Here is a 64,933-nt window from a genome sequence, read left to right on the forward strand (position 1 = left end):
GCAAGCTGCTGAGCAATCGGCGGCTCGTGAGGCTGCTGAGCATGAGCATCAGGCGTAAGGCCGTGCTGCTTTTTGCGCGCGGCAGCCCCACGAGCTGCGGCTCGCAAGGTCATTGCGGGAGCAGCGGCAGCGGCCCATAGCGTTGCTGGCGGGAGGGCCCCGGACAGGCCGCGGGGCGGAGTGGCCTCGCTCTGCGGCTTGCTCGCAGGCCGCCAAGCAGGTTTGCGAGCAGGCTGCGGGGCAAGGCTGCCTCACTCTGTGGCTTGCTCAGGGCCCGCTGGTGGGGCGGGGCAGGGCCGGCCAAAGTGTCACCCCCTCCCCTGGAACCCGGGGCACCCCGCCCCCTATGCCCCGCCCTCACTACACCACTCTCCACAGCTGCAATCTTTTCAGAAATCTTCTGATTGATAAGTGCAACAAACAGAGATAGAAACCAGAAGTGTGAGGACCCTCCAATGTATAATTCATGGTTGTATAAAATGTGAATCTGAGCTGAGTTTAATCCTATAGCTAATTTTAGAAGTTGCTGAAGCCATTAGTCCTAACTAAAGGTGAATGTTTTATAAGTTTTTCAGTTCTTTAAGCGTACAATGTTGGGATTTTCTTATTTTCTCAATGGTATGACATGTGTGTTTTTCCTATTAAAAACAATATACTGTGGTACAAAACGGTGAATGGTGTCAATTTCAGAAGCAGAAATCTGTGGAAACCCCGATTGCTTTTTGCTTCAATTGAGCACTATAGAGAGGTTTTCCCTGGGTGATGGGAAGCAGTGGGAAATGTTACTGCAGTGGAAACCTAGTAGAAAAGGTAGCATAGGCATGTCTGAATGGTACTTCATAGACATGCGGACAAGCAATGCATGGGGGAAGGCTCAGTGAAAAAACATGTGTTTCTCACACAGAAGATCCTGAGTTCAATACCCAGCCCTTCTGAGTAGGACTAGGAACACCTCCATCCAGGGCCGGATTTAGGTTTGATGAGGCCCTAAGCTACTGAAGGTAATGGGGCCCTTTATATGTCCAGCTGTCCTTTGTCAACAACAAATTGTTGCTGTTTTTTTGTGTTGAATATATGCTATATGGTAATTTATGGATCTTATAGGTATCTAAAGCCATTTGCACACAACAAAATATGTATTTTTTCCAGTGATATTTTAGGGAGCAGACTAGCATTACTTACATCATAGGAGCTTACACAACACACAAACACTGTTGCTGTATGTTGTAGGTTTTATTTTGTTTTTTATCTTATATTTTGGAAATGTACATCCAGTTGTTTTTTTCCCTTTAATTTTTTTTGGGGGCCCCCAAGAGAGTGGGGCCCTAAGCTATAGCTTGTTTAGCTTATACTGTGTTTTCCCTATTTTAAGACGTAGTCATAAAATAAGCCATAGCAGGATTTTTTCGCATTTGCGAAATATAAGCCGTACCCCGAAAATAAGCCATAGTGAATTTGCAAGCATGAGCAGAACCAAGACCACAATGAGCAGCCACATGGGGAGTGCAGACAATTCAGGAAAAAAAGAATACCGTGGTCTTAAATTATCACTGTTAAATAGACTGACCTCTTGTGGTCAATTCAGCAAAGAACCCCAAATGATTCTTCTCCCAGTTGTAGGCACCTGTAGTAGTTTTTCTTTCGTCTGGTGTTTTTAGACACTTATTTTTGATTCAGTGTTATGTGTATTGTAATATATAGGAATAATGTTATAATATTTTAATGATTTCATTGCCTTGAGTTTTTCATGAGTTGGCAGTTTATAAATATTCCAATGAGACGATAGAAATATGTTAATGTATACACTGGGATATTTTGCATAGGAGATTTAAAATGATTTCCCACTGGATCTCCTTTATTTAGAGAACATCTAGATGTGTACTTGTTGGGTAAGTAGGGCAGACTTGTGTTCTGTATCACACATAGGAGCCAGTTCCTGGGGGCCAAGTCCCTTCAGCCCCCCCATAAAATATTCGAATAGGCTGGGCCCCCATAGTTGATGGGCAATGCCATTCAAATGGTGTGTGTGTGTGTGTGCCGTGTCATGTGATCAATTATGTGGGGTCCATTATGCAGCCACATTTGATCGATTATGCAGGCCAAAAAATCTACAGTCATGGGCAAGAGGGAGGTATCAGCAGATAATGAGGCTTGCAAAATTAAAAATAAAAATCTTTAGAAAGGGGAAATTCTGCTACACCCACCACCATCCCAGTAGCAGACCTCAGAATCTCAAATTTCAGCAGTGAGAGTCCTCAGTGAGAAATCGGGGGAGAAAGAAAAGCAGAACTCCACAGCACCATCTGGTGCCACTGTGTTAGAATGCATAAAAAACGCATACAAAGCGATTTTTCTTTGCCAATGTAGCCAAGTCCTCAGTGAGAGGCCTGCTGCCTAGGATTTCCGTATCTCACAGGGTTGGTGAGAGGCTACAAGGAGAGTGAAAATCACTTATGTCAGTGGTAGACTTTAGTGGACTTTCAGTAGCTCCCTGTGCAACACCCAAATTTGATGCCGCCCCCCCTCACCAAATCACCTTCCATTGTTCATCACTGTTGCATTGCCCCCTGTGGCACCCTCTCAGTTTTGCACCCGGGGCAGGAGAAACATTCCCTAAATCTGCCTCTGTTTCTGACACCTTGAGTTCCTTGGAGAGCCTTGGTGAGATATGAGCGGAATAGAAATCGTAATCCTGTGGGCAGGAGCTGACATTTGTAAGCTGACGAGTGTTTTGGGAGGTGAAGGACAAAGATGCTTTAAAATAAATAATAATGAAATAATAAAGTAACTGTATGCTTTTCTATACAAATGTTATGTTGCTATGTTCTAGCAAAGTAAAAAAAGCAAAAAAATGTTTGAGTTAGGAAACAAAATCCTCCCTGCTAGGCTTTCTATGGAAAAGTTCAAACACCCCAATGTCAACAAAGTAAACCATCTCTAATAAACTAACACAGGGACCAGGTGACCCTGACAGGTAATCATTATAACTTACTCCAGAACAAATTTTGAGAAACCAAAGGATGAAGTGAGCAAGTTGATTGAGATGGAGAACAATGACACCAGGAGTTATCAGGAAAGTAGTGGCCTAGGCTGGATACGCAGGTCAAAGATTACTACGTCCAAGGTTTTGTTATGAAACTGTTGACTTTTACAAATGTGTAATGTATTTTTCCTTTCACTGTATGGATTATAGACACAGAGAGCACAGTCTGTATAGATAACAATTTTACTGTGTTGTACAGGGAAATTTGTTCCTAAATACCTGTGGTCTTCTGTCAAAGTCATTCCTAGCCGCAAATCACTGTGGGAAAGCTGTAAGGGGCAGAATTGTATTTATGGCAGCAATAAAGTAAAATAAGATCTGGTGAAATTTGGCAGAAAGCCCAACCTTCTGGAAGCCTAAAAACGGAAAACTTTACAGGACTCTAAGAAAATCATGGATCCATTCAAAATTATAGTTTGAATAATTATGTGGGCCTCAGATTTAGTCACTTCTCATTTTTTTGGTATTTGATTCTTCTCTCAACTTGTTTCTACCTGCAGCAGACCAAAATGTGACACACAATCTCAGCTTTGAGCTGAAAATTTAAGCAAATGAGAGATATGATTTGGTAAAAGACATTGTTCTTTTTTGTTCGCAGGTATTTTGTCATATTTAATTACGTCTCACGTCTTTAGTGTGTGGAGCTATTTTGCTTTGTGTTCCATCATTTTTAATTTTTTATTCTGCCTAAAGCTGGAAGCGGCCTAGGTCTCTCTGGACCACTGAAACCAAGTGTCCCTGATCATTGTTCTTGCTGCCAGGGCTGAGAGCAGCACACAGGCACTCAAAGGCCTTGGCCAGTATTCTCTGTAAAACGGACTGCAAACACACACAAGACGGTAAAAAAGAAGGTAGCAATGAAATCATCGTGTTTTCCAGGCTTAAAGATGTTATATAGCGCAAAGGCCAGACAAAAAACGGTCACCGCATTGGCAATTGAGGCCAATGGCATCAAGTCCTGGGCAATGATTATTTCAGAGGGTAGGGACTCCTCATCGTTTAATGGTATGCATATAATGTTGATTTTCTTCATTGTAATTCTACGCATGGAACAGGCGCCCCAGATCCCATTCCCTTCAATGCCAGGTTTGTTGCTGCCAGTGATGTTCTCAACCTGCCACACTCTCCATTCAAGATTGGCTGTGGAGCAGATGCTCCATAATGCAGCTGATAAGAGCCAGGGCAAAGGCACCCAGTTGAAAACAGGACACCCTGCACAACAGCCATACCGGAAAGGAGCCATAATGTGCCTGGGGTGGAACTGGAGCTTTGGTACTGGGAAGGCTGGCGATAGAAGGCATGCTGGAGAAAAACAGACAAAAGATAAGAGTTAGTTGCGTGTCGAGACCCCAAAGCCGCCCTCCCGGGAATGAAATAAAAACACCAGGACACAGAATATAAGGTTAATGTGATTGGGTAAAAATTTGGCCACAACTTTATTGGTTACAGCATGTGAGCGGTATTGGCTTAGGCATTGAGTGGACCTGACTATATCTGACTCCTGCCCGCAGAGCAGGAAGTCCAGTAAGGGTAAACCACTGATAAGGGGAGCCCCGTCGATTCAGACCAACTCGAGTTCCCCTTGGGTTCCAATGGGGTCGTGGCATGGCCCTAGCCCCGCCCCGGGCTTCGGACAAGATCCCACACCCCCGGATTCCTTTAACGGACTACCCTTAAGCTTGGAGGGGCAGGCGATGGCCCGGCCTCCCCTCCCCCAACATTAGGTCACTCAATGCCTAACCGCCACCTTACAAAGTTGTGACGATTGCTAAGTGGTAGGCGAAAACCAAATGGCCCAGCCAATCTGCCAAGTGGAAAAATTCCTACCAGGCCCCCGACAAGGGCAGGCGACCAACCGAAGTCCAAAGCAAGGCCATAGGGTGAAACCTGCCTACAGGGAAGGGAGGGAGGGTGGTAAGAGCCAGGGCAAAGGCACCCAGTTGAAAACAGGACACCCTGCACAACAGCCATACCGGAAAGGAGCCATAATGTGCCTGGGGTGGAACTGGAGCTTTGGTACTGGGAAGGCTGGCGATAGAAGGCATGCTGGAGAAAAACAGACAAAAGATAAGAGTTAGATAGTTAGGTGCAGTATCATATGGACATCTCCTAAAGTTTGAGCAAATAGTGATGTGCAGCTAAAACAATGCCATCATTCTAGGGCAAATTCGGCATTTCCCCCCTTGAGATGTAGGAATGGAAAAGTCTGCTGTACCTGCAATCATAAGTGCTAGGAATCAAGACTTCCCCAGGGGTGAAGAAATTGCACAATCCCTTTTGTTGCATGGATCCCCTTCATGCAGATAATTGGGCTCTTGTCTTGTCCACTCCTCCTCCTCCACATTCCTATGCTCCCCTCCCTTCCCTCTCCATTGTTAAAATGTCAGGCATGCACGAGCCAACCAAAGTTATGCATTCTACTCTTGAAAGAAAGTTTGGTGCAACAGACCAATACAGCTACTGTTCAGGACAGAATTCTACCAAGTGGCTCTCAGACAGGACAAAAGGAAATAAAAGTCAATTTGTTCTTATCTAAGAAAACACTGCTATGTTGGTGGGGAACTGAGGGTTGCTGCATATATGCACCTACAATGACATCAGTTCTTCAACCAGTCTCTGGTACGCAAGGACTTTTCCCAGGGCTTTCTCTTCGTGTGCCTGACCTCAGAGAAGACCTGAGAAGAGCGAAGCTGGTCTGAGCACTGTAGCAACTGCTCCTTGGAGTTCTGAGGCAGTTAGAATGCAACTTGCTTTGAATGCTCAGAACAACACAAATCATAACTCCAGGTTACTGGCCGTTTGGAACATTTGGCAACTGCTTGGAGGCAGTATGCATTTGAATACCGGTATGATTCTGGCACTTTGAAAAGACACTTTTTAGTTAGATGTAAGCTTATGCTAACATGAGTTTGGCCAAACTGCGAGAGGCAGTGAAGGATAGGCGTGCCTGGCGTGCTCTGGTCCATGGGGTCACGAAGAGTCGGACACGACTGAACAACTGAACAACAACAAGCTTATGCAAAGATTGGGTACAAAAATGTGGAAATAAACACTCCAAGCTGCCAGTTCCAAAGGAATGAGCGAGCAAGATTTGAAATAAACGAATAGACAAATATTTAGTTGTTTCCATTGGGTTTGAACACCACTTTGAATTACAGCAACTTGATTCAGTAGTACTGAAGGATCAGACTAAGGATCCATCTAGTCCAGCATCCCTTTTCTAAAAATGAAAAGCTTTCTAGCAACTCTATGGGGGCAGGCATTTATTATCTCCATATTACAGTGTGGCAGAGGTGTGGTGACGTCTGATACTGTGAAATAATTTCTTGCTTAAATTAAGACCACTCTGTAAATTCATGGCGAGGGGGGTCTTTGAGTCAGAGGTTTCCCAGCTCCTTGGTTGCTTTCCTAGTCACCCGAGTATCAATTCTCCCCACTGTCGCTGGTCCCCAGGTAGACTCTTTTGAGATTCGCTGATTTTCATGTGCTATGGACTCGTCCTATTTGTAGATTTATAAAAGTCGCCTACCAAGATTTTTTCTGCACCTGCTCGTAGGGATTCCTTCCCTTATAAAACGTGGGATTGAAAATATCCTGCATTCCAAAGCAGATTCCCAATTTGAACCCCTGAATGGGAGACCGCCCTCTTGTTCCAAACGTGGCTGGTGTTAGGTGGTGCTTATTTTCCAACTAAAGCCGTGCGTGCTTTGCTGTGGTTTCCTTGGAAGGAAAGCCCCCTCATTCTGCAGCAAGAACTGAATAAGGAACTGCTTAAGCCCGGTGCCACCAAGTGACAGAAATAGATAACAATGCCATGCTTAGTTGCTGCGTTTTTAAATGCACCCCCCACCCCTACTTGAGATACTGTTGGTTGGTCTGTGTTTCAAACAGATCTTGCCCCTTATTTGCTCAATAATCTAGAGCATTTCCCCCAGTCTACAAGGCATGAAAAACGTCTTTCCTAAACCACAGTAGCAGCAGCTGCCCACCGAAGGAAGGAAGGAGAAACTGCTCTTTCCCTCCCCTCCGCGCAAACTGGGGCGGAGAGGCTGGAGGACTCCGCCCCTCGCCGCTTCCCCCAAGTGCGCCGCGATAAAGGCGCCGGCTGGCTCCCTCCTCTCCTCCCCGTCGGCTCGTCCTTCCCGCGGCTGTCCGGTCCCTCCGCAGCCATGGTCCTGAACCCCGTCATCGGGAAGCTGGTCCACAAGAGGGTGGTGCTGGCCAGCGCCTCTCCGCGCCGCCAGGAGATCCTCAACAACGCGGTGAGTGTTCCGCCTTCGCTGCGCGCCGGGGCGGCCGGCCTGTGCGCTCTCGGGGCGGCTGCACTGGTGGAGACTTCACGTGCAAGTCGCCTTGAGACAGTGGTTTGGAAGGCGATGGATAAATTTCTTGTAATGATATTAATAAACAGCCCATCACTGCATCTTGGCTGCTTGGAAAAGCTGCACCGCTTGAATTCCTGCCTCCCAGGTTGACAGCTCAAGAGGGAGAGAGGGAGGGGACGCTGATAATCCCATTGGCAGCCACTTTCTTCCCAACTACTTATCAGGAAAAAATTATGCAAATCTGCGGTTCTGTCCCCCCCCCCCAAAAAAAACCCAAGTTCATTTTGTGGCAACCCTACTCTGAGCCAGGGCTTAATGTGCTCTCTCGCTCTCGCTCGCTTTCACTCTCTCACACACAGCCTCTGCTTTTGGTCCTGGGAAGCAAAAATGAAGTGCTCAGGATATATTAGTGTCCTAAAATCCTACTCGGCATGTGTTGGAGCTACTGCCCCAGCCACAAATAGCACACCTGTCGTTTGGACGAGCCTGTTTCAAAGGGGACAAAAAATGTCAGTTATTGGGGTGGGGATTCAAAAGCAAGTTCTAAAGAAAGGAGCAAGTTTTCACGTTCATCTGGCTAAAAGTGCCGCGAGGAAATAAATGGATGTTGAGTGCGATGGAAGGTTCATGTCTGCAGCCTGTAAAATAGTTTATGAGATGAAATGAAGGTGCTGTTGCGCAAGTTCACCATGGCTTGGACTCAGACCCAGGATAGCAGGCTGCACTAAAGACAGCTCCCACCCCACCCCCCACAACGTTCCAGGGGGAAGAGGAGGGGGGAAAGACAGTGGCACAGAGTGCAGTGAGATGGAAGATCCTCAAAGGTGCATTCAGGCATCTTGAAGTCTGAAAGTACTTGATCCACTAGTTCAGCTGTGTAATTTGCTCCCAGTGGAGGCTGCGATGGTCACCAATTTGGCTTTAAAAGAGGATTAGACAATAGATCATGCAAGGATCCTGCTATATCAGACCAATGGCCTGTCTTAAGCCAGCAACCTGTTCTCACAGTGGCTAACCAGATGCCTGTGGAAAACCTGCAAACAGGATTCAAGCACAAGAGTGCTCACCCCTCCCATGATTTCCATCAACTGGTGTCCCACCGTGCCTCCAGAATCATGGAGGTAAAGGCTTTCAGTAGCCTCTAGCCAGTTCAATAGTCCCTCCAACAGGGCCTTAAGCAGAGAGCATCCACATAGCCTTCCAAGTTTTGCAAGATTTATTGCTGAAATAACTTAGTGTCTCTAACAGGGCCTCCGGTTTGAAGTTGTTCCCTCCTGGTTCAAAGAGACGCTTGAGAAGTCATCTTTTGCAGCTCCTTTTGAATATGCCGTAGAGACTGCAAGGCAAAAGGCACTTGAAGTGGCAAACAGAATGCATCTGGTAAGCCATATACGTACCTCCATTGTCTGAGATGATGCTTTAAAAATGCTGTCAAACTCTTTGCTGCTGCTGTCCAGATCCCTGCATCTTGGTTTATTGAACTTGGTTTATTAACAACAAACTATTTAACTACAAAAGTGCATGAGTGTTTGAGATGGGGCACACAAAAAATTAGTTATGTCCATGTGACATTAGGTTGACATTTACATGTAATCTGTAGTGCAGTAGTACAGGAAGGCTTCCTGTTCTAGACAGTTGTGCACTAGTGATGGGACAAAGCAAGTGCCCTGTCCTCACTGAGCCCCCTCATGTGACACCTTTTGCTGGATGAGTTAGCATAACTGTTTTACTTAATGGTTGATGGGGAAGCTGGATGCAGTCTAAATCAATTCAAGATTGCTTCTATTTTGCTAATTCCCCACTTGGTGTTTAATTTCCCAACTGTTAGTTTAAGCTATTGCTAAGGTGGAAAACTGAACAAAATGCATTTTTATTTTTTCAGAAACATCTTAGAACACCCGATGTCGTTATAGGGGCAGACACCATAGTGGTAAGTCATATATACCAGCAGCTGAAAACTAGAATCTCTCTAATTAGCAACTCTTGTTTTATTCATGCACGCAGTTCCTGCTTTCACTCGCAATAAAGAAATTCACTTATCCAAACAGAAAGAATTGTTCCCAAACCTTGCTACACACACCACTGATTCAGATGTCGGAACAGCCAGAGTTTGCCTCTTCCTTACTTGTTTGTGCTTTGCTGGTCGACGGCAATCATTTTTGGGCAGAAACCAAGGAGAGAGGGATGGGGAAGAGATCAGACAAATCAGAGAGCAGAAGGGATCACAAATCAGTTTTTCTTTTGTCTCTCTTTTGCTGATTGGCTGCAGCCAATAATGGAAATCGTCAGGAAATAACGGAAATTGTCAGCTTGTCATGCAAACGCTCACCTAATGAACAATTTCCTAGGAACACATTTTGTTCGGAAAGCGGAAGCTGCATGTTCTTATAATTGCACGATAGAAATTGGGTATGCCAAACCATCCAGCCCAAGCTTCCATCAATGTGCTTTTTTAAACTCTAGGGTTTAAACAGCTCTTTCCTAGACTTCCTGCTTTTACTTGTGCATGGAATTAAACGCTTATCACCTGCAGTGTTTACTTTAAGCGCTTTGTACACAGACAGAAAGCAAAGTAGCTAATCATTAATATGTAAAAATATCCCAGGGTGAAAAGGAGTTTAAGAGGGGAAGGACTGTAGCTTGAGTTGTACTGTAGATACTTCAAATGCAAAAAGTCCAGAGCTGGATGGTAAAAACTCCTGTCTGAAATGCTGGTAAACTGCTAACAGTAAGTGTCAACAGCACTGAACTAGATAGGCCATTGTACTGACTTGGTATAAAGTAGCTTCCTGTGTCCCTATTTCACCTCAAGTAGCAACTCTTCTATGGGAGAGAACTAGGCTTTCCCTTGACAAGTGTGTGTAAATATACGTATTTAAATATATTTATTTCCATTTCAGACAATAGAAGGACAAATTTTGGAGAAACCAGTGGACAAACAAGATGCATATAGGATGCTTTCAAAGTTTGTACTTCAAATCACTGCTTATTTCTAACCATGTATAGTAGTATACTGCCTTTGTTGGCCTCATTTGTGGATATGGAAAGCAAATGAAAAATTACTTGATTGGGATATTCCTTTCAGTTGCCCCTCATAGGAGTGATAAGCATGTAGTTTCATTTGTTGGGGAAATGCATCTATTACTGTTACCTGCATTTCTTGTGTAGTTATTCCCACAGCTCGTAACAGGCTAGCTCTGTTTCAGATTAATCTCTGGATCGCTTTTTAAATCTGCTTGTCAGATACAACCATAAACACACCTGTGTGTGAATCACAGCAGGCAGGCCGTGGTACATTTTTGTGAAAGCATCAAGCTTTTCTTTTAATTCATGCTTAGACCTACTGTTCTGCGTATTCAAATTGGACATAGTTTGACCATGGCTATTTATTGCATAGTTGAGTTTCCTATAAAAGTTTCTCTTGCCTAGTCACACATTAGAAGAGAACGATATGTTGTTATGTGTGCCGCTTGGAGAGTTTCATGATTAAGTAGTTTATAAATCTAATTGTTAAAAACATAAAATGAGACCGTGCGTCCATCAGAGTCAGAGGCAAGCAACCCCAAAGTATAGATACACATCAGTTAGTTTTTCCCACCAATGCTTAAAATTTTCATGTACGTTTTTCATTTAGATAAAGGGGGAAAGGCATCATTTTGTGCCTGTTTCTCCTTGCCTTTTTCAGGTTTTCAGTAGTACTTCAGTTCAAAGGTAGCAGTGTAAACACAATCCAGCCAAAGTCAAGCACTTTGAAGCCCCATTCAATTCGGTGGGAGAATAAAACAATCAAAGTGAAGTACCTAGCTTTGCCTGGTTTGTAAGGTTATAAAATCGAGTATATTGCCAATATTGCTACATCATAAATGAGCAGAATTTGTTTGAAAAACAAATTCAAGTGTTAACTTGAATTTGTTTGAAAAACAAGTTAACACTTGAATTTGTTTGAAAAACAAATTCTGCTCATTTATGATGTAGCAAGAAATTTGTGAAAATTGGCTGCAACCTAAATATATCTTTTTCCCTCGCAGGTTGAGTGGCAAGGAGCACAGTGTTTTCACGGGTGTCGCAATTGTTCATTGCAGCAGTAAAGGTAATTGGTAAGAACGAATACAGATGCTTGTGGCGAATCAAAGACTCACTTGACCCTGTAGCCTACTTACTTGTCAGTGAAATCTTCCCCAACCTGGTAGCCTCCAAATGTTGTTGGACTACAGCTCCCATTAGCCCCAGTCAATATGGCCATTAGGGTAAGGAATGATAGTATTTGTTGTCTAACCTCATTTGAAAGTCACTGTGCTGGCCCCAAGGGTTTGTCCATGAAGCGAGGTCCAAGTCCAGTCCTGGGTCTAGGGGTCCAAAGGAGGTCAATCCGGCGGGGAGCAAGGCAGGGAACAGGTCAAGGTCCAAGGCAGGTTCAGGCACAAGGTTGCAGGTTGAGCACACGCTTGCAACTAAGTTGCTCACGCAACTTGGGCTGGGTCTGGCTGGCTTTTATCTGGCCCTATGCTTAGGGCGGTCCCGATCCTCCGGAGACTCGCCTCTCCTCCGGGCCTGGAGGCGAGCACTCCTCCTGCAGACACTTAACTCCCTTCGCCTCTCTGCCCTGAGCCTCTGTAGCTCAGGAGAGGATGGTGGGTTACTGGACCCAGGGGATGCCTCAGCTTCCTCTGAAGAGGCTGGGAGTGGAGCACCTGCAGGCAATAGGTCCTCCCTCCCATCAGGAGCCAGAGCAGACTCTGCTGATGCCTGCACCTGGGGATCCAGCACAGGTGGGGATCCTTCAGGCTCAAGCCCTGGCCCCGGCTCAGCTGGTTCTGGAGGCGGGGAATCCCGTGCAGGCTGGGAACCCTCAGGTTCAGCATCAGAGTCTGACTCCCAGGCCATCACACCATCCCCCCTCCCAGGCCCCCCCCTCAACCGAGGGGCCGGACCAGGCTTGCTGGGGTAAGCTGCATGGAAATCACGGAGGCAGGCAGGTGCGTGGACGTTTTCCGCTGGTTCCCATGAACGATCCTCAGGCCCATACCCCTTCCAGTCGATGAGGTATTGGAGCTTCCCCCTGCGGTATCGTGAGTCGAGAATGCGCTCCACCTCGTACTCAGGCTCCCCCTCAACCAAAACTGGCTGCGGTCGTGGATTGTCTGGGTGGAACTCGTCGGGCGGGGCGACTGGACTAAGTAGGGACCGGTGGAATACTGGGTGAACCTTGAGCGATGGAGGTAACTGGAGGCGAAACGCCACCGGCGACACCTGAGCAGTGATGGTGAATGGGCCGGCAAACCGTGCATCCAGCTTTCGTGAGGGCCGAGAAGGATGCAGGTGACGGGTAGAGAGCCACACCCGATCGCCAACATGGAGTTCTGGCCCCTCCTGACGATGTCGGTCAGCCTGGGCCTTGTATGCGTCCTTTGCCTGGCGCAGTTGCTCCATCAATAATTGTTGCTGGGACTGAAGCTCCTGAAGCCAGTCTGTCACTGCGGGGACTGCGGAAGCTGGCAGCACGTCCGGGAACAAACGAGGATGGTAGCCGTAGGAGGCCTGGAACGGGGTCTGCTGGGTGGAGGCATTCACTGCATTGTTGTAGGCGAACTCCGCCAATGGCAAGTGATCGACCCAGTCATCCTGCTGGAAACTGCAGTAACACCGGAGGTACTGCTCCAGCACCGCATTTGCCCGTTCCGTCTGGCCATCGGTCTGCGGGTGGTGGGCCGAAGATAGACAGACCTCCGTCCCAAGGGTCTGGTGCAGGGCTCGCCAGAAGTGGGATGTGAACTGGACGCCGCGGTCAGAAACCACACGCTCGGGCAGGCCATGCAGGCGGAAGATGTGCTGCAAGTACAGTTGAGCCGTTTCCTTAGCTGTGGGTATGGACGGGCAGGGGGCACAGTGCACCATCTTAGTGAAATGGTCCGTGAAAACCAGAAGGCAGGTACAGTGACGAGATGGGGGCAAGTCCACCACAAAGTCCAGCGAGACCGTGTGCCAGGGACGCGGTGGGACTGGTAATGGCTGGAGCAGACCGGGGGGTCGCCCGGTAGGACCCTTGGCCCGCCGGCAGACATCGCAACCAGCAACATAGCGTGCCACATCAGCCTTCAGGCGGGGCCACCAGAACTCCCGGCTTACCAGATGGGTGGTCCGGTACCGCCCAAAGTGCCCTGCTGCTGGGGCATCATGGGACATCTGGAGAACCTCAGCCCGCAATGGTCCTGGTGGGACGTATAGACGACCCTGGTGCAGCAGTAGGCCCTGGTGCAGGGCCAGCCCCGGATATCGAGGGCATGACCCGTCAGACAGTTCCCGGAGCCGTTCCTGTGCCCAAGCGTCGACCCGTTGCTGTTCTCGCACCCGAGCCTGCAGCGGTTTGGCCTCCTGAGTGGCCAGGAATGTGGCTGGTGGTAAGATAGTCGTCGGTACTGCCTGCTGTACAGTGTCTGCGACGTCCTCAGGTTTCCGGGACAGGGCATCCGCTTTCCGGTTTTGGGAGCTAGGGATGTAGCGGATCCGGAACTGGAACCGGGAGAAAAACAGCGCCCACCGGATCTGCCTTTGGTTCAACTTGCGGGTGGTCTGGAGGTACTCCAGATTCCGGTGGTCCGTTCTCACTTCCACCGGGTGTCGTGCCCCCTCAAGATGATGGCGCCAGACCTCAAAGGCCACCTTGATGGCCAGTAGTTCCCGCTCCCACACGGTATAGTTACGCTCCGCCGGAAGGAGCTGCCGGGAGTAGTAAGCGCAGGGTAACAGTGGCGCATCGGGTCCGTGTTGCTGAGACAGGATGGCACCGAGAGCCGTACTGGAGGCATCAGTCTCCACCACGAAGGGACGAGAGGGATCAGGGTGCTGTAAAATAGGCGCCCTCTGGAAACAGGCTTTCAACCCCTGAAATGCCACTTCAGCCTCCTCATCCCAGGAGAAGGGCGTCTTGGGGCGCAGCAGTCGGGTTAATGGGGTGGTGCGATGAGCATAATCTGCAATGAAGGTCCGGTAATAGTTGGCGAACCCTAGGAACCGCTGTAAGTCCTTGCGGTTCCGGGGCGCTGCCCACTCTCGAACCGCAGCCACCTTCCCAGGGTCCATCTGCACCCCGTCAGGGGAGAGTCGGTGTCCAAGGAAGTCCACTGACCGCTGGTGGAACTCGCACTTGCTGAGCTTGGCGTACAGGCGGTGCTCCCGCAAGCGCTGCAACACGGACCGAACATGACTCTCGTGACGGGCTGGGTCACGGGAATAAACCAGAATATCATCTAGGTACACCACCACGTATTTGTCCAGCAAGTCCTGGAACACGTGGTTGATGTACCGTTGAAACACGGCGGGCGCGTTGCATAATCCGAACGGCATAACCAGGTATTCAAACTGCCCATACCGGGTCCCGAATGCAGTCTTCCACTCGTCCCCAGCACGGATCCGAATCAAGTTGTAGGCCCCTCGGAGGTCCAGTTTGGTGAACATCTGCGCCCCCTGCACCCGCTCCAGCAATTCTGCAATAAGGGGCAAGGGGTACCGGTCTGGGATGGTGATCTTATTCAGGGCCCGGTAGTCATGGCAGAGGCGAAGCTCCCCACACTTCTTCTTAACGAAGAGTACAGGAGCGGCAGTGGGTGAGGTAGAGGGTCTAATGAACCCACGTTCCAGGTTCTTGCGAAGGAAGTCCTGCAAGGCTTCACGCTCTGGCTCCGAAAGAGAATATAGGCGGCTCACAGGCAGGGGCGCCCCAGGCTGTAGGTCTATGCCGCAGTCGAAGGACCGATGAGGCGGCAGCTTGTCTGCTCCCTGTTCCTCGAACACGTCTAAATAGTCCTGGTACACGGCAGGGAGCGTTGACACAGCCTGCCCCATGGGGGCAGCCGCTACTAACTCGGACTGAGCACGGGAACCCGGGTCTGGGAAGCGTACAGTCCGATTGACCCAGTCGATCTGAACATTGTGTGACTCCAGCCAGTCCATCCCAAGCACCAGGGGAAACCGGGGCATGGTGGCAATGTCCAGGGTTCGCACCTCCCGGTGCTGCTGGTAGCACAGGACCAAGGGCTGGGTCTCCCGAGTAACAGCGCCCGAGCGTAGGAGCCGTCCGTCAATTGCCTCCACCTGTACTGGTTCCGGCTTGTTCTGAAGCGGCACCTGATGCTGAGTGGCGAAGGCAGAGTCCATATAGGAGCGGGTTGCCCCCGAATCCACCAGAGCGTGGGTGAGAATCCAGGGCCCACCGGGGGGGTATAGACGCACCGGTATCATGAGGTGTTGCAATTCCACTGGTGAGGGCCCATCATGCGATGCTTGGGTCCCCAGGTAGCCTGGGCCATCGGCTACTGGGGTTGGCAGTTTTCCCTGCGGCTGGCGTTTCTCAGGGCAGGTTCGGGCGTAGTGTCCACTCCCACCGCAGTAGAGACACAGGTTCCCCTCCCGACGCCGAGTCTTTTCCGAGGGGGAGAGGCGAGGCCGCGCTGCCCCGAGCTGCATCGGCTCCTCCAATGACTCAGCTCTCGCCACGGAACTGCAGGGAAGCACCGGCGCCGGGAGCCCGGAGTGCCGGCGGCCCCGGGCCTGGCGACGGTCCTCCAACCGATCGTCTATCTGCAGACTCCGTTGGATGAGGGCATCCAGTGTGGCAGGGCGATCCAACGTGGCCAGCTGATCCAGTATCTCGTCTGAAAGTCCCTCGAGATACTGGTCCCGCAGGGCAGAGTCGTTCCAGGTCAAGTCCTGCGCCAGCAGCCGAAATTCCGTGGCGTAGGTGGCCACTGTGGACTTGCCCTGTTTCAACCGCCGAATTGCCCGATTGGCTTGACTCCCCTTCTGAGGGTTGGCGAACGTGGTTTCCAGATGATTGCAAAACCCCGTATAGTCTGTCAGCAAGGGGGAGTCTTGCCGGAGCAGCGGCAACGCCCACTTGGCCGCCTGGTCCTTCAGCAAGCTGATCAGGAAGTGCACCTTGGTGCGGTCGTCAGGGAAATCCCGAGCTCGCCCCTGAATATACAGCTTGGCCTGGGCGAGAAACATGGGAAAGCTGGCTGGGGACCCATCAAATTTCTCTGGCAGGGCCACTGGGTACTTGCCAGGAGCTGGGGCGGCGGCCCCAGGAGCCGGTAGGGCATCCAAACGCTGCTGAAGCGCCGTAACCGCATTGCTTAGCTGCTGCACGGTGTGGGTCAAGGCCTGGTTCTCCTGGGCCAATGCCACTAGCGCAGCCGCCTGGTCAGCCATGGCTACTAGTTCCTCCCGAACGCACCCCAGCGAAGGGGGAGTGTGGGTGTGGCGTGAGCAAACTGTGCTGGCCCCAAGGGTTTGTCCATGAAGCGAGGTCCAAGTCCAGTCCTGGGTCTAGGGGTCCAAAGGAGGTCAATCCGGCGGGGAGCAAGGCAGGGAACAGGTCAAGGTCCAAGGCAGGTTCAGGCACAAGGTTGCAGGTTGAGCACACGCTTGCAACTAAGTTGCTCACGCAACTTGGGCTGGGTCTGGCTGGCTTTTATCTGGCCCTATGCTTAGGGCGGTCCCGATCCTCCGGAGACTCGCCTCTCCTCCGGGCCTGGAGGCGAGCACTCCTCCTGCAGACACTTAACTCCCTTCGCCTCTCTGCCCTGAGCCTCTGTAGCTCAGGAGAGGATGGTGGGTTACTGGACCCAGGGGATGCCTCAGCTTCCTCTGAAGAGGCTGGGAGTGGAGCACCTGCAGGCAATAGGTCCTCCCTCCCATCAGGAGCCAGAGCAGACTCTGCTGATGCCTGCACCTGGGGATCCAGCACAGGTGGGGATCCTTCAGGCTCAAGCCCTGGCCCCGGCTCAGCTGGTTCTGGAGGCGGGGAATCCCGTGCAGGCTGGGAACCCTCAGGTTCAGCATCAGAGTCTGACTCCCAGGCCATCACAGTCACCAAGTTGGGGGGGGGGGACTTTAGTGTTTGCATGAATCGGAAGACTGCCGGAATTTGGCTTTTCTCTCTTTGTTCACACTGAGGAGTACATTGGGTGATATCCAACTAAGTTTTACTCAGAGTAGATCCATTCAAATTAATGAACATGACTGAGTTAAGTCCATTAATATTTCAGTGGGTCTGCTCTGAGTTGTTTATCATCCACTGTTTTTAGAGGAGACCACTTTGGGATGAATGGAATTGCTTAGAAGTCTTGAGAATTAATTTTGAAGTGGATGGATATCATACACCCCAGCCCAAAGGGTATGTGATGGCACCTCAGTGGCTTCTGTAGCGGCTTGTGGCATCTGCTGGGAAACATGCTGGAGATTCTGGGTGGGGACCAGAACTGATTATCCGGATAATGATAACATTTCAACCTGAACAAGCTTTTCTCTTTTTAATGCAAAACAAAGGCTAGTCCCCAAAGAGCTGCACAACTCATTTCACATGCCCAAAGGTTGGGGGGGGGGGGTTGGAATTGTTTCTCAAAAGGGAGCCCTCCATACCCAAAGGCTACCCATTAAAAAATAAAATAAAAAACGAAGCATGTTTTTAAAAGCAGTTTGTAATGTGCCTTTAGTTCAAAGGAGAGAGAGTCAAAAGCCTAGTTGAGTATGCCCGATCCTGTGTAAAAGAGTTCGTAGTACAGCTGCCATATATAACTTATCCCACTGTTTTGCATTTTCATCCAATTTAAATGAATAAGTGAGCCTTTGGAAATCATGTTTTGTTTTTATTAAACTACGCATGCTGGTACTGAGGAGCATATTATTTAACGCCAAATTATGATGTTCCTTCAGTCTGTAATAATGTTTACAACATGCTTCTCTTCCACTATCATTTGCACCAATCTATGCTGCAGCTATTCAGCTCACTGTATATTGCTGCTGCCTACAGAATGTTAACAAAGATCTCCACTGCAGATCTCAGTACAGAAGAACATCCTTGACTTGAAGGGCAAGAGAAATATAGAGCCAGTTTTCAATGGATTGGATCAAATGCCTCAAACAATATTTAGAGGGATATTTAAAAACTAGCATCTCATTTCTTTGAAGTAACTGGAAGGACATTTATGTGTGGAAGATCCATGTATTCATTGCAGCATAATTTGGATTTGGATTTGGATATGCAGGGCTACTGACTGCAGTGTAACGTATTCATAATAAAAATGCTTTAAAACTGCTGGTGTTCATCAGATATGTCATTTTTTAAAACCAGTGGTTTTTATTTTTCTAGATAATCAGCTAGAGACTGAAGTCACAGATTTCTATGAAGAAACCAAAGTTAAGTTTTCTGCACTCTCCGAGGAACTCTTATGGGAGTATATTCACAGTGGTGAGCCCATGTAAGCACAATAGTTGGGAGCAGATTTGAATGCAGACCTAATCACTCTAGATGGCTTGTTGTGGGGGGGGGACCGGCTGTTTGTGTAGCACATGAAACAAAAAGAGAGTTTAGTCTGGGATTATGCAGCATTGCCCAAATATGTTTGGTTTGTCATCTAGCAAGATTGAGAGGGAACAGTTTTAGATTTTGAGGGTGAGGGCAGGAAAAAAGTGGTAGCAGAATTCAAAGGCCTACTATATGTTAAAGAATGAATGTGGAAAACGGGATATGTCAAAAGCATTTGTTTATTGCCTTTGTTTATTCTGCATCATAGATATAACGCTGTTATCAAGACAGCCAGTCTCTCTCTCTCTCTCCCTCCCTCCCCCTCCCTCCCTCCCTCCCTCCTTTTTTATCTTGAGGAAAGCTGGATTTGTGCCTTTGATGTTTCAGCTTTGCAAACATACTTTAGTTGTATGTGACAGTCATACAGGGGAGTGGAACAAATTGCCAAAAACATAGGTTCTCCTGAAGAATAACTACATGTGGCCTGAAAATCAAAGTGAGGAGGGGCTTGCCCCTCATCCTTCCTAAATGTTACCCTGTACATTATTAAACATGATTTGAACATTTAGGCCAGGGCTGGGTCTTTTGGAGCCTGTGGGTCATTATTACAGTCATACCTCGGGTTGCACTCGCTGCAGGTGGGCGTTTTCGGGTTATGGACTTGCCGAACCCAGAAGTACCGGAACAGGTTACTTCAGGGTTTTGGCGCATGCGCAGAAGCACTAAATCGCACTTTGCACATGCGCAGAAGCGCCAAATCGCAACCCGCGCGTGCACAGACGCGGCGCTGCGGGTTGCGAATGTGCCTCCTGTACGGATCACAATCACAACCCAAGTGTCCACTGTATATTTATTTATTGCCTGCCTTTGTCCTGATGGGACTCAAGGCGGCTTATCTCTCTTGGGTTATTCTTCCACCAATCACACACATACACATACAGTACTTCATTTTTCTGTGGGGTCTGGGTGAAAGTCTCATTCAGTAGAATTAAAAACGGGCCTGTTGAACTTACATGATTTTTCAAGGTCCCCAAAAAACCAACATCACATTGGGCGATGGTTTAAAAGAAAACTACCTTGAGGCATACCAGATGCCCCATCCTGACTATAGTTTTCCCTTCTGTATCAAAGGCCTCTGAGTTTTTGGAGGCATCACAAGGAACTGCTTTAGGAAGGCAGGGAGCTCAGAATTCCTAGTGCCTGTGAACATCTCACTTATGTTGGTGTCTGCGTATCATATCTAGGTGACTAAAGAAATGAGATGCAAATGGTTGCTAACTAAGTTTTAGGTATTGCTATTTTTGCTGGTGGGAAATTCTGATTTTTTTGTGCTCAAACTAGCATGTTTTTAAATCTTTGTTGAGAGCATGTGACTGATCAGAATTGTGTCATTTGCATAGTAAATGCTAGGGATTTTTAGGATGAACTTCAGTCTTGCAACCGAGAGAGATGTTTCGACTACAGATGTTCAGGCCTTGATCTTTCTGTGCAAATCAATAAGCAAATGCTGCCCTGGCATAGTGTTTGGGAGGGATTGGCGATGGATTTAGCTGATTTCCTTCCTGCCAGGATTTTGTGGCTTGCCCATAATTAAACTGGTGTGCTTTAGACGGGTCAAAAGTTCATGAGATCTCAAAATGAAACAGAAGTCAATCAGCCTTTAAATGGAATGACCCAAACCCTCTGGGTTTAGAAATCAGCCTCAGCATAGCACATTAGGGCCTTACAGTTCTGTCTGCCCGACTAGAACAAAGGGAAAAGGTCTTTTGCAACAATAATTTAGGAGAGCTTACGGTATGTGTTCTCCACAACTGAATTTATTTTTAGGTGACCGTTTTTTAGTGTACCGTTTCTTCTCCTTTTGTGAGCAGTGGAAAAATCCAAAGGGCTTCCTGGATTTATTGCTTTCCATTAAGAGTAATGAAACTGTGTACTGAAAATGATTTATCTACTCCTCTAGCTCATATCACCCCATCCAGCACAGATATAAAAATAGATGTCTGCTTATGTATGTGGATATGAAGCAGAAATTTGGGGGTTCTTAACACTACATTCTTCCTTGAAGGAGAAAGCAAAACAAGCCACACCTACTTCTAGAACACTATTATTTTTCTCTTCTTAAGCAGTTAACATACCAGCTAACAGCAGCGTTACTTTGCTGAAGCAGAGTTCAGTGGCACCTTTAAGACATGTTTATGTGTTAGAAGGATGCTACATTGGCCCTTGGGTTTTGCTGAGCCTACTAGTCACTGAGCAGGGAATTAGAAGCATTATAAACCAAATCCAGCATTTTGAATTGTGCCTAGAAGGCTATAAATAGCTGTGAAAGCCCTATATACTATTACGCCAACAGATGCATTCTTAATTAAGCCATTTGACTGTTTTCTGCATCTGGGCTCTTGAAGGCTCCATATAGTATTATGGGTTAGCAAAGAGTCATAACGAATGTCCTAGGTGCTCTTGTCACAGAGTTGCTGAAGTTAACCAGGTTCAGACAATAACAACAACAACAACAACAACAACAATATACTATACCACCCAAGGGACGCGGGTGGCGCTGTGGTCTAAACCACTGAGCCTCTTCGGCTTGCTGATAAGAAGGTTGGCGGTTCGAATCCCCACGATGGAGTAAGCTCCTGTTGCTCGGTCCCGGCTCCTGCCAACCTAGCAGTTCAAAAGCACGCCAAAAAAGTGCAAGTAGATAAATAGGTACCACTCCAGTGGGAAGGTAAAAGGCGTTTCCATGCACTGCTCTGGTTTTTATGTTCCATTGCACCAGAAGCAACTTAAGTCATGCTGGCCACATGACGCAGAAAAACTGTCTGCGGACAAACACCAGCTCCCTCGGCCTGTAAAGCGAGATGAGCGCCGCAACCCCAGAGTCGTCTGCAGCTGGACTTAACTGTCAGGGGTCCTTTACCTTTTTTTTTTTAACTATACTACCCATTTGACTGGGTTGCCCCCAGCCACTCTAAGCAGCTTCCAGCAAAATATAACAACACAATAAAATGTCAAATATCTAAAACCTCCCTGTACAGGGATGCCTTCTAAAAGTCATATAGTTGTTTATCTCCTTGGCATCTGATAGGAGGGCGTTCCACAGAGAGGGCGCCACTACCAAGAAGGCCCTCTGCCTGGTTCCCTGTAACTTTACTTCTTGCAATGAGGGAACCACCAGAAGGCCCTCAGAGCTGGACCTCAGTGGGAGTGGAGATGCTCCTTCAGGTATACAGGGCTGAAGCCATTTAGGGTTTTAAAGATCAGCACCAACACTTTGAATTGAGCTCAGAAACATACTGGGAGCCAAGGTAGATCCTTTAGGACTGCGGTTATATGGTCCTGGTGGCCGCTCCCAGTCACCAGTCTGGCAGCCACATTCTAGATTAGTTGTAGTTTCTGAGTCACCTTCAAAGATAGCCCCACATAGAGCACATTGCAGTAGTCCAAGCGGAAGATAACCAAGGCATGTATCACTCTGGCAAGACAGTCTGCGGGCAGGTAGGGTCTCAACTGGCATGCCAGATGGAGCTGGTAGACGGCTGCTGTGGACACCGAATTAACCTGCACCTCCATGGGCAACTGTGAGTCCAAAATGCAACACTAGTTCATGAGTCCCAGAAGGCTTAAGATGTGTTTTTCATAAATGGCTGCCCCTTACACCACCTGAATTGCTTTCGAACTCAAGGGAAGTGTCAGACAGTTTGATGGTTGGGTCAACTTCACAAAGAAAATACAAGACAAAAAAATCTACTGGGCTAGCATAAGCTCTTTATTTGGTTCTCTATATTTTCAGATCCTGGACAAAATGTTTAGCTTTTGAAATACATAATACAGCATAACTAAGTGAAATTAAGATGCCCGATCCTTTTCCTCCCAAGTGCTGATTCAAATTTTTTTTAAAAAACTTTCTCTCTAGGGACAAAGCTGGTGGCTATGGGATCCAGGCACTTGGAGGAATGTTAGTGGAATATGTTCACGGAGACTTCTTGAACGTGGTGGGGTTTCCTTTGAATCGCTTCTGCAAAAAGTTAGCAGAATTGTATTATCCGCCCCCAAAGCACACCATCCATCACATAAAGCATGACTCTATCCCTTCAGTAGAGACTTTTGAGATTCTAAGTGATGGGGAATGTGACTCTTCGGATAATCACACACAGTTTGAAGGTGCTAAGAAGCAAAATGGTGGTGGAGTCCCTCACAGCCCGGAAAAGTGCATAAAGAGCAGTCATTCTTGCAACACACCTGTGGAAAGTCAGAATGGAATAATAGAAAATGCAACGCAATTCCCATCTAAACTCACTCACCTTCTGGATGGCTTCAGAGCATCGAAGGTAAACCAACTTTTGTTCTTTTGTATATAGATCTGTAAAAAAATTTTTTGCTAATTTTATGGAATGTGGCACCTGTGGGCCTGGGGAACGTGCCGGCATTTTAAGGACAATAACCTGAACTCCAGAGACCTTGAAATAAACATGTTTTATTCTGTTTGTACAGGTTTGTCCATTAGGATAAAATGAATTTTTAGTGAACAAGGGTATGTTTACAGCTGCAACTCTTTATATGCTGGTTCTTACATTTCTTAGTGGCTCAAATACTTGGTCAAGGGTAAATAAGAGATCTTTTGTGAAGATCTGAAAGCAGCCTGAGATGTGTGTAAATACTACTACAAAACTCTCCCTCTGTTGCTGCAAATGGGAGGTGGCTGTTGACACGACACAGAATCAGTGCCCTAACTCATCATTGCTACACCCAGTATGGGCTCTCTTCTCTCTTCTCCTACCCTACTTGGAACCGCAATGAGGTAAATTGAAGCGGGTCATTAATTTTAAAGAAAAAGTTGACATTATCACTTGTCTCCACTTGGTTGTTGTGCAAACCATCATATATTGTCCAAGTCTATTGCTGCAAGTCTCGGATTCAATCCAGAATTGGATGGAAGGTGATATGAAAGACTTTTGTCTGAAGTCCTGAGCCCCTGCCAATCAGAATAGACAATTCTGGACAGATAGAAAAAAATGTCTGGCCTAGTTATACCAGGCAGCTTTAGCACAGAATGAAAAATAAATTGGCATCTACTGACGCACTGACAACTGCTTCATAGTTAAAAATGCCTTTATAGACCACTTGTTTCTCTTTAAAAATATATTTAGATTCTTCTGTTGTGAATGCTTGGCAACTACACAATTTTTTGGATACCCTCAGTATTCAGCAAGGTACATTTTTAGAACACCTGAGTATCTGTTCAGCATTAAAAATGTTAAGCAGCCATAAAGTCTTGTGAACAGGTGTCTGGTTCAGCCAAGGCTAGCAACCATCATTTCCTCTGTAATATCCTTACCATGGCTTGTCTTTTGATTGGTGTCTGGAACAAACTGACAGAAGTGACAGTGAAAGAAAAATCAGTAAACAGTTCCACGTATGCTGGTTTTCAAGTGACTACCGTTTGTCTACCACAGGCACCCCCAAACTCAGCCTTCCAGATGTTTTGGGACTACAATTCCCATAATCCCTGACCACTGGTTCTGTTAGCTAGGGATGATGGGAGTTGTAGTCCCAAAACATTGGGAGGGCCGAGTTTGGGGATGCCTGGTCTACCTTAATCTCTTGGATGTTGTGATCAAGAACAAATTTCAGCAGATGAACTTCCATCCAGAGTAGTGCAGCCCAAAGTGGGACTTAGTAGCTTATGAATCGCCTTGATTAGTTTTTCTTTTAGTAATCAGTGTACATTTCATGTCCCCAGGCTTTGTTTGTGGCATCTAAGCTGAAAGTATTTGATATTCTGAAAGATAAGGGCACCTTGACATCCATGGAAGCTGCTAATAAACTTAAAACCTCAGTGTGTGGCACAGAAAGATTACTTGATGCCTGTACTTCTCTTGGCCTATTGGACAAGAACCATCTAGGTGAGTCTTCTTCTCTAAAACAGTTGGGGGTGGGGAACGAAAAGGAACTTGTAGCAGGACCTTAATGCAATTGGATTGTTGGCTAGACTATGGACACATGTAACGGAGAAGAACAAAAAAGTGTGTCTAGAGAAATGAGTCAAATATGATTCCCAGATGAACTTAGCACAGCCTTAGAAAAAGCAACACTTAAGGCCAAACTACTCTGGTGTCTGCGACTCCCTTTTTTGTTTTTAAATAGCAGCCATGGGGGGCAGGGATTCCTGATCTTATTCAGGATAGCAGGAGGAGAAGCCATTTCCTAAGTTTCTCACAAGGTGTCATTGCCTTCAAACATGCTACACTGGCATTTTTCAGAGATAAATCACAGCTTGGTGGGGGTCTTATTTGAAAAGAGTGCGTTTTTAAGGGTGCAGTGTCGTTTTCTTAACATCACATTGCATCTTTCAGTGGCAAGGAAATGTGCAAACTGATTATAAGAAGCAATTATAATATTGGGTTTAATTAAATTCTTTACTGAGCTGTGAAACTCTTGCAGCTGGTTAGGTTTAGCTTAATGAATTGAAAAAAGAGACACTAAGGAAATAATACGGATCTTGCAAAATTCTCTGTCTTCAAAGGTTACAGCAATACAGATATGACAAATTTATATCTAGCATCAGATGGCGAATGTTCACTTCATGACTACGTTCTCTACTGTAATGACCACACATGGCCTCTGTATAAAAATTTGGAGTTGGCAGTTAAAGAGGGGACTCCGCTGAACCAAATATTTGAGAAGAAAGCAGAAGATTGTATTCAGGTAGTGTAGAATCCACACATTCTTTATATAGAGTTTTGGTTTAAAACATTACATGCTTTGGAGATGGTCACTACTGGACAAGTTTAACTTTCATTTTTTGATTGTGAGCTGCCACAGTATGCTCAGGAATTAATTTTTTGAAGAGCTGGGTGCCTATAATGCAACTGGGGTCCCTGCTGTGCTGGAAAATTACTTTGAGCCAGCAGAGCCATCCATAAGAAGAAAAGGGAAGGTGGCAATTTTTGTCAAGTCCCCCTTCCCATTCAGCTCTCCTCACCACCTGCCCTGGTGTATGTTGTCCCAAACTTCCAGAGCTGATGTTCAAGGGATGTGCAAGGAACTGTAGCAGGAACGGCAAATCTTTGAAGGTCACCTCAACCCCTGTTTCACCTACAGAAGACTACTGAATTAAATAGCTTTCTGTCAGAGGAGGCACACAAATTGGATACAGTCTACAGACCAATTACACAAAATATTATTATTAGATTACACTTACACACACACACACACACACACACACACACAGTGGTACCTCGGGTTAAGAACTTAATTCGTTCTGGAGGTCCATTCTTAACCTAAAACCTGAGGTACCACTTCAGCTAATGGGGCCTCCCACTGCCGCCACACGATTTCTGTTCTCATCCTGAAGCAAAGTTCTTAACCCGAGGTACTACTTCTGGGTTAACAGAGTCTGTAACCTGAAATGTCTGTAACCCGAGGTAAAGTTAAAGGGAAAGGTACCCCTGACCGTTAGGTCCAGTCGTGGACGACTCTGGGGTTGTGGCGCTCATCTCGCTGTATAGGCTGAGGGAGCCGGTGGTACCACTGTATGTATGTATGTATGTATGTATGTATGTATGTATATGGCTTGCTACACATTTTAATACTGGCAGCCAACAAATGGGCTCTTCTCACCCCCACCCACCCAGTATAGTACCATAAGGGCTGGTATATGTTCATTTGCTAATGCAAGTAAAGTTTCTATCTATTAATAGAAAACTGCCAAAAATAATCCCAAAGTCCTATGCTGGTAAGGTTTAAGCAGTGGACAAATAAATGCTTTGTGTAAACCACTGTAGTAATTAAATTGAGAAAAATACCTGACTCTGAATGGAAGCTAAAATCAAGGATTCAATGTCAGATCCTAAAATTAATATGATCTGCAAACTATTTCCCTCCATCACTTATTTGAAGCTCTTGGGCAATGAAGTGCAGCCCTAGCTTAGTTCTTACTGAAGTGGGAAACTTTGTTGGGCTGTACCACTTCTGCCCATCACATGGTAGAATGCCCCCTCCTGTATAACAGAAGACCACCTATGTTTATAGGACACCGTCATGTTAAGGAGATCTTCTCCCTGTCATCTAGTTCTTAGGTGTGGAAGGAAGTTTTATATGGAAGATCATTCGAAAACCATATGAGTTCAGAAACACTCTGGGCTCTTACTTACTTTTTCCAAATGAATTTTATTATAATTACCAACAATAATTTTATTTACACCATAGTGAATTATCAACAGCAGCAAATAGTTGTGTAAGGGGATCTTAATGTTCTATATAGTGAATTCAGTGAACACTGTTTTCTGACATGATCCAGAGAGTAGACTTCTCTGTTCTGCTCTCTATTGACATGGTCTTCAGAATAATCTGAAATGTTTGAATTATCACTCTTAAATTGGGAAAGAAACTTACTTTTTGTGGTCATATTAAGATTAATAAAAATAAATATGACACTTCTCTTTTGTGTGGGGTAGCTGTGGCTATTTCTTTTTTAGGATGAAAAAGCAAGTTGTTTTCATTGTCTTTTTTTAACAGCTCTGCATATGTTCTGTTTATATTCTAATTCTTTTGAATGAGCCTAGAAACTTGGGTCTGCTCTGTTTTTAAGGATTTCTGTTGCCAAACTACAGAGGCGAAGCAACGTTTTATGAGTGCCATGCACAGCATTTCCAAACTAACAGCAAGAGATGTAGCCGTGGCTTTTGACCTTTCACAGTTCAGAGTTGCGTGTGATTTGGGAGGTAGGAATTCCAACATCTGGGTGCAATGATGGAAAATTTCATTATAATTCCTGTTGTCATTGAATATGTAATTTTCTATTATTTGTTTCCTCTTGGGTATCCCTCCTTATAACTTTGGTCCTATTATAAACGTTGAACTTCAAAGAGAATCCATGGAATAGATAAGAAAACTCTCTTTGTTTTCTTGTGGGTGTAGTTAAGCCTGTTCATGGTTCACTTAGGCAAGATAGGTAAATTTTAAATACAGACTTGATGGTAGAATATCAAAGTACACATGAAGCTACTGAGATGGAAATGCAGCCATACTTTCTAGAATTAACAACAAATGCATAGCAGCTTGGAACAGCTCAGTGTTGGGAGTACCGGTAATTTTTTGTTTTCAGAGAAAGAGTGGTTAAGATCTTTCTCTGAAAATCTTACAGCCTGACAACCACCATAAGCAAATCTCAGTGGTTGAGGATGTTATGATCCATACAACCAGCTTAAATGCATTTTCTCACTTCTAAAAGAAAATATGTGATAGCATCTTGCAAGTTTTATAATTAGGCAGATTTTAATAGCTGCTGCTAGGTAAGCACTAAGTGCTAATATCATCAGAAGTAAATTTTAACTAAATGAGGAACTAAATACAGGAGCTATTGTGATAATATTTTGCTCTCTTCAGGTTGCACTGGAGCTTTAGCTTATGAGCTGGTCCATATCTACCCAGAGATGAAAGTCACAGTATTTGACCTTCCAGAAATCATTACGAGTGTCTCCAGCTGTCAGCCTTCAAGACAAAACCCAGCTCAGGTTTCCTTCATGTCAGGTAAACATACCTCTTAGGTACAGTGTGTATAGAATCTTGGCATATGTGGATACAAATGAGGCTTATCACAAGGCAAAGTTTGTATGTTGAGTCATCTTTGCCTTCCTTGAATACTCAGTTTCTTGTGAAAGTATTGTTGGTAAAGAATATATATGATGAACATTTGTGTTAAAGGGCTACTTATAACATACAGGGTGCTATTCAACTAAGTTTTACTCAGAATAGTTCCACTAAAATTAATGAACATGACTGTTAGATTTATTTCAAAAACTAACTTGGTATTTGGGGTATTGATGTATATATAAGGCTACTGAGATGAGGATATGTTCATTCGTTTTAGAATTGATGAAAATGCATTTTTCAAACAGGTGACTTTTTCAAAGATAATCTTCCGAAAGGAGACCTTTATATTCTTTCACGAGTTCTACATGACTGTTCAGAGGAGAAGATTTCCACACTCTTTAGCAAAATATATGCTGTTTGCAAGCCAGGTAAGATTTGACTGCTCTTTCCCCTTTTCCTTTGTATCAGTATATCATGAAATAAGTTTATTTTAGCACTAGTGAAAAGGGTCATTTCCCCAAAGACTCTGTGCAAAATTAAATATTACAAGAGAGTGTAAGGTTGCTATTACACGTGGTCACCTCTTGTCTGTGTTTTCCCCTATAATGTTTAACTCCACACAAAGTCTCTAGGGAGAAGTGTCCTTTTCACTGTAAAATTGCAATAAGTATTGTATCAAAGGACAATTGCAAACATGTAAAAGTTGAATATTAGCTCTTAAGAACCATTAACATTCTTCTAATGACAGTTTGATTAGAGCTTCACAGAATGGTTCACCTCTGACATATCTTAAGTTGCACTCCTGTGCACACTTGTCTGCAAATGAAACCAGTGGGACTTCTGTTAAACACGCCTAACTTTGTGTGTTACATATTTTGTCTTCTCAAAAAAATAAAATAAAAAAAAATTAGAGTGATTATGATGCAGGGAGATCACTTGCTTTCTCTCCAACCTTAAAAAAAAAAAGTGTGTGTGTGTGGGGGGGAGATTATATCTAGACATGCTGATGTAGACTCCAGAGCTGGAAAGGAAACAAATACAGCCAGTAATTAAAGCAGATTTTTACTGCCCTGCACAGTGTAGTGAATGAAGGAATGAATGTGATAATGAAGCCTTATATCACTGGCACTTTATTATTTTTAAATTTCAACGTTAAAGGCACTGGAGTGGTACAGTACAAAGCAGTGAGTCTCTTGAATCAAGAACAATATATTTAAAACTAAATCTTCATGTAAAAGGAAAATGTTAGGGTCTGTGTCATCACCAAAAAGTGATACGTATCTTCAAAGTGCCTATAGCACTTCAGATAGCAATGTAAATTTTGAGGAATGTAAATTTTAAGCACACCCCTCTCGCTGCCCACAACAATTAAACAGCTGTAGGGAATCAGGATTTTCCCACACTAGGGGTTCAAGTAAAAGTTGGAGTGGGATGAAGATGCTATTGGTGCTGGGGAAAGGATTGAATTTCACACACACACACACATGCAGCAATCCCAGTCCTGGTGAGACTCTTTCCTGCAGCAGTTGCTCTTTTTAGTTGAAACTGTGTACATTTCTAGTTTAGCTGCACAAACACCTCTAGACAGATAGAGCAACTTTAGGAAAATAAACAAATCTCTTGGCTCTTAATAAAATAAAATAAAATAAAATAAAAACCTTCCTGTAGAGCAAAATAAGACAATATGCTAACTTGAAGTTAGAAATTTATAACTAAACTGTGTTGTTGCTTGCTTTCTTTCTTTCCTTTAAATGCAGGCAGTGCTTTGCTGGTAGCAGAAATTGTGCTTGATGAGAAACGAACAAGCCCTGCTAGAGCTGTCCTGCAGTCCCTTAGTATGACGGAAGGCAAGCAAAGAACTGGCTTGGAGTATAAACAGTTATTGGAGAAACACGGATTCACCAATGTGCAGATTAAGATAACAGGAAACCTGCTAGATGCAATTTTGTGTTTTAAGAAAACATCTACCCATTAAATTAGATGGAGCAAGTAATTTGATTTACTGCCACCATCAGCTGGAATTAGTATAGATGTTTCTGTTTGGGGGTTGCACTAATGGTTGTTCTGTTACAGTCTGAACTGTGCATAAAAGCTTGTCCTACTTTTGTTGATTAAAACAGTACTAAGAAAATCCGGTGACCTATTTTTTTTCCTGTGTGGAAAATGCATTGCTTGCCCCTTTATATAATTTATATAATTGATGGCAATTTAGTTTCAAATTCATGCTTATTTTTTCCTACCATGTGCTCCTTGCAGCCACTCTTTAAAACTCAGGAAACATAAAGGAAACAAGAGAGAACAAACTCTGCATAAAGCTACAGTTCCACTAACTTCAGTGGGACTACTATGTAGTTTCTCATGTAATCTGTACAGTTTTTGAAAGGGATAGATGTGTATTCACGGCTGTATCAGATATTGTCTGTTTGTGCAAGGTTAAATGTGGCACAGAAGAAGAATCCAATGCAACAGTAACACTAGCAGAAGCTTGTTGCCCAACAGTTTGTGTTATTTATTGTGCAACAAAGTTGCCAACAACCAGCTCATACATTCTCTTGTGCAACAATGTTTCACTAGTGCAGTGTTTCTCAAACTTGGGTTCCCTAGTTGTTGTTGGAGTGCAACTCCCACCATCCCTTGCTAGCTGGACCAGTGGTCAAGTATGATGGGAGTTGCCCAACAACAGCTAGGGACCCAAACTGAACAAGTATAAGTGACTTAGCAATTTGCTGTGAACATCCATGCTAGGTTTAGTGGGCATAAGATAAACTACATCCATATTTGGAGTGGGTCAGCATGGAATAAAACTTCATACCATAAAATATCCCGCTCCATTTCAGTAACAGCATTAAAATGTGTATATGGAGGTGGGTGATGAGGGCCTCCTCCCTGGTCCAGAATAATTTAGTTAAATAAAACTTCAAGAAAAGACATGAATACATATTTCTTTGATTTTTTTAAATGTCTTTTCAGAGAACTTGAAATGAATTCAATCAAATGTTCTCAGTGCAGTATTCCTTCCCAGTTCTCTGTAAAGAGAAGCTGTATAGAGAAATGACCATTTTTATTTAAAACAATAGGTATAAATTACCTTCTAGATCTGCCAAAACAACTTGTGACTAGTTCTATTGTTTTGTGGGTTTCAAAATATGATTCTATACACAGTTTACTTTGCTAAAATTGACTGGAATGGGGTTTTTTAGGGGAGGCATGCAAGTTTTTTCTTTGACCTCTGGTTCACCCCCTGAACCATGCTATACAATCGTTCAGAATACTATCTCCTTTCATCTGATCAAAGGAGGAAGGAGAGCTACTCAAGCTGACTATAGTAACTTTCCAAAGACTATCAGCAGGTGAGTTACAGATTTTTATTTTCTTGAGCTAATCTTGAAACCATAAATACAAAGCATTAGCAAAGTTCCTTCATACAACATGCAATGTGCAGAGCAAAGGTCTCCCTGATGAATCAAACAAGGAACACTTTATATTGTAACCATTTAATTTGCATTTCAACCATATAAAATTTCTCCTAAAAGTTTTTTTTTTTTTTTTACATTGTGTTTCCTCTCTATGTGCCCTCATGTTCCACATGCAACTTATATATCCAGAATGTGTGGTGGTACTTGCTTGTTTAATCTATGTGTCAAAAACTTAGTTCTTAATCCTTTTAAGATTGTTCAAAGATATCTAAAATGAAAGTTTCCAATCAGTGTGTTAACGATTTAAGTTCCAAAAATGACTTATTACCATATATTTGCATAACCATTTCTGAAATAAAAAAAACAAGCCTCCTGATACTTTTACTATTAATACAAAAGGAGTCTCTTTCATTCTTTGAAAAGCACTATGCAAATTAGTGAAACTATAAATTATCATTGTTTACAATTAGCGTATTTTTTTATTTCCTCCATCTTTTGAAATCACTTAATCATTTCACTGTTAGTGCTAAGTAACAGTCAAAGTACCAATTCATAATCTCAACAAATCAACAGTTTTTGATAAATTGTTTTTACCTAGCTATGTTTACTCAGAAGGCCCATTGAGTTACGGTAAATGAGACTTTTTCTTGGTAACTGCAGCTTTCAAATAAAAAGGTTGTTTAGTAGTTTGGCTGCAATCCTGTGTTATTTTCTAATTATGAAGCCCCATAAAACCAATGGTACTTCTGAATAAATAAGGGTTTTACAAAAAATTGTGAAAGCAAGCTAACAAGTGAAAATGATAAAGCTTAAGCCAAGCCCATCTGCTGATGAAGATAAAGTATATGTGCTTACGGTAATTAAAAATAGTGAAACTTTGAACCATCCCAGCTTGTGGAGCAGGGTGGAATCACAGCTCAGTAAAGCAGTAACTGTCAATGTGAATGTGTACATATTTTAATATGTAAACCTGCAGCATCTTAAAGTCTACAAAGACGCATGCCATGACAATAAATTCATTAGTCTTCTAGCTGTGCCTCCAGACGCCCTTGTTTTGGCTGCTACAGACTAACAGGCTTGTCCTCTGGAATATATAAGGAAACATTACATACAAAAGGGAAATATCTAAGGACTTGCAACAATTATATATGAAAGTGCAGTGTTTCATAAGTGATAACGCTGTAATCTTTCTACCCTTCCCTGTCATGCCCTGTTGAAACAGAAGCTGTCAGGCCTCAGCATTGTTTCCACTGTAATATTAATAGTATAGGACCATAATCTAACACGGATGTAATATACGGATAGACTCTACAAAGCAATTAAACTGCAACACTGTCATGCACAACGGAGTCTACTAACATTAGGGATTTCAGAGTGCTTTCCTGTAATGCGTTTAGAACCCATTTCAATTTTGCTCGTTCAAGCCACAGGATGAAGTTACCTCCAATCCAGGTTAAGAGAGTCCTGATAAAATAGCCCACGATAACCAACAGGGTGAATTTATGGCACAGCAAGCCTAATGCGGAATCTTTTCCCGACCAAACGCACATCGGGTACACAAATTAAGTCCCGGCGAGTTCAATGGGATTGACCTCTTGAATCTGGTGCTGCAACCTCGGGGCATAGCGGGGATCAGGCCCGAGTCAACATGAGCCGGGTCTGACTTCGTGCCAACTCACTGACATAACGGCCCATGATGCCCGCGCTTCCGCTCATCCCCCCCAGCAAAGCACTTAGAGCGCTCACACGTTCACTTTACACGGGAGTATGTTCGCTGTAACTCCCCCGCGAGCCACAACGGGGATATAGCTTCGACGAGGACCGGAGCCCAGTCATAACACCCACCGGGGTCCGCCATTCCAATTTAATAAAGAATAATGATAATAAATTCACTCAACAGCTCTTCATGGGCGGTTTTCCTGGGCAAAGGAAGCGCGTCAGGAGGCCGCCTCTTCCTCCACCGGCGTCTGCAAGGCCGCGAATCCCTCCTCCTTGCGGCTGCCCCGCCAATGGAGCCCGGCGGGCGGAGCCTCTTGAGCCGGCCATTTAGCTCACGAGCCGGGGTAGCCCTTCCCTTTTCGGCGGCCTGAGTTGCGATAGCGTTCGTGGTCTCTCGCCTCGCAGCCCCTTACACTCCCCTCACACTCGCCGCTACCAAGCACCACCACCACCGCCATGGCAGACCAGGCCCTCTCCTTCGCCAAGGACTTCCTGGCAGGCGGCGTGGCGGCAGCCATCAGCAAGACGGCCGTGGCGCCCATCGAGAGGGTCAAGCTGCTGCTTCAGGTTAGGCCTCCTCGCGGGGCGGTTTTATTTGTGAGAGAAGAGAGGGGGGCGTCTGAAAGAGGGGGCAGGACTGGGAATGAGGCGTTTGGGGTGCGCGGTCCGGACCCCCCACTGCGCGGTTTTTTTTTTAATTTAATACGCATTCATGAACTACTTGTGCCCTCCAAAGGCTGCCCGTGACGACGGCTGCGGCAAGGACAAGAGAGGCGCCCGCCCCGTGTAAGTCTATGTGCGCGCGCGTGCGCGCATAGCTGCCGTTAGGCCGGTTCCGCTGTAGAAAGTTCGTTGGCGGCAGTTTGAATGCGTGCGGCGCTGTTCCCCTCCTCTCACCCCCCCAACAACCAACGCACAGATGAAAGGGTTCTCTTTTCACGTGCGGGGCCGCGCCCGCTTCATTCACTATGCACTCCTTTTTTTGTAGCGGTGTACTTCAGATGTAGAGGGCGGGAATACACTGAGAGGTCGAAGGAAGCTGCCGCCGCCATCTTCTGCGGCGACGTGTCGTTGATTGGTGCGACGGCAGCGTAGGGCGTCCGCGCCGATTGGATGCGGCCGGCCTCCCGCCTCCGGGCCCCGCCTTTTCCCTCGTCTCGCGAGACTTTGGTGGGTGACCCCTGCGGAGTGCGCGAGGTCACCGCCTGTGCTGCAGTGGGGCCTATACCCAAGCCCCTCCCCTCTGGCCGCAGCCGGGCGGATGCGTGATTGAGGCGGGGCGGCCTGTGAGACTCCCTATGCGGGCAGGCAGAGCAGGCCTCGCGCTGAACAGGGTCACATAGCGCGCGACCTTTTCGAGACTAGTTCCGCCATGTACATACAAAGGACATAACTCTCTCCTTTTAAATGCGGAGGGTATATTCTGGGTGGAGAGGAGCTGTCCAGAGCATCCGGTTGGCACGAAGAGTGGCATGAATTTAATGCTAAATGCTAAACCTCGGCACTGCCTGAAATCCCAGAGAGTCACTGCCCGCCGTTGTAGACAGTTGATCCAGTGGCTGACTTTATTTTTTCTATTTATTGCATTTATATCCCACTTCCTCCCCCTCCCCCCCAAAAAATGAGCTCAAGGTCGCCTACATGGCTCTCCTCATCATTTAATGTCCAGAAACAACCCTGTGAGGTTGGTTAGGCTGAAAGGCAGTAACTGGCCCCAAGGTCACCCAGTGAACTTCCTAGCAGAGTGAGGAGTTGAAGTCTGGTCTTCCAGGTCCTTGTCTGACTCTTTAACTGCTACACCACACTGCCACTGACTTGGTATAAGGTGCCTTCTGCATCTACAGCCTACACTACAAGTATGGGCAAAACCACGAAAGGACAAGGCAGAAGAGAATGTTCTTTGGTAGCTTCAGAACCTGCAATGAACAGTACAATCCTATGCACATTTTAAAAAGTTGACCCCATTGAGTTCCTTCAGTCTTTACTCTGAGGTAACTGCATACAGCAGGGATGGAGAACCTGCAGCCTGCCACACGTCCCCATTTGGCCCACAAAGCTATACCCACCTGCCGTGCATCTGATGTCAGGTGTGGGGAAGTTAAAGGTGGGGCTTTGCCAAACTGGGCTTTGTAGGCACTGCCAGTTAGTGCCTGGAATTCCTCCATTATACAGAGATTCCTAAGCACTCAACAACCAGCTGGTACTCAGAGACACCTGGAAACCATTATGATGTTAGATGATTGACAATGGAGTTGAACCACACAAAACTGACCCATGAGTGGGAGAGTTAAGGATCTGGCCTACCAGACCAAACAGATTCTCTACCTCTGATGTACAGAATGGTAACCAAAGCTGTCAGTTTTATGAGTGTTTATACATGGAAGCAAAAGGGCACTAATTCCTTAGCTTAGAAATATAAACATATTTATTTAAATGAAAATCCCACAGTTAGCAATGAGGAATGGCTGTAGTTCTACTGGTTTAACTTCCTTTAGAAATTAAGTTGCAATAGCTATATCCCTCCTCAGTAGTTTAAGTTTTACAGTAAGCTGATATTTTCGCAGTCTACTTGTGGCTTTAACAAGACTCATGGGAAGATTAACTACATAGTGAGCTAATCTTTATTATTTGTTTATAAGAGCATTTCTAAGCTGCCAATTCATAGAAAATATGAGGGGAAATTAAAATCATTAGCAAAATAACCAACACTGAATCAAATTCTCTGGAAACATTTGTTGAAACAAATATTTTCAGCAATGACAGCATAACCAGAATTGTAGGTGTCTATCTGATTTCAATAGGAATGGTGTTCCAAAGTACTGGTGTCACTATACTAAAGCAGTGAGTAGAAACAAATGATAACTTTGGGAAAGTCAGCAGGATTTCTCCAGATAACGTACAGTTTGTAATAGTAGACTTTATTCGTCATTGGTGGGGGGGGGGACAAAAAATGGATGTAGCCCTGATTTTTTTAGGTGCTTGATATGGATTGCTTAGCTGTTTTTCCAGCTATGGTATTCAATAGCCTTTTACAGTTGCATTTGCCTATGTATTAACTTTGCATTATATCCAATGAAATAATTGCATGATCAGAATGACTTCTGCCCATGCAACAGAATTTCTCTCCTTCCCCCACAAAGCTTTCTGGTATGAGTGGAAGTCATTTTGTTCCTTTAATGACTTAATTGGATTAAATTGTTCTATCCCATTTTCTCTAGTTCCCATTGTGGCATCAGATCTTTGAAATGTATATTTCAGACTGAACCTGAAAGAATAAAGCTTATTTGGAACCATACAATTTCTCATTTAGAATAACAGTGAACATCTTTTTCTTGCAGGTACAACATGCAAGTCAACAGATTGCTGCTAATCAGCAGTACAAAGGAATCATTGATTGTGTTGTCCGCATTCCTAAAGAGCAAGGAATGCTGTCCTTTTGGCGTGGGAATTTTGCCAATGTCATCAGATATTTTCCAACTCAGGCGCTCAACTTTGCCTTCAAGGATAAGTATAAGCAAGTATTCTTAGGCGGAGTAGACAAGCACACACAGTTCTGGAGGTATTTTGCTGGTAACCTGGCCTCTGGTGGTGCAGCTGGAGCAACCTCCCTCTGCTTTGTCTATCCTTTGGATTTTGCAAGAACCCGACTGGCTGCTGATGTTGGAAAAGCTGGCGCTGAAAGAGAATTCAAAGGCCTGGGGGACTGCCTAGTCAGAATCTTCAGGTCTGATGGTCTGCGCGGTTTATATCAAGGGTTCAATGTCTCTGTCCAGGGAATAATCATCTATAGAGCTGCCTACTTTGGGGTCTATGACACAGCAAAAGGTAAATGTGATGGTCAGGCTGATGCTGACAAGCAACATGCCAGGTGTTTTTGAATAGCACCATGTAGCTATTGAGATGTGCCTAGTAGCAAAAGTAAAACTGATAGACTCATTTGCTATACTATTCATGTAGAGGCGGGAGGAGGGAGCTAAACAACAGAAAGTGTTGGTTTACAAAGCCACACAAATTATTTAGGGAAGAAAACTCCATGTGAATCAGTTTGACAAAATGAACTGGCTTTAAATAGGCATTAGGCTGTGTGTCGCTAATTATTTGGTTCTGTACTCAGTGATGGAAGCCTCTCTTAGGATGCAGGCAGTGGAACCCTGGGCAGTCACGGTTGAAGAGGGTTATGAAAGAGACTAGGAGGAAAAATATTGAAAGCCAGGGGTTGAAACGTTACTTAAAGGGAAAGTTGTAAAAGCTAAAATGGTTACATTAACTGTTCTTGTAATTTTAACTGTAACCAAGTATGTAAATTACCCAAGGGTGTTCATTTAGGACAGAGGACTAGGGCTTAAATTTAACTGCCGTAATCCCAAAGCTCATATTATTGAGATGGATTTTAGTGGTGATTCTGTATTTAGATGTTCTGGATTTTTGTTAATTAAATAAAAAAGTGTTGACATCTGAATGGAGTATCTGTCCAGTATCGCACATCTCACTGTCTACCAAAGAGAGATGACAGGAAGGAGCATATTTTAAAAACGAAACAAGACTTTACTAAAAGAACTGATGTTACTAGCAGTCAGTGAAGTCCCCTATATGGATTCACTCCCTGAGTAAAAGAGGTCCATTTGGATGCAAGCAGACTAGAACTTCAGATTTGACCACACATACTAGCTGCAGTGTTAGTCACAAGGGATTATACACCTTCTCTGGTAACTAGATATTAAGAAAAGTTACCATCACTTGTGTGTTAATGGCTGAATCATAAAACAGGTAAACAGAGTTGCCTGTACTATGATATTCTATATTCTATATTAACCAGGAAGCAAAATTCAACAGTTGAGCATTATTTCATGATATACCATAAAGTGCCCCAAAATACGTATTCAAATGTTGCGTAATGGTAAACAGATCCTTTCTTCAATTTTCAAAATGATGCAGAAGTTCTGTTTTTTCAATATAGGTATGCTCCCAGATCCTAGAAACACTCACATTTTTATAAGCTGGATGATTGCACAATCAGTGACTGCAGTAGCTGGTGTGGTTTCCTATCCATTTGATACAGTGCGACGTCGAATGATGATGCAGTCTGGACGTAAAACAGGTAAGCAGCACATAAAAATAAGCCAATTTTACATTAAACATCAACCTGATAATCCTGTGCAGCATGTTTTCATGCAGATGTTTGCTTTAAATTGAATGCAAACCTAGTGAGCAGGCTAACAGAGGAGAGAGCAGAGTGCTATCTCTTCTGCATTTCCAACATTGAAATCACTGGGTTGCTGCAAGAAGGTCAGAACTCTCCGCATCTTTCTGCCAGTAGTCCTGCCAAGACGTAACAGGGCAATAAGTAATATTTATGGACTATGTGGCTTTTAATTATTTTTGGTGGCAGATGTGAGCACTTTTGTGGTGGGCGGAATGCAATACCACTCTCTCTTGATTGTGCCGTTTTGGGAGTTCTCCCAACCCCCTAGAGCTGATTTGGGAGAGGTGCAGGGGGAAGAGAGCGAAAGGCCCCATTCATTGCGCTAGTTGAAGTCATTGCTCTGGCTTCCACTAGCACACTTGGTTAGGTGAATCTGGCCCTGTGTCTCAAATTTGTGTTCTACCAAGCTTGTGCTTCAGACACCATATATGTAGACTTCACATTGATTCTAAATACCATAAGTAGTTAATATTTAACTCCTGTTAATACTCACTGTAATTTAGTTCTGGGGCCACAGGATGAGACTGTCCTCATATAAGCATTGTAAAATTGGCTTAGTAGTAACAACTGGGATCCTTCTTCAACCCTACACCCACCCCCAATAAAAGCAGTATATTATCTAGTTTCAGAGTAATATTTGAAGAACAACTTTCTGTGCATAAGTTCAGTACTGCTTTTACATTTCTCTGGTCAGGAATTAACATGATAGTCCTGCTATCCTTGAAACTTTTATTTATTAAATTTATATACTGCCATTTATTTATTTATTTATTTTATATACTCCCCTTCATCAAAAGATCTCGGGGTGGTTCACAGAATAAATGCTTCAAATTAATAAACTTATTTTTCCTACAGCTGACATAATGTACTCTGGAACAATTGACTGTTGGAAGAAGATTGCAAAAGATGAAGGTGGAAAGGCTTTCTTCAAGGGTGCATGGTCTAACGTTCTTCGAGGCATGGGTGGTGCTTTTGTGCTTGTGTTGTATGATGAGTTCAAGAAAGTCATCTAAAAAAAACCCTTACTAGAATTGTAAGTTAAATTGACAGATCATGTAGAATAACTTGCCATTATGGACCATTGATCTTTGAAAAATTCCTGTGTGGAGTCTTATTTATCGGGGCCAGATTGTGTTTAAGTAGGGCTAGAAACTGCCTTCAGTGAACTGATAACACTTTGAGATACCATTATTCCGGCATTGAAACAGACAACTCAGCTTACTGAGTTTGTCTATTTTTGGTGATAATCGTAGTGCTAGCAGTTCTGGGTCCAAGGCAGCTGAACTTCACTGAAGAGCAGCCTGAAGTTTCAAGTCCTATCTTAGAGGACCATAAAATCATGTTTTGAGAAGTATTCATTTAACAAATCATGTTTTTCCACTTGTACTTAAGCACTATGTACTGTTTGCACAGCTGAACATCTAGCATTTGTGTTCTCAGAATTGAGGCATTCTGTGAAATAAAATAAAAAATTAACTCTGATGTATTGAATTTACTGTTATAACTTGGTGTTCGGGGTCATGCCTGCTATGCAGTATGGTACTTCTACCAGATGCAGATAGGGGAGGGAACACAGATGAAAAATTAAATTGGTACAGCAGGATTTTGTAGAGGAGGGGGCCTAGCTGAGGGATGGATAACATTTGAATTTGGCTTGGCTTGGCACTGCTAATACCACATTTGATCACTGGACATTAATGATTGAACTTCCACTTTTAAATTAAAAAAGTAAATGAGATCTACTTTCTGGGACTTCCAGAGGTTTGACTACATATTTATGACAAACGGGTGAAATAATTTGATTTACAATTCAAGGAACCTGTTTTGAATATGGTAACACTAGAACCTGCAAAATAATAATTAAAAAAGGCTTGGCAATGCGTATGTACATAATTCATTGTTCAATAGTATGACAGTTGGGCCCCAAAAGAGAAGTGGTGGGAAGCATGTCATAAAACCACATTGGAAAGCAGGTAGGTGGATTTGAAATAATTTGGATTTGTACAGCTGGTGGTTGTACTGATGACACCAGCTGTCAAATTAACAAGGTGAATGAAGCAGCACCTACTTCAGAGCAATATAGTACATTCATAAATAGATAAGGTATACTGTATTCAGTCTTTCCTTTGTGCATGCATAGTACAAGAAGAATATTTTAATGGCCCAAATTCAAAATTATCTGCTTAGAAAGATGAGGTCCCTTCCAACTCTATAATTCTATGATTTATCTAATGCAGGCACGTCCAACAGGTAGATCGTGATCTACCGGTAGATCACTGGACGTCTGTGGTAGATCACTGGTAGATCATTGGCTCACCTCAAAGAAGCTCAACAACTTTGACCCGAAACCCCACCCCCCAAGCAGGGCTTTCCCTCCTCAAAAAAAGCTCTACAACTTTGACCTGAACCCCCCAAAAGGGGGTAGATCACTGCCAGTTTTTAACTCTGTGAGTAGATCGCAGTCTCTTGGGAGTTGGCCACCCCATATCTAATGCATTAGATAAATCATAGAATTGTAGAGTTGGAAAGGGACCTCAAGAGTCATCTATTCTAACCCCCTGCAACACAGGAATATTTTGCAGCATAACTAGCTCTGATGCAACTATTCTAGTAATGCTTAGGATTACACAGTTCATTAGAAATGGTTTTTATAAAGCTTTATTAACTCCTTTAGCAAAAGGAATTAAGAGCTAAAAATGCTAATGATATTTGTAAAATCTCAGGGCAGGGCACAAAACATCAATACACTAAAACTTTGATCACTTAAAGCTTGGCTGGCAAGAAAAACCAGCAAAATGCAAGATGTAGCTAATCAACTGACTATCTTAACAGGCTTGTCAAAAAACCTTGTTGACCAATTAGGCTCATTTATTGGAGCAGTGGGCATCTTAAGAAAATGTTGAGATCTTGATTTCAATGAAGCATGGGAAAGACTACAAACATTACAGTAGCCCCTGTCCTTTAGTGTAGTGTTTCCCAAACAGTACACACACACACATACACACACACACACACACACACACACACACACACAAGCTGCTTTCTCTAGCTGTTACTTGCAGAGGAAACCTATCCCTGGCATTGTCTTGAGTAGCAGCTTTTGTACTTGTATACATGCAATTGCAGCTGAGACGAAAGGAAGCACCAAAATAATAGAATTTCCCTAATTTATTTGGGGTAGCAGGCTGGCTGGTGAAAAATCTGTCATTGTTTTTGCAATTCACAGTTCATTTCTTCAACCACTGTTATTTTTTCATCTGCTGCTGGCATCTGGTCTACCCATGTTTTCTACAGAAAGGAAAAATAAAAATCCCCTTAAGGTTAATTCCCAAGGCTCATGACCACTTCAGTTTCACTTCTTTATTACAGCTCATAACAAAGTTCTGCTAGCATAGCCAGTGTTGAAGAATAGTGTGCTGGTGGTTGAGCTTTCCACAGTTCCTCCAACATTTAGAAAATGACAAATTACTTGTTTTTTACACAGGCCTTCCACGGAGCTAGTTAGGTGAATCCCACCCATTGTAACTAGAAACTTAATTTTTGTTTTGTTTTTATGACTACACAGATAGGTTTGGGGAAGTGGTTACAGTGTTTGGAGACTTCCATCGTTCATACACAATTGTGGAAATATTTTACTAGACTAGATAAAATTCTAGCACACAAACATCTCTAGGAATGGGTGGAAACTGCTAGATCAGCAATTTCATGGCACCCGTGTGGTAGTAAACAATCACATAGCATTACTTTGTGAATTACAGCCATTCATCTTTAAATTGTTTTAAAATCTGGCAGAACACTGCATTCAAGGCATTCTAGAACTCACCGCATTCTCATATTGCCAAAGAACATCTTTTGGTTGTGGAACTGGAAAAGTGAGGCATCTCCATATGTGGAATCTGCAGGAAGGAAAATGTGGGGCATTGACCAGGGTCTAAAATCCTGTTCTCCCTAATCCATATCCTCTTGCTTGCAGATGGAGAGCTTCATGCATAGAAAGGGAGCACCCACCCAAACAGCATGCATAGATAGCACATAGATTGAATTATGCACTACATGTACTGCATTGTCTTAAATCTTTAACAGATCCTTCTATTAAGCATTTTGATTAGAATATTAACACGTTAGATTTTCATTTAGCGATTTCAGATCTTCTAGAATTTTTCAGATCTTTTGGTTAAAATCCTAACAGAATACACAGGCTTGTCACATCTCAGAACAATGGTAATTAAAAATGCTAGCCGTTTTCTAGATGCAGGTAAAAATGGGTCATTGTGTTTTACCTTTTCCAGATCAAAATCAGGAGCAAGATTGTTATGACAGTCCCAATTACTACAACTATTAATATTACTGTAGGAAATGGATTGGGGTCAGCACCTGAAAAGACAGGAAGGCATTAGTACTAAGTGTATCATAAACACAGGCCCAGCATCAGCTTGTGACGTGGTTGGGCCAGGCACCAACGATGCTGGCATGATTTTAATTTATTTACAACTTTTAGGGTCCCAGTGCTGAAAGGGAAACTGTCAATCCAGGAGGCTGTGGCTGCCATTGCCATTCTTTAAAAGCCTTTGAACCTGCCTCCAAATATAATGTTCCTCTAGGGGCATTACATTGTGTCCCAGATGCATTGCAAGGAAAGAAGATAGTGGCAGCTACAGGTAAACAAAAAATTAAGCCATGTCAGTAGTGGCACCTCCCCCCAACAGCACTCTTGTTTCCCTCCTCCAACCAGGTTATTGGGGATCAGGGCAGTCCATTGTTAAAGTTCTGGTTCTTAAAAGAGCACCAGACCTGGTAACAACCACAGCCTCACTTGCCACTTGGCTGTCCACATTGCTCATAGCTGTCAACTTTCCCTTTTTTTGCAGGAAATTCCCTTATTCCAGCGCCGTTTCCCATTGCAAAAAAAGGGAAAGTTGACAGCTATGGCCGTTTCCCAATGCAAAAAAAAGGAAGGTTGACAGCTCTGCATTGCTTGCTGGGATGGGGGCTTCCAGAGTAGTGTTTTTGGGGAAGAATCAGGATGGTGTTTTGCAAATCTGGCATCAGTCTTACATAAGCACACACGTACGGTGGTGTCCATCAACTGATCTGTCTTGCCAAAGTGGTGCATGGTCTGGTTATCTCCCGCTTGGACTACTGCAATGCGCTCTACGTGGGGCTACCTTTGAAGGTGACCTGGAAACTGCAACTAATCCAGAATGCGGCAGCCAGACTGGTGACTGGGAGTAGCCGCCGAGACCATATAACACTGGTCCTGAAAGACCTACATTGGCTCCCAGTACGTTTCTGAGCACAATTCAAATTGTTGGTGCTGACCTTTAACCCCTAAATGGCTTCAGCTCAGTATACCTGAAGGAGCATCTCCATCCCCATCATTCAGCCCAGACACTGAGATCCAGCTCTGAGGGTCTTTTGGCAGTTTGCTCACTGTGAGGTCATAGGGAACCAGGCAGAGTTCCTTCTCGGTAGTGGCGTCCGCCCTGTTGAATTCCCTCCCATCAGATGTAAGGAAATAAACAACTATCTTGATTTTTAGAACACACCTGAAGGTAGCCTTTTTAAGGGAAGTTTTTAGTGTTTGATGTTTTATTGTGTTTTTAATATTCTGTTGGGAGCCGCTCAGAGTGATTGGGGAAACCCAGGCAGATGGGCGGGGTGTAAATAAATTATTATTATTATTATTATTATTATTATTATTATTATTATTATTATTATTTACTATTATTCAAGTTCCATCTATAAGCAACAGGGGGACTGACACTAATATCATTTTTGATGTATGTAAGGCTCAACAGCCAGAAACATTCTGAAAGTCCTAGAAGCTGGAAGTCTTGGAAGTATGGGCTGTTTTCTTTCAAAAAATATTTTAATCTACAAATTTATATAGTTCTGCATGCTGAGGAAGTCCTCTGAATATATAAACATTTTTGGATGGCTTTGTTTCTCAGGCTGATAGAGGCACACAAGCACCTGAGTTAGCCATTAGAGAGAAAAACAGATAAAGTGCCAATGGAAAAAAATTATAAATAAATCCGTAATCTTACCAAACACAATTGGTTTACTCCAGTCACTCCACTGTGTCCCAATGGGACAATACTGTCCAGCTGCACGGAGCCTCAATGAGTATTTCCCACGTACTGTGTAATTTTGGTGGGTTTGTCCTGTTAACTAAAAGTAGAACATTAATCTGCTTTAAGTCTTTGTAGGTGAAATAGCATGCCAATTCATATTCATCAACTTATTATTTCATAAACTTATACACCACTTGATTGTAATGACCGCTCCCCACATCAAATGGAGGGCATACTTTGTGTGGTCGCGCGCAGCACCCCCGATCCTACACGGCTCCTAGCAGTAGTGCCTGGCATCGCCACCCCACCCCCCACCCCCACGGCTGGATACCTGGAGGTTCCTGCCCAATCTTGGACTGTTAACCAATCCCAGTGGGGGAGGCGTTGCCAGGGGAGTTGGCCAGGTAAGGGGTGGGACTTCCCTACCCACACAATAGAGGGTGGAACTTACCTGGGAGATCACAGTTGGCTCCAGAGCTTCTCCCACTCCACCCTCCCTTAGTTAAGCTTTCTTTTTCAGGTTAGCTTCTTATTCACAGGTGTGCTGGTGCTGCCACATATTGGTTGCTGTTAAATGGCCAGAAAGGAATTTTCCTGCATTGGCAGGTTTTGCCTTCCCCGTAGCAAAACGTCACAACTTTGGCGGTTTCAGGCCTTGGGTGGAATCCTTTAGTCTTTCTTCCCTAAAATGGGGGGAGCATGAAGCGGTGACCCACGCCCCCCCTCCGCAGCGGCGATCCCAGGGTTCCCCATTAAAGGGGTTGTTTTGAGGGGAGTCATTGGCCATACGCCGATAGGCTGTCATTGGTCTCCCCCATACTTTGTTATACCAAGAACCAATGTTCAGCCCGTTACCGGTTTTCCAACAACTGGCTATTTCCATATGGGCAACTGTCAATAGAAAGGCTAAGAGGTCATCTTTAGGATAATCCTGAACAGATTGGATCCTAAACCCAAGTAGTGCTAGCACAGGGGGCATTTGAATTGTTTTGCTGTATATCAAGCTTATTTCTTTGAAGACAGCATTCCTTTGTTTTCTAACACACAAGTAAAGTGCTACAGTTTTGGTGTGAGCTAAACCAGCCCTGCATTCATAGCACCAAACAGTCTTGCCTTCGCAGGCAGAAATTTCAGAGGGGGCCATGATATGTTTCTGTGCATGCATCACAGACAGACACAGAATAACCCCTTCCCTATTGAAATTCTGTCATGCAGTAAAGACTTTATTTAAGCAGGTGTTTAAAGTATTTTTTATGATTTTATTTTATTTTAAACCTTATTGGGCACTGCTTAGAGACTAAGGAGTTAAGTGGTATATAAACAGTTGAAATAAATACAGAAAATGAAAAGATTATAGGCACTTGTTGACTTCCCCATTCTAGTGAATGGGGAAGTCGCCTAAGGCTTTGGAAATAGAAGGTAATCGGATCTGAAGCAAAATGTCACATTGAATATCTGCAGCAATGAAGCAGGTTCCAAACCAAATATTTATTTTACTTTGTGTCGCCCATCCTTTGAGGATTCTGAATTCCCCCCCCTTTTTGGACCAAATCTGGACACCTAGATAGAACATCCAGTCAGATGGCTGGGGTATAAGCAATTATTATTATTATTAGTAGTAGTAGTAGTAGTTTGTATGTATTTCAGAATGCTGTGAACAAAGAATACTATGCTACCTTCTTAATATTTATAGCCCAGATTTCTTCCAAGGCAGCATTCACATGATCCTCCCATTCTTAAATTCAGTTCACATGCCTCATGTTTATATAAGATAACAATACTTACTGGTGAAATTTGGCCTCTGATTTCATCCTTAGAGACAAAAAAGTGACATTTTTAGTTGGTCTTCATTGTACTTTTTCAAAGTATGCTAGTTTTCACAAATTTGGCTGTATACCTTAATTAGCAAGGAAGGCAAAAGTTGTCAAGAGTAACTGATAATATCGGAGGACAGAGGGCTGACTTCCTTGTGGGTGGATTATTAACAACCCCCATAATCATCTCTCTTTTTTTTTTTCATTGTGTAACATACACACATTATAAACATACATATTAAAAGAAGACGAGTGAGTTATAGAAGTTCACGCTTTTCCATACATTAATAGATGTGAAACTTTAGAAGACGGTGTTTGGCCTTCCCAAAAGTGCTGACCGTAAAGCACCAGGCAAACATTTTGCATTCCTATACACCAAAGGTGGTAAAACTGTGATCCTCCAGATGTAGGGGGATCCTGTCATCTATTGGCTATGCCAACTGGGGCTAAGAGGAGGGCCACAAATTATGCCTTCTCTGTTATAGTGCAAGGATTTGGCAGACCAGCTTGTGATGTATATAGGAACTCATCAAATAAATGTATCGCCACAATCAAGTCGTTATTTTAAATATGATGGGTAGACCTGGCATTTCTGTACCAGCATGCATACCTAAACTGAGCCACACGGTATGAAGCTAGGAAGGGCGAGATTTCAGAAACCAACATTGTTGCTGGGTGCTGCTGCCCATGGGTACATTGATGCACCCGCATGTATGGGGTGATGGTATATCCCTGCCAATGTAGCTCACACATTGCAACCTCAGCATCACCATGAAAGACAGATGATGTGTCTACCCTCATGGGGATTTTCCAGGCTGGATTGCAGACATTAGCTTTTGACTGAGAACAAAACAGTCGAGAAACATTAGTTGGATTCAGATAAAATACCATAAGCTTTTTTTTTCTAATAGGGAGGCTCAACAAATGAACTGAAAAGCAAGGCTGCAATGCATAATTTGTTGGGAGGTCATCCCACAAGAAAAGTATTGCTCTATTTTATCTGAGGATTTTCTTTACTCATGAAAGAACTGTACACAACTCCATCTCTACCAACCAAAACCTATCTAAGAATTACCATTCACCCTGGTAGATAGGGAATAGCAGTCAAACTAAATTCAATGTACATTTGAAATCGGACAAATTTTCAAAATGTGAAATGTTTCTTTCGCCACAAATTTCTACATCAGATATCCGCATGTGACTAGCAAAGGTAACAAAAAGCTATTCAACAAGCAAAACCACAATTAACCTCTTACCCTTATTTCGTACTTAAAGCAGTAGTCTGCATTATCTTTAAAGGCACATGGAGGGGGTTTCCATTGTACTTTGCACCCCCACGGCTGTTCATCACAATTCCAAGTGATATTTTGTGGTGGAGTAAGTTTTTCTGTAACGAAATAGCCAGTATTTTACTTGACAGGTGGAGAGCTGTGAAATTTCAAGGGCATTTGAGATGTGAACTTCCCTGCTTCCAGTTCCTAAGCATTTCAGATTCACACACATTGTGGGTAGGTGTCACTTGGCTTATAGCCAGGAATTTTGTGGTGAGAGGTCTTCTTGAAAGGGTACAGGGTGTGTGAATGCAGGCAGACAAATAGGCTACATCTCTGAGGTTTCATTAATTTTACAAGCATTTTAAAACAAAGAACTAGAGAAGGGGTGAGGAATTTCTGACCCCACAGCCAGCCTAGCCTGTGATCGGGATGAAGAGATTTAGAGTGTAATAATATCAGAGGTCCACAGGTTCCCCATCCCTGATTTATAAGGTATCTCAAGATATCTTTTTTTTTTTGAGTAAACGAACGAACAAACCCCACCCTCTTTTTCTTACCATGATCGAAAGGCCAGAATTGCCAATCCAAAGGCTGAACCAGTGATTCTTCGCTTGATCCATTCACTCTGAGGGTAATATGATTATCAGGAACTTTCACATTAGGAAAATGGCATCCAACATGTCTTCCAAGTTCATTATTTTTGTACTGGGGGCATTCCGTCTCTTCTCCATCATTTTTGCTGCATGCCAAAACATTTTGTTAAAAACCCAACCAGGAACAGCATACTCTAACCATTCCCTTCCCCACCGCCATTTAACATATGGAAATGAATTACTGATATATCAAGTATAGAAAATACTGGACGTCTTTAGGAACATTCCTGCCAGTGTCCCAAGTGCAATCCATTGAGGTAACATGAACTGTGTGAATGACACAGGATAAATTTTCAGCTGATGTCCCATTTCGTCCTGGGGAGAAAAAATAGGAATGGTCAGTGTGTGTGTGTGTGTGTGTGTGTGTGGCTCTGAGACTGCATACCTGCATGGATTAATGTGCTCATCCTATATGTGTTTTATGAGATCAAACTATGCAAAGTGCTTCCTTCTTCTAATGTCAAGTGGCTTTTCACCACAGTTTCCACCACCAATGTTTACCCCTGGTGGGGATGTGATTCTCTATTGCTTACCCCCTGTCAGAGACTGGGTTGAGGAGTACAACTCTGATGATCCTGAAACTCCACAGGAGCAGTGGAGTAGTGTTGATTTGGAACAATGGTTTGCTGAGGGGCACAGTTCAGAAGACAATAGTTGGGCAGAACTAGGAGGTGAATAGCAAGAAGAAGAACGGGAAGAGAATGAACTAGCTGACACTCTCTCACTGGAAGACGTGCAGGCTCTGCTTCTCAAGGCTAGGAGATTAGATAAAGTGACTGCACAAAAGGCTCAAAGGTTGATAGATCAGGTGGCTAGAAGACGGATGTGACTAGAGGGAAGTGGGCGGAACCTTAATTGGGTTCACCTGCACTCTGAGAATGGTCGCTTGTTCTTTTGCTCCATACATTAAACATTTCTGTTACTGGCAAGAGACTGCTTTCTCTTTGTACTGCTTATCTACAGCCAAGAAGGGAGGAAGCCTGACACCTGCTCATTTCAGCTTCTGTTGATGCTGTTCCATAGCTGCTTGTTTATGTAATTTCATGGCAGTTTCATTCCTGTTTGCTGCAGTTTCTGGGAGCTTCATGATTTGTTTTTGTATCATCTTCAGCGGACACAAATGCTTTCTATTGTAATATGTTATTTGTTTACAGTACCTAACTAATCTTCAAGTATCCATCTGCCCTGAGGTGTATTGTGTGCCTACATGTGTGTACTGTGTGTGTGTGTGTGTGTGTGTGTGAGAGAGAGAGAGAGAGAGAGAGAGAGAGAGAGATCTTCAAGCAGACATGCTTTTTTCATCTCTCCTCACTTTCCATCTTACACCCACATAAGAACCAACCCTACCCCAAAACTAAAATGCCTGATCCACCCACACATTAATGAACTACTTTCATAATAAATACATTCCCTTCCACCCCGACTTTGCCTGCTCTCCACTGTCACTCATCTGAGCTTCCGCAATTCTAACCTTCTGTAATTCTAACCCTATCTATGCTAAAGTAAGTCCCACACAGTTCAATGGAAATATATACTTACCCTGATTATTTGCAAAAGTAATAAAGAAAACAGAGCAAAACACTGTGAGGCAACTCATGTGAGCAAATCCTATGTTGGGCACCATACTGATTTTTCGTTTTTTATATAAATGCACAGAAATAAATCCTAAAATGAAAGAAAGAGTTTGTTTTATTTCATTGTTCTGCCACATTTTCATTCGAGTGGTATTCTTTGAAGTTACTCCATTAGGAGAATGGAAAATTCCCTCCCTCTTATCTCCCTTTATGTCTACCCTGTGCCCTCCCTAAATCTGCTCCAGAGTATTTGAGGGAAACCCAGGAAAGATCTGAGGGTGACCAGGCAGAGAAGAGTGAGGGGAAATGGAAATCCTTTTGTATTATGTTAGCATTATCCTCTTCTGTAAATCTGTTTTATCAAACACTGGCACCCAACAATCAGATGATATATACATATTCCCAAGTTAAAAATTAAAAATGTATTGATAATTCTCTCTATTTCTATATCTCTCTCTCTGCTTAAAAAACACACAAAGCTTGGGGGTTTGTTTATTTGTTTGTTAAATAGCAAATGGCTAATTTGCAAAAAGGTGCATGGAAGACCCTGCTAAAATTTCAAAACAAACCCCCATAAAATTCTTAAATTTGACATTTTAATATTGCCTCGTAAACAAGGGGGGGAACCCCGGGTGTACGGATTGGGGGGGGGATAAATAAATGCAGAGTGGGGAATGGCAGGTTTCCACCGCTCTCCACTTATTCTCACCCCACCCCCCATGTAAGGTTGCAATCATGTATGTAAAGTAAGTATAAGTTGCAGGTCCACTGTATATAGAAATATAGGTTGGTTACCTGTATTTTTCCAGCTTTTTGTTTGTCATTTCTTCTCTGTCTCTAATCTTGATAGCAATCCAGTCCCTTTTCCTTCCAGGTATGAAAGTTCCCTATGTGTCCATCTGTCGATCTTTCATCATCAAGTACTGGAGCAATGGGTAATGTTTTGGGGATTAAAAAAAGAACGCCCAATCTGTTAAGCAATTTTTTAAAAATACAGTTTCCACCCAATAATATCTTTTGTCTAGTTCTTTTAGACATCAATCACAGACAGGTTCGTTTTCACTAAGAATCCTTCCGTTGGTCTAAAATACTGATTTTCTTTCCTAACCCACAAACCTTTCTAAGTCATAACAAGATTCCTGCTTCTTAGTAGCATTCCTCTGCCTTGGATACCCAAGCCACCCTCTTTCCAGTTTTTGAGAATAGCAAAGGGTTTCTCAAGACCTAGAGGGGTTGGACTGGTGACGACTGTCACGATATTGAAAGGATTGAGATAGTAGATATATTCTATTATTCCTGCTGTGTCTCTTCCCCAACACCACCACCACCAATGAAAAATGGGTGATGTATTTGTGAAAGGTTATGAATGTGGCCCCCTTGTTGTCTGCTGGGTGGGGAGTTGTTCTTACCGTCTCTTCTTACAGGCTCAACAAGGTTGTAGTGAAGAGAAGCTGTGGCAGTTCAGAGAGAAAGCAAGGATATATATGTTGCTTTCATAAGGAGCGTTGCATCATGAACTTCCTTCTTTCACTTCCAATTTAAGTGAATAAGAAAGAACCAAGTAGTGGGATGCTTTCTCTTACTCCTTCTGGTGTCTTCCGTATATTCTTGATACTGCTTGAAGAAGAATTCACCATGAACAGGCCCACTGAACAAAGATATCTCCTAGAGAGATCATTGTCAAAAGATTTTGTTCATTAATGATATGATGATAAAAACTCCAAACTCGGTGTATGGGTGGGGTTCACCAAGGGTTTCTGGACATAAGAGACCTCCTGGTGTTCTGAGGATCCTTGGGACCTGGAGAAAAGTGTCTGAAGCCTTCACACCCACAGTTTTCTAATTAAAGTAACAGACATGGGGAAATTCAGGGAATTCTCATCATAGGCCATTTCAGTTGTCACAGTTGCCTCACTAAGAACAACCACTTCCTGTCTTTCATGTCAGCCAAAAGTTTCCTTTTTTGGGAGTTCCTATTTTGGGAGTTCCTTTTTTCACATCTTCTTAGCCCAGGAAAGACAATAGCTTGTGGGCTGCAGAGTGTTCTTTTGTTGAATGACAGTTGTCACCATGGCGTTCAGAAGGTGCAAGCAAGTTTCTGTCAATATAGTATTGACAGAATAATATGAGGGAGAGCTTCAGTTTTGCTCCTGAGGCTGCAATGGATATCCACTGGTAACTCAACCCAGGATATTTCCACTGTTATGCTCAGGAAAATAATATTCTAATCAACTGAAACGACCTGTATCATATCTAGTCACCATTCCCTTTATTTCCGATATTCAGCCTTTGCTTATGTAGTCGATGCACAAGAGAGGTATCAGCAAGCTTGGAAGAATTCTAAGATTTTCAGAACTCCAAAAATGGGGGGACGACACACACATACTGTAATAAGATAGAACCCCAACTCACCCAAACAGTCCAATGGTGTCCGTACTCAATGGGTTTCCAATGCCTGGTTAAAAGTCTGTCCTGATGGAGCTGTACACAAACCACTTTGAAGGGTGTTTCATAACTGTGGGGGACACCACCGAAAACCTCCTTTCTCTCATGCTCACCTATCTAATTGATCTTACCAATTGGACTACTAGCAAGACCTCTGAAGCTGCCCTTAAGACACAGAGGTTTACTTTGGCACAATAAAATTGTCAATCTGTAGAGAACCTGCAAGTTTTGTTCTGAGTGGCGCATAAAAGCTGGGTGGCGATGGAAAAGGGATGATTTCAATTGGAAGTATCATTGTCCCAAATCTGAATAAGCTCCATCTTCCACAGCTGCTATTAACACCCCACAAAAAACCATGGCAAGATAAGGATCTCCTGCTTCATGTCTACTTTGGTTCTAAGTTTTATAAGGTACCACAAGACTGAGCTGTTTTAACAAAATATTCAGTGGTTTTCATAATAAACCGTTCCCATAACTATAGGGTTGGATCTAATTAAATGATATTTAAGAGTAGACTCATTAACTAAGGAATCCATGGATTTCACTGTGTCTACTCTAAACATGACTTATTTGGATAAAACCCATGCACAAATTAATGTAGCATCAGGTGGTGTGGTACCACACAGTGTTACACAATTGATGGATAGACCCGAACTGACCTCTTCCTCTTCGTGGGAAGCAGCAGAAATGATAGGAAACAGTTGTGACTCAAGCAGCGGGTAACATTTGGCTAGGACTGAGGAATATTTCCACCTATCTAATACACTTTTTATTCCACATCAGCTTGTACTCGACAGGGGTTTGTTGACAACAAACATGCAAAATTATAGCAGCAAATCACTAAAGCCATTAAGAAAGTAGCATCTGCAGAAAAGTAGCATCAGACTAGAAACAAATTTCAGGAGTGTTAGGTAGGAATTTAGCTTCTAAATCTCACTGATTGTGCATGAATAGCAACAGTAACAGAACATTGTCTGGGGTTTTGTAGCTGTTCTGTGAAAGTTCAGATTTGGGGTTTTAATTATTTAATGTGAAAGGATTTATGAGGCAGTTAAAATAGTGCATTTCACTTGACCAAATGGGAGTGGAATACAATGAAGTCATTTTGAACAAGTAGCCATGAATTCAGTGGTACAAACTATGTGAAAAACAGTGCATGCCACGCTCATGAAATTCGTTTCCAAATTGAATCCACAGTATTACACTGGGAAAGCAAAGGATGTAATTCTGTAAGAGGCCTGCCAGAGAAGTGGATTTTTAAAGGAAGGAAGCAGGCCCATACTTACAAACACAAGCCTATCCAGCTGTAGTCAGAGGCAAGGCCTATTTAATTCAGTGGGGCTTTCCCCCAAGTACATGGGGTTAGGACTGCTGCATATGTAGTTTTTCCTTTCTTGTTGGAGCTTTAAAAGTCCTTTGGATGAAGCCAGCCTGGGGGGGAAGAAGCTGCAACTATACTGACTTCTTGCTCACAAGTAGCCCAATTGGCAATCGGCCCCAGATGGACTGCAGTTGGATGAGGGTGGGGCTGATGAGAAGCTGCAAGCTTCCCAGTGCCTCCTAAAGCAGGCATAGGCAAACTTGGCCCTCCAGATGTTTTGAGACTACAATTCCAATCATCCCTGACCACTGGTCCTGTTAGCTAGGGATGATGGGAGTTGTAGTCCCAAAACATCTGGAGGGCTGAGTTTGCCTATGCCTGTCCTAAAGGCTTATTTATAAGCGTCAGACAGAGTCGTGGAAGGGAGCAGGGCAAAGGCAGAGCTTTCTTACAGAGAAGAGAAAAAGGAACTGGTGAGAAGTGGTTGGCTGGGTTATGAGCAAAGCTCCTCTGGTCTGATGGGAACATAGAGAAGCACTGATGTGACACAGCCGTTTTGAGAGCCCTGGCTTGGAGTTCAATGATTCACTCTGTCAAAGACAGTACACAATAACCTAATTTGGAGCATGTTAAGTGGGAAATACTTATTTCTATGTGAGGGAGCTTAGATTATAACCATTGTTAGGAAGAAGCATAGGAGCACAGAAAGCGGCCTTCTACTGAGTCAGACCATTGATTCATTTATATCAGAATGAAGGCAAGTTTCTCTCCCACCTCAGACCAGACATTTTGCATACAGAACAGATGCTTTGCCTCTAAGCTACAGTCCTTGCTGTAGCCAGGGGACCTATTTCCAGATAGGATAGGTGTCTGCCCCTGTTAGCAGTAGGTGTGGCATGAGGATATGATAATGGAGGGGAGGTTTTGCTAATGCAGTCAGATATTTTAAGGGTAGTGATGGGATGCTGGAATGGGCGGCAATGGAGTGCTGCTATACACAAGGAGCCTCAGAAATAATAAAGGCCAAGACCTGGTGGTTTTTTTTAAAAAAAATGCTGGATAGTTTTATTGTTTCCAGTTTTATATAAGCAAACCACAGAAGCCATTCTTTCCAGAGTGTTCCTGGCCCATTGGTCCAGCAGAAGACTAGGAATGGGGAGAGTTGCCACTTATGCATGGCTGTCCTGCCCATGAGGAAGACTGAAGCAACCATCTTGGACAGTGGAATCCCATGGGGCAATGCCCACATGGGGACCCCGCCTGCACCTACCACCACTGGGGGATGCAGAGCAGTAGGAGAGATTTCCCTGGAAGCCATTGCTGTGCAAGCATGGTAAGCAAGTCTTTGGCTAGGGACACTTTCCTGTTTTGCCTCAGGCGGCGAAATGGGATGGGCTGCCCCTTGCTCTTATGCACTGCCATCAAATTTGCATTTGCTAATTTATATGTACAGATGCAAATTTGGATAGTACTATTATCCAAACAACACAACTCACCTTGGGGTGCAGATAGCCAGGTGGCCTGCATGCCTGCTCTCCCTACTGGTCTTGAAACTGGACTTGAACCAGACAGTGCTTCAAAAAGAGGGCTCTTTCAAATAGAGGTGGTTTGAGAGTCCTTCAGACAGAGAGTCCTTCTTCTCCAATCACGGACTGTCCTACAGTCCAACTGTTCTTGAATCTTTGCTAGGGTCAAGAATTGAATCTAAAATAAACCACTGCACAGGCTGTGGACATAGGGAATGACACATCCAACAAGACTGAAAAAGTGGGGCAATGAAACAAGGGAAATGATGGGGCTTAGAGAAGATGAATTTGCATGCAAAGCAAGAGGAGGGTGTAACCTTGCATGGAAGCTTGCTTCATTTTTGTTCTGAGAGGAACTCGTCATGAGAAAGAGGCTTCTTTCCTCATTTCACAGAATAGTGTCTTTCTTCATATCCTGGTCTAATTACAGAAAACCTAGTTCTGAATAAAAAAACTAATTGAATAGCCATTCTTTGACTTCCTGTTTTTATCTTTCTAAGAAGCTGAATTTCCATGTAATTTGTATCTATAGCTTTGCATGTCAAGGCTATATTTCCATCCAGCTGTTAATCTGTTTTCTACTTGGCTTAATCTCAATATTCTCGCCTTGTACACAGAAAGCAAATTAGCAGTAGAACAGAAGGTGAATATGGTCCCAAACCGATAAAACATTTTTAAAAGGAACTATTCATATACATGTGCCCACTTCATTGTAAATACATTAATTCAGAATGAATGCAATAGGTGCTAATATAGTTAGGGATGTGCAGTTCTATCACTTCCCACTTTCCCAGTTGTTTTGGGCTCTTTTCTGTGTGCCTTAAGAGGCTTATTAACCGAACCCCTTATTAAACTCCTCTTACTAACCTTCACAATGCTTTTCAAAGTATTACAAAAAAGCCCTTCATATTGTGTGTTCTGCTATGTGTAGAATCAAACCCTAAAAGCAGTTCCAGGAGTTTGATAATGCTAAAACATCCATGTATCTATGAAGCTGCAATACAGTTTCGTATTAACGGGGGGGGGGGGAATAAAAAATAAAAAATAAATCCTTCCAGTAGCACCTTAGAGACCAACTAAGTTTGTTCTTGGTATGAGCTTTTGTGTGCATGCACACTTCTTCAGTGAGACTTTCAACACCCACCACAAGATGGTGCAGCTGTTCTCTCCAATATGTTTTCATGCAAGTACCAGAATATGAAAATACAACCCCCCACTTTTTTAAACCCAACTAAACAAAGCTATAACTAAAACAATAAATAAAAACACACCCCCATTGTTAAGAAAGAAACACCTATAAAAACACTTAACTAGTTTGCAGTTTATTTTTTTCCTCCCACTGCTGCCTCCCCCAGAAACTTGGCATTTTAAATTTCACTACAATAACCCCATTGCAACAAATTGCATTTCTTACTGACACCAATCAACTCAATTCTCAGTATGGGAATTACATGCTAATAATAATAAAAATATATACATGGATGCTTGAGTAAATGTAGTGCAGGAGTTATAATCTCGAAATCTCTAGTTCAAATTGCCTGCTTGCTGCAAAACTACATTCCTAGAAGTTAGCCTTAGGCAAATCCCTGGGTATATAAATTAAAGGTGGGCTAAAAGTTTGAACTTTCCAATAACTTGGGGAGTGGTTTGGGAACTGTGAAGAAGGGAATCTACCTACCTCCCTTCACTTTTTTCATCCTTCTGCAACTTGGAGCAGTGACAACAAAACCCTCATTGATGGAAGGCTCAGAGGGAATACCAGTCATTAAGGCAGGACAATAATTCAACATCAACTTCGTTGACTTCAACATCAACTTCGTTGGACTGGACATGTTGTGTGGATGCCCGATTATCATCTTCCAAAGCAACTACTCTATTCCGAATTTAAAAATGGAAAGCGTAATGCTGGTGGTCAACAAAAGAGGTTTAATAAGAATTTATTAATTTTCCATAACAAACAAATAAAACACCAACATTAACCCAACACCTAACTGAAAATAGACAAATACAAATATACCAATAATTCTTCTTCTTGTACCAAAAAAATTTCTTGTTCGAATCTTGGCTCAGACTTCCCCTGCCTTTTCACCTTCGGTTCTAATTCCAAATATTACTTTAATAACTTCATGTTCCAAAAAAAAACTCAAATTCATTTTAAAAAGTTCACATCTAAACATTCTTCTTGAAAAATCTTATTTTCTAATATACAATATTTTTCCCGTTCTTAACTTAACAAAAATCAAATCATATTATAACTTCGTATTAATTCAACACAAAATTCTAAATCTTAACGCATTATTCTCAAAACAGATCATAACAAATATCCTCTTTCCCTAAAACTGCTGCTAATAACAAAAATTAAAATATCCCTTTTCTTATTAAAAAGCTCAAAGTCTTGACACACCGGTTTCAGGGTACCATAATAGATCAATTTTTCTTTACCCTTAATACAATTCACCCTATCCCCCTTCTGTCCATTTTCTTTACTCGTCTTGCTCTGGTGCCGCTCCTCGAAATGTCCTTTTTCCTTGCAACTCCACAGATCCAGACAAAGTCCATAACAATCCTTGCATAGAGCATCTGGGTACACGTATCCTCTTCTTCCAGCTTCTCCGGTTCACAGTACCATTCTTCTTTCATTTGTAAACATAGTAATTTTTTCACCAACGCTCCCGAGCTCTCACCTCGAGAGTTAGATATAACAAATTTCCCCGTCCTGGGTCTGCCACCCCCGAAGGACGTTTCGTTTTCCCAGAGTCGCCAGACCATTTTGCCCTGTTCTTCAGCCATCCTTTTCAGCTCTTTGCCAAGGTTCTCTTCCAATGCAGCCATTTCCTGAAAAGTCTCCTCTGTGGGGTATATCTTTTCTGACATGTCCCAGTTCAATATCACCAATTTTTGATTGAGCAGTTCCAGTCTCAAGAAAGTAATCTTTTGATCATCACTTAGCTCATAGTTCGTAACCAACTCAAAAACGAAACCCAGCATGGCAGAAGCGGGCATAGGTGTCAAATTACAGTTTCGACTTCCAAACTTCTCCATCTTAGTGCCAGTAACTTTCCACTCAGTCACAATCTTTCGCAGCCATTTTCCCTGTGACCAGGGCGCAAGAACCACAAATTTTAAAAAGAGATATTTTCCACAAACTTGCTCCCCAAAGGGAGATCGAAAAAGTCTCACTTGTCAAAGTTCAAATACTTTGTAACCATCGTTGTAACAGCAGTCTCTTAAACCGGTTATTTTCTATCCTCCGAGGGGAGGGAGGCAGGCTTCCTTTCCAAATACCTCCCGGATCGTTAAAATAGAACAAAAAACAAGTCCAATCCAATACTCACAACCACCGGGTTTCTTTAATTCCAATCTTGACAGGTAGAACATTGACGCTCGTCGCGAGCGGCGGCCGCCGCTCCACGTCCCGGTTGGGGCATGTCCCCTATAGCCCGGCTCTGTTGTCCCTTCACCCCCACTCCCCCTTTACAGGGGGGACGAGGGAAGGGTTCAGAGCCATAATGGGCCCGCTGGGGAGCCCGGGGTGCGGGACGCTCTTCCCGCACCCCACCGGAGCCCCGCTTTGCGGTAGAGGGCTCCAACCCCCGGGACGGACTGGGTCGCCTCGCAGCCGAGGCAACCCATGACCGCCCGCGATGGCGTCGCCGCCGGAACAACAAAAAGAGGTTTAAAACTCTCTCAAGGCAAATCTAAAAAAATGTAGTTTAAACACTAACAACTGGGGAATCCTGGCCTGTGAGTGCTCCAATTGGAGAACAGCCTTTACCAAAGGTGTCATGGGCTTTGAAGACGCCCATGACGAAAGGGCGAAATGTGCTAAGAGGAAGGCACGCTTGGCAAACCCTCACCGTGATCAACTCCTGCCCAGAAACCAATGTCCCCCACTGTGGAAGGATGTGTGGATCCAGAATTGGCCTCCACAGTCACTTATGGACTCACTGTTAAAACCTTTTTCATGGAAGACACCCTTACTCTGCTACAAGTGATCACCAAAGGAAACAACTAAGGCCTGTGCCATCTAGTGAATAAACTATGTAATACCATTAATGACACCCCAATCAGTATCATCACATGTTGTGAGCAAGAGAGGCAGGTGCTGGCAGCCCAGTTTGTATGGCAATGCTGTGGAAGTCAGGTGGTGTGTGCACTGACTTTCCTCCAGAACTGTCACCCAGCTGAGCTCCACTGGAGAACAGGGCTGGCTCCAGGTTTGAGGGGAAGAGCTAGTCAAAATGTCTTCTGGTATTACCTTCCTCAGGTGGCCTTGGCATATTTAGCTGCAGTGGCATTGCTCAGGCACTGTGCCTATCAATTCTTTGAGTCTATCATCATTTTATTTATACCCCACCCATCTGGTTGGGTTGCCCCAGCTACTCCGGGCCACTTCCAACACAAATAAAAACACAACATCAAACATAACATCAAACTTCCAAATACAGGGCTGTCTTCAGATGTCTTCTAAAAGTTGTGTAGTTCTTTATCTTATTGACATCTGAAAGGAGGGCATTCCACAGGGTGGGAGCTACTTCCGAGGAAGCCCTCTGCCTGGTTCCCTATAACTTCGCTTCTCACAGTGAGGGAACCGCTAGAAGGTCCTCAGAGGTGGACCTCAGAGTCTGGGCTGAACAATGCGGGTGGAGATGCTCCTTCGGGTATATGCTGTCAAGGCTATTTAGAGCTTTAAAGGTCAACACCAGCACTTTGAATTGTGTTCAGAAACATACATAATGCCCTAGAGCTCTTAGAGCTGAGGCCATGGTATGAAATTAAAAGGGCAGCTGCATCCAGCTCCCAGTAGTGCCTGGTCAGAAAACACAATAAGAGGGCCCTCGAGTGTGTCCTGCTACAGCACTGGGACCTTGGCTCCTGTCCAAAGTGCTGATGCTGGTTCTGTTTGGGAATAGCCGCATACACTGGTTGCTGCTGTAACACTGGGTTCTGAGAATGTTTAAATGGAACATCTCCTTAGGAAGTTTGGAAGATGTTTGGGAGCCAAAGTACTTTCAGATGTGCAGTATTCAGGGTGGCAAAAGTCCTAGAGTGATTGATAGATAGAAATGCACGCACACAAAGAGACACTGGCAGGATTGTTCACGAAACAAATCTAATTATTTTTGGGTGGTCATGTGTGCCATATAGTTAAAAAGTTGCAGTTGTGTGTGTGTGTGGGGGGGGGGGGGGTTATCTGTACTGCCTCCATTTTGGCCAAAGCCTCCTCAAATCTTAATGATTTATATCTGGAAAAAGGGAAAAGCTGAACTTCATTGGAAAATGAAGGAAAATAGAGACACGGGGGGCATTTCTTTTACATCTGCAGGACATTTAAATGCACTGCTGCAATTTCTTTTAAAGAAGTAACAGATACAGATTTTTGCCTTGTGGAATCCCTTGAACATTGCCATCAGATAAATTTCATTGGTCTAGACAGCCAAAACTTATTTTTTTACTTATCAACAATCTTTTGTGCTTGCTTACTGAGAAGGATATATTTGGCCAGTCTCATGCTAATGTGAATCACTCCCTCTACCCCCACCCCCACCCCCACATTTCCAGATAGGCTTCATTAAGCTGTGAGTGTTATGAATTGCTTATTTAAGGAAAGGAGTGGTGCCAAAGCCAAACTACCACAAAATCATTATTTTGCTGGTGTGGGAGGGGAAGAGGAAGCTTTCTGGATAACTTGTGCCTGTGGGTCTGGCTTCACTGGTTTGGGAAAAGAAAACCCTGACCTCCTTATGTCTAGACAGGCTGAAGGAGGAAGAGAAAGAAAATGTACGTGTGTGTGAGAGAGTATGAAGATGGAGAAAGTAAATGTGTAGGTACATGTAAACCTGGTTCAGTGGAATTGTGAAACAATAAGGTGAGAAAAGTACAGACAGTGTCATGATGACCATTTAAAATGGCCATTCTAAAAGAAAAAAGTAGAGAGATGGAACAGCATCTTGACCTGTGTAGTTGAGAGAGTGTGTGTGACTGAAAAGGCCAGAGAGCCACATAAGCCAATCATCAGAGCAGCACAGCTTCAATTTTGCCATTTTCAAAACTCGTGCCTTGTTATTTGTTAGCTATAAAGGCAACTTAAGTAGCTTGAAAGCGGTGATAGAAAGGTGTGAGGGCAGGAGGGAGACAACAGGTGGGAAGAGATAATTTCCAGTGGTTTCTAAACTGCTTAGTCTTGCTTTCTTGCCCTTGCACTCTGTTTTGGCATTTTTAGAAATAATGTTAGCAGTCTTGTTTGGCAATCATCCCATGAAAGAGATTGAGAGAATTCCCTGCAAGGTCATCTTCTGTTACTTTTCTCTTCCCCTGCCCCCAAACTGTTTAACTAGGTTCCTTCCTAGTACAGTCGTACCTTGGGTTACAAACACCTCAGGTTACAGACGCTTCAGGTTACAAACTCCGCTAACCTGGAAGTAGTATCTCAGGTTACGAACTTTGCCCCAGGATGAGAATGGAAATTGTGCGCCGGCAGTGTGGCAGCAGCAGGAGGTCCCATTAGCGAAAGCACACATCAGGTTAAGAAAGGTTTTGGGTTAAGAACGGACCTCCAGAACGAATTAAGTTCGTAACCCGAGGTACCACTGTAGTGGGGGTAGGAGAGCTGGAGGGTGGGAAATAATATTTGGCAACCAATGTGCCTCTTTGGTTTCAGATAGTACATGGATAGATGAGTCTAAAAAGCTGGGACACAAATTTTCACAGCCCTCTAGTGGCTATGGTAGCTTATTCACCAGAAGTAGTGTATTTAGCATTCTCTGGAAGTATATACTTGATTCTGACCCAGCTAAGCCTCCTGGTGTATATTTTGTGAGTGAGAAAGTCAAAAATCAGATTTCTGTGTGTGAGAGAGAGCTAGAAGCAGGCTGTAGGCTGAAGCCTGTGAGGGACAGACATGCTGGATTTCTGCTGGAATCCAAGTCTATGGCTATGAGAGAAGCAAGACCTTCCTGGGATGTTAATGCTGTGAGTTCCTCCATCACCAGGGTCAGGTGCTATATATGCATAAATGAACCATATATCATACATCATGAAGACACCAAAGCTGTGCCGCATTCCCAAAAGGAGAAACATGAACCATAAAGAAAATGTCCCAACCCAGAGAGGAATGGTTACAGAAACGAATGGACTCTGCAGAAATGGCGAAACTTACCAGAAGAATAAGAAATCAAAATGATCAAGTTTTTAAAGAATTGTAATCATTTATAGAGTATATGCAGAATTATTGTAAACAAATTAAGAGGTTAGTAGGCTTAATATAAAAACGTGCTGTAGTAGTAAAAAAAAAGTATATGGAACAAAGGGGATAAAAAATAAATTGGGTTAATTTGGAAATGCAGTAAAATATGATAAAAACAAGGAACCACAGAAAGTGGGGGGAGGGAAGTTACAATATATATATATATATATATATATATATATATATATATATATATATGTATACATTGTTTGCTTTTAAAGTTTTTCTTTTTTTGAATTTTTGTATGTTGTAAAATTAATTATATAAATGAAATTATATATAAAATAGGGAAACATGAACCCTGGGTAAGTACGGTAAGTGCCTGGAATCCCTGGAAGCTCACAACACTCAGAGATTGGAGTGGAGAGCAATAATATATTCTTGTTTCAAAGGGGGATCACTCCCAAGTGATTAAAATATTTATACTGCACCACAGTCTAAGAATACTGTAGATCTCTCTGCTAGCATGATTATAATTAATTGATGAGGAAAGCCTCTTAACAAGCCAGTGTTGCATAATTTCTCTGGCTCTGACAGTGTGGTTTTATGGATGAAAATATCTGCAGATGACAGCTGACTGTTACAAAGCTGAGTCGTGCAATTGAAGTGGATTTCCTTTTAAAATACCTGTTTTGAAAGCTTAGATAATTTGTAGGTGTGCGGAAGCTAACCCACTTCACTTGATTCAAATGGGCTTGAAACAGACAGGGGAATCCAGTGGTTGATCTACAATGCTTGATCCACAGATGGCATGGAAAAAAAATTGTGTGAAAAACCCAACGGAAAAAAACCAATGGAAGGAGATGGGGTGCTCCTAAACAATATGCTATATTATGAAGCTTTTTCATTAAACCTCTCTTATGTTCATGATGGTACAAAAACACTGGGTAGCCTTGGAGGAGAAAAAGTTAGGCCAGGGCCCTTTGTGGACACTGCCTTTCAACAGGGCTGGCACAAGGCATTTTGACACCTGAGGCAAACAACAAATTGGCGTCCCTCCCCTCCAGGAAAGAGGAAGTGAACGCACATTCTTTTTGACAGTACAAAGACCTGCAAAAACAATTTTGAAAGGAAAGGTTTCCTGTAGATCCTGCTGCCTGAGGCAGGTCACCTCACCTTGGCTCATGGGAGGGCTGGCCCTGCCTTTCAAAAATACAAAACCCATTTACTTTGTGCACTTTCTTGACATGGAAAAACGGCAGTCTTGCATTTTGCCAGTCTGTTCACCTCTAACACGGTTACATTGTCACCCTGCTCTTTTCGAGCCCACTTTGAGGAAGGCTCTGGCAAAGGATATTTTATGGTGTGCAATTTTCCAAATAAATAATACACCTGTTACACCCTGGTTCAATTAACTTGCATTATGTCAAATATGGCCCCTGACAGGTACTATAGACAGCCACAGCCACACCAACTATTTGATTTGGGTTGACTGGGTTAAAGGAAAATAGTGAGTATCATATAAGAAATAGTTCAACCTGTCCCTTTTCCAAATCATTGAGGGAAACATCAGATACATTTTGTTTGCATATCTCTTGATCTCTTTATTGGTAGCTTCTTGGTTATCCATTGTAAAGAAACTGAAAACTATAAGATACAGATCTTCCATTATGGTACAAAAATATATGATCACAATCACAAATTTACTTGCAGGCTTTATGGCATACTGTTAAACCTGATACATTTCATGATGGAAACTCTGGCATATGTTAATGAACACCACTTGCAGCGATGATCTCAGCGATGATGATGATGATGATGATTATTATTATTATATTTGTATACCACCCTATATCTTCAGGTCTCAGGCTTCCATAAAAGTTTTAAACTCTTGACTTTGCGTGACTACGGTAAATATTTTGCTGATGTGATCCATCTTTTACCATTGTTTTGCATTTTTAACCTTCTTCACAGGTGTATGTATTCTCTCCTGGTTTCTTTCTGCATCCTGAAAATCCAATGACAAGTGTTGCAAAACAGCAAGTTCTATTACAAAATAGCAAGGGGGAATGCTCTCATATAAGTAAAGTAAGGGTTGCAGCTTTCACCTACTGGAAAATGAAAGCTCTAAACTTTGTAGCCTGGAATAATCCCATTGGAGTTAAAAGGGACTGTCCATTTGAAATTTTCTGACTAACAGTAGGATCAACAAAATGACTCACCCTCTGGTCCAAAATTACACTGCTCAAATAAAGAAAGCTTTGACTAACTGGGAGTGGATTTTGTGTGGCCAAACTATATTCCTTTGGCTAATTAAACAATATATGGCCTTTAAAACTGTAGGGGGTATTTTGTTACTATGTTACATATTTTTGTGTTTATATACTTTATATTTTATATTTTTATATCACCTGGTGATCCTTGACTGAAGGGTGATATCTAAATTTCATAAATAATT

The 64,933-nt window shown here is 43.5% G+C and overlaps 3 protein-coding genes and 1 long non-coding RNA gene across 4 annotated transcripts; 2 read left to right on the plus strand and 2 right to left on the minus strand.

Moving 5' to 3' along the window:
• Positions 1-7,111: 7,111 nt before the first annotated feature.
• Positions 7,112-30,401, plus strand: ASMTL (acetylserotonin O-methyltransferase like). Its single transcript, XM_033147483.1, has 13 exons — positions 7,112-7,305; positions 8,617-8,748; positions 9,251-9,298; positions 10,269-10,333; positions 11,397-11,458; positions 18,518-18,626; positions 22,590-23,004; positions 24,417-24,579; positions 25,200-25,381; positions 27,267-27,399; positions 28,064-28,207; positions 28,576-28,698; positions 30,028-30,401. Exons 1-13 carry the CDS (start codon positions 7,213-7,215, stop codon positions 30,243-30,245), a joined length of 1,887 nt encoding a protein of 628 aa, XP_033003374.1. The 5' UTR covers positions 7,112-7,212; the 3' UTR covers positions 30,246-30,401.
• On the minus strand, positions 22,576-33,724 carry LOC117045916. Its single transcript, XR_004426489.1, has 3 exons — positions 33,585-33,724; positions 22,978-23,036; positions 22,576-22,691 (listed from the first exon to the last, which is right to left on the minus strand). It is a non-coding gene; the product is annotated as an uncharacterized LOC117045916 (long non-coding RNA).
• Positions 33,725-33,781: 57 nt separating this feature from the next.
• Positions 33,782-40,090, plus strand: SLC25A6 (solute carrier family 25 member 6). Its single transcript, XM_033147484.1, has 4 exons — positions 33,782-33,972; positions 36,744-37,230; positions 38,363-38,503; positions 39,464-40,090. The coding sequence occupies exons 1-4, from the start codon at positions 33,862-33,864 to the stop codon at positions 39,619-39,621; spliced, it is 897 nt and encodes a 298-aa protein (XP_033003375.1). The 5' UTR covers positions 33,782-33,861; the 3' UTR covers positions 39,622-40,090.
• A 1,546-nt stretch (positions 40,091-41,636) lies between these two features.
• LOC117045917 (interleukin-5 receptor subunit alpha-like) lies at positions 41,637-51,527 on the minus strand. Its single transcript, XM_033147485.1, has 11 exons — positions 51,407-51,527; positions 50,793-50,920; positions 49,963-50,088; positions 48,606-48,738; positions 48,328-48,509; positions 47,753-47,883; positions 46,468-46,494; positions 44,656-44,779; positions 42,889-42,982; positions 42,432-42,504; positions 41,637-41,896 (listed from the first exon to the last, which is right to left on the minus strand). Exons 3-11 carry the CDS (start codon positions 50,045-50,047, stop codon positions 41,813-41,815), a joined length of 933 nt encoding a protein of 310 aa, XP_033003376.1. The 5' UTR covers positions 50,048-50,088; positions 50,793-50,920; positions 51,407-51,527; the 3' UTR covers positions 41,637-41,812.
• Between the last annotated feature and the right edge of the window lie 13,406 nt (positions 51,528-64,933).

Source organism: Lacerta agilis, chromosome 4, assembly GCF_009819535.1.
Source record: "Lacerta agilis isolate rLacAgi1 chromosome 4, rLacAgi1.pri, whole genome shotgun sequence".
Lineage (NCBI taxonomy): Eukaryota > Metazoa > Chordata > Lepidosauria > Squamata > Lacertidae > Lacerta > Lacerta agilis.

Coding starts and splice junctions, on each gene's coding strand:
- ASMTL (XM_033147483.1), top strand. CDS start 7,213: ATGGTCCTGAACCCCGTCATCGGGAAGCTGGTCCACAAGAGGGTGGTG. Junction 10,334..11,396: donor GCATATAGGATGCTTTCAAA/GTTTGTACTTCA, acceptor TTTCCCTCGCAG/GTTGAGTGGCAAGGAGCACA. Junction 28,208..28,575: donor TCAGGTTTCCTTCATGTCAG/GTAAACATACCT, acceptor TTTTTCAAACAG/GTGACTTTTTCAAAGATAAT.
- LOC117045917 (XM_033147485.1), bottom strand. CDS start 50,047: ATGGTGCCCAACATAGGATTTGCTCACATGAGTTGCCTCACAGTGTTT. Junction 44,780..46,467: donor TCAGAGGCCAAATTTCACCA/GTAAGTATTGTT, acceptor TTCTACTTTTAG/TTAACAGGACAAACCCACCA. Junction 42,505..42,888: donor CTGATTTTGATCTGGAAAAG/GTAAAACACAAT, acceptor TCCTTCCTGCAG/ATTCCACATATGGAGATGCC.
- SLC25A6 (XM_033147484.1), top strand. CDS start 33,862: ATGGCAGACCAGGCCCTCTCCTTCGCCAAGGACTTCCTGGCAGGCGGC. Junction 37,231..38,362: donor GGTCTATGACACAGCAAAAG/GTAAATGTGATG, acceptor TTTTCAATATAG/GTATGCTCCCAGATCCTAGA. Junction 38,504..39,463: donor GCAGTCTGGACGTAAAACAG/GTAAGCAGCACA, acceptor TTTTTCCTACAG/CTGACATAATGTACTCTGGA.